Source organism: Phoenix dactylifera, unplaced genomic scaffold (assembly GCF_009389715.1).
Source record: "Phoenix dactylifera cultivar Barhee BC4 unplaced genomic scaffold, palm_55x_up_171113_PBpolish2nd_filt_p 001186F, whole genome shotgun sequence".
Classification (NCBI taxonomy): Eukaryota; Viridiplantae; Streptophyta; class Magnoliopsida; order Arecales; family Arecaceae; genus Phoenix; species Phoenix dactylifera.
In genome coordinates, this window is record NW_024068523.1 from 22,515 (window position 1) to 94,603 (window position 72,089).

At 35.0% G+C, this 72,089-nt stretch overlaps 1 protein-coding gene across 1 annotated transcript; it reads left to right on the forward strand.

Moving 5' to 3' along the window:
- The first annotated feature begins 14,844 nt into the window (after window positions 1-14,844).
- Window positions 14,845-60,322, forward strand: LOC113463358. Its single transcript, XM_039121689.1, has 15 exons — window positions 14,845-14,964; window positions 18,000-18,049; window positions 19,751-19,814; window positions 20,140-20,248; window positions 23,270-23,386; window positions 23,826-23,843; window positions 24,442-24,689; window positions 32,773-32,961; window positions 45,067-45,116; window positions 46,817-46,916; window positions 49,773-49,889; window positions 50,185-50,335; window positions 50,934-51,181; window positions 51,247-51,296; window positions 60,225-60,322. The coding sequence occupies exons 1-15, from the start codon at window positions 14,890-14,892 to the stop codon at window positions 60,247-60,249; spliced, it is 1,611 nt and encodes a 536-aa protein (XP_038977617.1). The 5' UTR covers window positions 14,845-14,889; the 3' UTR covers window positions 60,250-60,322.
- Window positions 60,323-72,089: the final 11,767 nt, after the last annotated feature.

The window sequence follows — 72,089 nt, forward strand, 5'->3', positions numbered from 1 at the left end:
AAATGCTTCTTCATCAATATCAGGATAACTATTAACCAAATACTATTTTAATCTCATCAACTACTTTCATTTTGAAAAGATGCTTGGCTTGGCAGCGAACCACTTAGGATCAGATTCCCTTTTTTTTTTTCTGCTATAAAGAATCCTAGATTCTCCATTACTGAAGTGAACAGAAAATATTTCAAGTGCCACTCAACCACCAAGCTAACATAGAACTTGTGGCTGTAGATTCTATATTATACCATATATATGGAATCCCCAAATACTGAAGACAAAATGGTTTGAAAATGGAGTCTGAACAAAGCCTTTTGCATTAATCATTGCTACTTTATCCTCATGGAGGGAGGAATCTATCCCTTGTCTCTTTAATCTTGTGAAAATTTCCCATCCCTCATAAGGTGAAAGTTTTCCTATGGTTAAGCTACAACAATAAGATCCTTACTTCAGTAAACATGGCAAGATCTTAAAAACAATTAAAGTCTAAGGTGAATACTATTAATCTTTAATTAATATAATATATTATCTCTTATTTTCTTTATGAAAAGATAACTCTTTTGGTAGTTTATAAAAATATAACTCAAAAACAAAGAATGTGTTACAATAACAGCTATGTTGTTATCAAGAAGATTTGTTATAACAAGCTGACAAGGATTGGAATGTGGGTATCAAGAAAATATCTGTCTGGAATCAAAGTTGCTTTTGAACTTTCAAGCTCATCTTAATAGTGCAACATTGTGTTATAACAACAGCTATGGCATAATACACTATAACAATAGCTAAATTGTTACTTATCAAAGTCAATCTGCCCCATCTAGACAAGAGTTCACCTTTCCCATCTACAATTATCTTTTCAATCTTGTTCAGAGAACACATCCAATCACTTTTTCTTTTGTTTTCGTCCTCTCATTTTTTTCTTTCGTTCTTTTTTAACCTTTTCAATTACTTAATGAAATTTATTAGCTTGGTAGCAAAGGGAGAATGAAATTTATTTGCCTAGTGTAATCTTTCTCAATGAAATAAGAGTAGTAGTTAGCAAGCATATGGACTCTAGTTACTACAGAACAATAAAGAGACCCTCAAATAGTTGATGGTATTATTAACTTGTGGAATACATCGAGCCTAATGTTGTACTTTAAAAAAAAATAGTACACATAAATGTCATTTAAATACTAATCTTTTGGAGAACCTAGCAATTCATTTAAATAAGTTGAGCAGGTTACGTTAAATGAGTGAAAGGCCTAAGCCTAATCTACTTGATTGGTCTAGAGGGAGTAAAAAATAGATTACATCCAATAATTGAGATTATTGAGGTAGGACTTTCACTGTTTAATATAAATCTAATAAAATGTGAATAGAGATCCATCTAGATCTTCCTGCATGCATGCATGCATACACTTATGTGTGTGTATGTGATATACACATGTGTACAAACTGTATACTCCATTACAATAGAGTATATATTATGGGGTGGCCGAAAATTGAATGCCCACCCTAGGCCCAACATACCCTCCAAACCTGAGTCCAGCCATCACCTGCAACCCATTAATTACACACCGTGGAGGCGTTTGGTATGGGATGATTATCCCAGGATCAAGAATGATATAGGTGGAGGTGATGAGATCACCGTATTTGGTTGCACCACGATGATCCTACATGGCAGTAATCCTAAATCACCTCCACTCCTCAAATCACCGTCCAACTTGGTGATGGGATACCCGTCTTTGAGGTCGGAAATCCAAGATCACCCCATGACAGTAATCCTAGGTTGAAAGTTAAAGACAAAAATACCACTCAATTTAGCAAAAAAATTAATATATCAATATACCATCAATATATTATGTATATGTTATATATATAATATTATGTTGATATTATATATTATATTAATGATATATTATATTATCATATATTACTAATCATATTATTATCCTATTATTATGAAGGATAACTTTAAATTATAGTAGAAATATATTATTATATTTTATATTTATATAATAAAAATATTTAATATATTACTCCTATTTACCTTATTTTTTTAATCAAAATAATTATTAGTATTAAAAAATTTATTATAAGTATTGTTGGGGAAAAAATGGATCGCTCCGAAACACGTGAATACATTGCCAGCACGTGACTGGAGGCGCCCGACCTAGAGGCACCCGACCTGGAGGCGCCCGACTTCAAGGCGCCCGACCTGAAGGCGCCCGACCTGGAGCCACCCGACCTGGAGGCGCCTGACCTGGAGCTGCCCGATCTGAAGGCGCCCGACCTCAGGGCTCCCGACTTGGCGCCTGGCCAAGCGCTCGACTTCGAGGCGTCCAACTTGGGCCCCCCGACCTCAGCATTCTTGGCCTCGGAAGCCCGACCTCGCCATCCACCCGCTGCGGTCACATCCTTCTGCAGCTCAACCGGGGACCATGCCCTGCTACCATTGTCAACAGTTAATGCGCATGGCCTCCGCAGATCTCCGGCTCACTCAACAATTAATGCGTATGCTATCCACGGATCTCAGGCCCTCCACGGCAACCAGTTGACCCACTCGACTGCATCCGATCACCCATGACGACTCATTGACTCCAGCCTGATCTCCCGCAGCAATGCATTAATTTACACGATCGTACTCAATCATGACAGTAACTCGTTTGCCCTGTCGCATCACAGGTAATCCTGTACTCCTCTATAAAAAAAAAACCTTTCCCTCTTAGAGGAGGGTCAAACTCTAAAAAACTGCTGAAGATAATTTCTGTCCCTCTACATAATAGCCTCCTCTGACTTAAGCATCAGAGGGCCGGCGCCGGAAATTCCGGCCACCGGCTTTTTGCAAGTCCCCCGGAGGACGCCGCCGGCCGACGGACCGTCACCCGCCATCTCTTGCCGGAGCTCCCTCCTTCTCAGCTAGTGGTCGCCCCCGGGTCCAATTTCCAGCAACAAGTATAAATAAAAATATTAATTATATAATGAAAAATAACATATTTTTATAAGGTTAATAATTTATAGAAGTAATAAATATATTTTTATAGAATATATTAATAATTAATATATTGATAAATATATTAATATTTTATTATAATATATTTTGTAATATTTTAGTATTGTTAGCAAAAGGAACTTACTAATATGAGAGAAATTATTGGTAAATTATCATATTCATGTCTATATTATAGTATAGATTTTGTGATATACTCAACGAAGCTTAGATTATAAGTTATAAGTAGGGCTTTTATTTAATACGGTTCTTTTATTTTAAAATATTATATTTTTTCATATAATCAATATTAATATTTTATTATTTTGAAAGGAAAAAACATACCACATATCGCAGAGCTAATATTAATGATAGAAGAGGTACTTATGCAAAGTTTCCTATTCATCATATGGAAGCCGACATTAATAATGCAAGTACTAATGCTAAGAATTTTTATTTGACCATCATTATCACATTCAATACTTAATATATAACATAAATTTTTTGCTATTAAACTATTGTATTTATTGTAATTCGTTACTCTACTATATTGTATTCCAAGAATAATTAAAAAAAGAAATAATTGCATTTGGCATATCACACAGATTATATGCTAGTATATATACTAAAATGAAGGTTGTGCTTGCATAGAACTCTTCATTTACCATATGGATAAATAAAATTTAATTTCACATAATTAAAGTTTGGTCAAAGGATCAAAGAGGACAAATGGTTAAGTGTACATTCTCCTATCAAAGCAAATAATTAATGGCATGAAGTATATCCTTCTCACCATTTCTCAAAAACAGTTAATATATACTATGTTCTTGCGTTCAAAGAAAATTATTGTTGTCCAGAATCATTAATGTAAAAACGTTTTATCCTTCTAACCATTTTTTGTGGCATTCTACATCAAAGCAAACATTCAACGACTTTCAAAAATGAACAAAAAAATAGTTTGTCATGGTTGCCAATTCTAAGAGTGGAATCTCTAGAGCTTAGGAAAATGTGTGGTTGAAGTAAAATCAGACCTCTCAAATATATGGGAAGTGAGCACTTAGACTACCTCGCAGAACAAGTTCTACTCGTCAAAGTCAAATACCATGTAGGATGATGACAATTTAATTCTCAGTCCATGTAAAGCATCTACAACAGTTTTATTTTTTGGCATGCTTTAGTTGAACTTCTATAATACATTATGTACTTCTATATTACAATAGATATTTTAATACATTGAAGTATAAAATTTTAATATAATCCATTAGTAAAATATTAATTTAATTCTTATTTAGTATAATATCCTGCATAATATTCTAATATTATAACATATATATGATAATTGTTAATAGAAAATATCATTTATTATGTATTACATTATAAATCAGATATCAATTATATTTGGACAATTAGGTAAATTTGGTAATATATAATATAAGTAAAACAAATATAAAAATTATCATTCTAATAGTATTAGATATAATATTATTGATTCATATTATGTTACTTAGTCATTTATTTATTATTATTACTATATATTATATATAAATTTTCCTTAAAAGTATTCAAAACACCTAAAATTCTATACACTTATAATTATTCACTGTAGGTCTCATCTATATATCCATTGGATGATTCATCATATAGAAACATGATAGTTATTGAAAAATAGTTAAAATACCTATTACAATTTTGAAACCAGAATATATATCTTAACAAGGCAAAACTAGCAGTAATATCCATGTACCAAATCAAATAATAGAACAATATAGTTGCTATAAACAAAAATGAAATCAAAGGAATAACTCAAGAGAGAGGAGAAAAAGTCACACATAAAATGGTAAACAAATAAGTTAAAGAGCAGCATAATGTGGGTGATGCTTTCTAAATTTAAAGATAAATCACTACACAAATCAAACAACATATCTTAATAAAAGTGATATCTTACTTTAGTCTTCAGTATAGAGGTGAGGAAAAAATAAAAACAAGAGTCCGAAGGTAAAACTCATATACACATAGTTTGAAGTAGGAAGTTTTTAAATTTAATTAAGTAAAACTAGGAGGATCAAATATTTGTTTAACTTAAGATTCACTCAAATAGTATAAGTTACAACAAGTATTAGAAAAAAACTTGATAAAAATCCTAAAGGGAAACAACCTAGAAGTATTGTTGTATCTCTTATTTACATGTGATTTTTTTCCTATTCTTATTAGAACTTCAAAAATATAAACCAATTTTATAGGAACAGATCTAACCATTTTTTTCTTTGAAAATATGGAAACTGCATCTAAAATAATTACATTTTCTAGCATTCTTTAATTAAATATATCAAGTGTAAGCATGCCTTACATCAAGTATATTATATAATATAAACTAGTTAATAAAAGGAGAAAAATTATATTTCATGCATTGCATGAGTTATAAGCCAGTATAAACATAAAATGGATGCTCAACTTGCATAAAATTCTCCATTTTCAGTGTGGAAATCAATATTAATGATGCTAGTATTAATATACTTGTCCGTGATTAAAATTAATTATTTTATATGCAACAAATATTAATGACGTCGATATTACTACTCTCGACCATTATTAGAATTCATTGCTTGATGTGCAACAAACACTAATAGTATTGGTATTATTATGCTCGGCTTATCAAAGTTTATTGCTTAATGTCTAATAAAAATTTGGCTATTAAAGCCTTCTATTTATTATAATTTATTATATTATTATATTACATTTCAAGAATAATTAGATATATATATATATATATATATATATATATATATATATATATAGAGAGAGAGAGAGAGAGAGAGAGAGAGAGTCAATGATTAGAATTTCTATATGGTGGTTCTCCTTCAGAGTTCTCCACTCACCATGTGAATGTTGATATTAATTATAGATGCTTTTGCTTGGCCATCAATAAATTTGACTACTTAATATGCAAGGGAAATTTGGCTATTGAAGCTATCTATTATAGAACTTTGAAATCCACTAGCCATGGTAGGTATCAAGAAAGAGAGAAAAAATATGTGTAGGTATCGCAATATTTTATATTACACTAGTAGATAACAATTACTTGAATTTAGAACTTGGATCTAGATGACTAATTCAAATATTTGATTGGTCAAATATAGGATGCAATTTTTTAATGGTCTAATTAAATATTTTTAGTTTCTTCTATTGATACCATTTAGACAAGCTTAAAAAATGTTGGATTCGTATGTATCATTTTGTTTCAATATTTTATTATTGAAGTGAGTTTCAAAGCAATAAACTCAACTAGAACTTGGCATGTGCCTTATGTTGGGATCCCTCGCACGCCGCAGAAAATTCCAGAAAAATTCTGCGGGCAGCGGAAGTCATGCTCGAGATCTCGTTCATCGTATGAACGTATTTCAAAAACCGACGTTCGTAGATAGATTAGGATTAAAAAAATTTTACATGATTAGAAAGATCAGATCTTCATCTTGTGCGGGTAGATGATCACCGCAATCTGATGATCGTGATATTTATTGAAGGTTCGCTTGAAGCCGCATATGCGTCCGGCCTCTACGGGTATCCACACGAGGCAGAGGACCAATCCAAACATCTGAATCTTTCCGGGGTGCTAGCTCCCTTGCAGAGATTTGTTTTGATGGCTGAGATCCTCTCTTGATATATCAATTTTTTGATTGATCTTAAGAGGAAGAAGAAGGACTAGAAAAGGGAGGAAGAAGATCCCATCTTGCTGCCCCTTTTCTTTTTTCTTTTGGATGGAAGAAGGAGGAATGGATGAAGCCAACGCCATCTTCCTTTTTTTTCTTTCTTTGCGGCTGAAAAACCACCAAGAGGGAGAGGTGTTCACGGCATAAAAGGGAGAGAAAAGATCCCACGTACTTATCAAAGGAGGGGTAGGTCAAGCGGGCCCGCATGGAGGCTTTTTTTTAAACTCTCTCACGGCTGCCTCTTGAAATTTTTAAGATAAGGGTTGGAGCTCCTAAAATTTAGGAGCTCCAACCTTATCTTTGATCCAAGGAGGGGCGTACGCCCCTCCTTTGATAAGTACGTGGGGTGGGGCCTATTTACAAGGGGGTCTAATCCTCTTCCAAAGAGGATTGAGTGCACCGATTTTCTTTTCCTTCAAATCCTAATCCAATTAGGATTCAATTAAACCAGGACTTAATTGAACTCTTCAATCCTAATCCAATTAGGAGCCATCTTAATTTATTAGATTAAAAATAATTAGGACTTAAGAACTCCTAATCCAATTAGAACTTATTCAATTTTAGTCCTAAACCCATTAGGACTTTAAAAATCCTATTCCAAGTAAGACTCTAATTTAATTTGGAATCCTAATCCAATTAGGACTATAGAAATCCTACTCCAAGTAGGATTCGTATTTAATATAATCAAGTCCAATTAATTAAATCAAATTAATTAAATTAATTTGCAATCCAATTGCAATTATTTCTTCTTCAACTCACTAACTCTTAGTGGATTAACCAATTATCAATCAAATTGATTATTTGTGATTTCTAATCGCAATTCAACCATTGGATCGGTCAATACCTCTAATGTATATGACCCCATAGGTTTTATTCTGTCTGGTAGTGAGATATATTACGATCTCTATCACAATATCATTGAAAACTCCTTTCAATGGGTTGGAACAATGCCAACTCTACTCACCAGGGATCATCGACCATCAAGATGGTCCCTGTGAGTCTCACCATCCACCAGTGACACCTAGCAGCATATAGTGGCTATCCAGCAGAATGAAATGATGAACCTTTAGGTGCAGTTATCGTATGATACAGTCCTTCTATCGTGGATCCCTACAGAATGGAGGTCATGGATAACTCGTCAAATCCCGTCGTATGTTATATGTCTCGATTTATTCGACTTAAGTTCAAGAGTGGAAAACTTTTTCTCCACTATTCATACTGTCCTGGCCAAGGTCTTACGAACTCAGTCTCATAAATCATATAGGATCACTCCTCATCTATCAAGATCAATAGATTCCATGTAGATACATACCCTACTTCTACACTGAACTTACTATAGCCAATCTACATTACAAAGATCCATATGACTAGAGACCATGTTTATATGCAGTCAAACTATAATAACCTCACTGTGAGTAGCCGAAGCATCACAGGTTAAAGGACCAGTCACGCTACTGCAACATCAAGCAAGTCACTGACGAGTGGATAGACATCCAAGTGACTTCTTGTCTTGGTCACGCTCAGTACCCTTGTTTTTTAACAAGCACCTGCACTATCACTTCAGTGTCCCTACATTGTGAACTCGAGTCTCGTCCATCTATAAGAAAAGCGATTTATGCATTGATTTCATTGGATCGATCACCGTCCTCGTGATGATCCATTGATCAGAAGCATTTAGAAATTAATCACCAATGATACATGGCTCAAATTCTCAACTTTTGAGAATATGTATCATCATCTTATTAATTTCTTGGATGATTCATAGACACATAAACAATATGAATGAAAAAGATACTCATTTATTATTCAATAATAATAAAATCAAGTACAAAATTATATTTCAGAATTAATAACGTGTCAGCTGGATTGGCTTCTAGGGCATACATCTAACACCTTATATGTGAAAGAAAGCATCTACGAAAATGATTCTCCCCTTATTTAATTGAAAGCTTTTTATTATTTTTGTATGTTGATCAATATACTTTCAAACTTTTCTAAATGGTAAAAATATACTCCTTATAACAAGTGTTCTCTTCTCTAGAACTGGGAAGAGAAAATACCGAAGAGAATCTATGCAAAGATGGGATAGAAATTCAAGTCATCAGTACCTAACCTCAATAATTTTATGAACCACACTAGTTGCCATCAGAATACATATATTTCTATCATTATTTTTTCTAAGGTTCATAATGAGAGCGTCATTGATTATTTTTAAAAAAAAATGATGTCATCAACATTTCATTCAAAGAAAATTCCTTACAAAGTTTAAGAATCTCCTTAGTTTGGAAGAGTGGTGAGATTTGATTGGATTACTATTTTTCCTTTTTCTAAAATTATTTTTCCATAAAAAGAACCAAACTAGGTGGAATTATTATCTTTTTTTGTTATAAATGGAGTTCATTCATCTTATAAGCAATATTCACAACAATGATAAAAGTTAACGTCTAAGATATCCAACTATATATATGTGGATGGTTGGATGCACTCTTTTTGTGTCATATAATTGTATAAATATGTACCCTTACTTTTAGGCCAAATTACTTCCCATATAAAGGCAGACTAATATTAGATGAATCTAATTATATAGATTATTAGAAGAAGGTGGATCAAAAAGAAAAGAATGATACTATGTTTTGGATAGCTATACAGAAAAATTGTATCCCAAAGCTAATTTTTTAATTGTAAGAAATTGGATTATGTATATTTTTTAATCCAATTATGTATATGTTTTATTAAAATAAAACATATAAGAATTATGTCTATGTTTTCTATCCCATCTTTGTATAGATTCTCTTCGGTATTTTCTCTTCCTAGTTCTAGAGAAGAGAACACTTGTTATAAGGAGTATATTTTTACCATTTAGAAAAGTTTGAAAGTATATTGATCAACATACAAAAATAATAAAAAGCTTTCAATTAAATAAGGGGAGAATCATTTCCGTAGACGCTTTCTTTCATATATAAGATTTTAGATGTATGCCCTAGAAGCCAATCCAGCTGACATATTATTAATTCTGGAATATAATTTTGTACTTGATTTTATTATTATTGAATAATAAATGGGCATCTTTTTTATTCATATTGTTTATGTGTCTATGAATCGTCTAAGAAATTAATAAGATGATGATACATATTCTCAAAAGTTGAGAATTTGAGCCATGTATCATTGGTGATTAATTTCTAAATGCTTCTGATCAATGAATCATCACGAGGACAGTGATCGATCCAATGAGATCAGTGCACAAATCGCTTTTCTTATGGATGGACGAGACTCGAGTTCACAATGTAGGGACATTGAAGTGATAGTGCAGGTGCTTGTTAAAAAATAAGGATACTGAGCATGACCAAGACAATAAGTCACTTGGATGTCTATCCACTCGTCAGTGACCTGCTTGATATTGCAGTGGCGTGACTGGTCTTTTAACCTGCGGTGCTTCGGCTACTCACAGTGATGTTATTATAGTTTGACTGCATATAAACATGGTCTCTAGTCATCTGGATCCTTGTAATGTAGATTGGCTGCAGTAAGTTCACTGTAGGAGTAGGGTATGCATCTACATGAAATCTATCGATCTTGATAGATGAGGAGTGATCCTATGTGATTTATGAGACTGAGTTCGTAAGACCTCGGTTGGGACAGTATGAATAGTGGAGAAAGAGTTTTCTACTCTCGAACTTAAGTCGAATAAATCGAGACATATGACAGACGACGGAATTTGACGAGTTATCTTTGACCTCCATTCTGTAGAGATTCACGATAGAAGAACTGTATTATACGATAACTGCACCTAAAGGTTCATCATTCCATTCTGCTGGGTAGCCACTATATGCTGCTTGGTGTCACTGGTGGATGGTGAGACTCACAGGGACCATCTTGATGGTCGATGATCCCTGGTGAGTAGAGTTGGAATTGTTCCAACCCATTGAAAGAAGTTTTCAATGACATTGTGATAGAGATCGTAATATATCTCACTACCAGACAGAATAAAACCTATGAGGTCACATACATTAGAGGTATTGACCGATCCGATGGTTGAATTGCGATTAGGAATCACAAATAATCAATTTGATTGATAATTGGTTAATCCACTAAGAGTTAGTGAGTTGAAGAAGGATTAATTGCAATTGGATTGTAAATTAATTTAATTAATTAGATTTAATTAATTAGACTTGATTATATTAAATACAAATCCTACTTGGAGTAGGATTCCTAGAGTCCTAATTGGATTAGGATTCCAAATTAAATTAGAGTTCTACTTGGAATAGGATTTCTAAAGTCCTAATTGGATTAGGACTAAAATTGAATAAGTCCTAATTGGATTAGAAGTTCTTAAGTCCTAATTAATTTTAATCTAATAAATTAAGATGGCTCCTAATTTAATTAGGATTGAAGAGTTCAATTAAGTCATGGTTCAATTGAATCCTAATTGGATTAGGATTTGAAGGAAAAGAAAACGGGTGCACTCAATCCTCTTAGCTTGTCTTTCTCTTCGTGGCTTTTGTACTTCTTACCATATTTTCTTATCTCCTCTTTCTAAGCAGCTATAGCTTCCTTAGCATGGATGTACTTATCTGCTCAAGATTGAAACTAGGCTAAGTCGTTGAGAGGCCTCTTCTCTAGCTTGAAACTGAAGTATGAACTCTTCAGCCGACTCATCACTATAGTTACTATGATGGAGTGATCCAGCTCACATACTTCCAATGACTCGCTATTGAACTAATTGATATATCTTCAAAGTGACTCATTTTCTCTCTATTTAATGGTGAACAAGCTAGTCAGAGTTTTCCTCCGCCTCTTATTGTTGATGAAGTGATTGGCAAATGAGTAGCTAAGCGGGTTGAAGGAGCTAATTGAGCATGGTGAGGCACTTAAATACTAGACCAGAGCTATCTTCTTAAGAGTGGCCGGAAGTTACATCATGGCGTCGGTTGCTCCTTACAGTACCATAAGAGCTTTAAAACTCTCAAGATGGTCCATGAGATCAGTGGTACCATCATAATGCTCGAATTGAAGCATCTTGAAATTCCTTGGTAGAGGCTCCTTTATGATCTCTTTAGTGAAAGAAGGCTCGCTCATCATCTCTAAGTTGTTTCTTGTTTCATCCTTCCACCCTTGTAGAGCCTTCATCTCATTGGGCATCCCCATGATGTTGCTATCGAGATTAGCCTCCCACCTAGAGACTTTTTTGGCTGATGTGGAGAAGAGTTGTTGGAACCAAAACTCATTTTGGAGGGAAAACTGGAGCGACCACACCTCCGACCCCTCTTCGGACTCTCGGAATGAAGGTGGCTACTACTTTGTGTCGAGTCGTCTTGATAGTTCGGCTGGCTAATAGGAGGATTACTAGCCTACTGTTGTAGTTTTTATATTGCCTCTTTCAATGTCTGCACTTGCCAGATGAGCTGGTTAAACTGCTTGACGTTGATAGCTCTTACGGTTGGCTGAAGGGGCTAAGATCTCTAGGAGTTGTGCAAGGAGCTATTAGACTCTGGTTGAGTGGTTCCTTGATGGTTATTTCTTCTGAGCTTTATGGTTTTCTTCCTTCATTTCCATAGGCGACGCCAATATATTGCTGTCGATCCTTGAGTTGATGATATAGAATGCCTTTGTCAATCTTCGTCAAATTGCAAGACAACAAAAGGGCAAAGGACTTGTTGGATTGACTTTGGCTGGGCCCTTCGATGCTTAAATTAGAAAAGATTTTCTATGTTAGGAGATGAGGAAAAAGAAGGAAGCAATATGAACGAGGAGCTTAGTGGAGTTTTGGGAATTAGAATAATATCGTAATGACACCCTTATCTTTTTCGCAGGGGCTCATGGCTTATTTATAGCTGCAGGATCCCAAATTTTCTATGAATCGTATCTTAATAGCTTGAAATTGTGTTGTAGCTATCTAGGATTGCGTTGTAGCCCTCAAAAGATTTGGTGTAACCACTTAGAGCTATTAAAATAAATTCAATCATGGGCATGATTGAGGGTGTATGTTTCTACATAAAGTAGGGATCCATCACCCTAGGTGAGAGGGCTCAAGTTGGTTTGGGATGGACACTGAGTTGAGTATCTGTTTGTCTAAGATTCAGGATTTTATGTTAGATAGCACATGACTTTAGAGTTTGGTTGTTTTTTGTTTGCTCGTTTCTACTCTTAGAGCATTTATTGCTTTAGAGCATTTATAGTACATCTGAGATGCTATCAGCTATGAGTTGGACCAATTTGGTTATGCCACATCATCAGGCTTAATTTTCACCACATCACCATCTATTTCACTTGTTGTGTATCATGCAACAAACTTGGTATTGCATAGTATGATAGGACATGTTTGAGAAATAATTGCAAATGACAAGTGTGGAGGCTACAGAATCATAGAAGTAAGCATATGGATGATAGTTTTATAACAGTGGAAGCCCTGCATTAGGTTGAAGTTCATCAGTCAAGCTCCTTTTCGAGCCTGCTTGAGTTAGTGTTAAGTAGTTTATTGAACAAATTATGAACTTTAAGATGAGTTGCACCCATCATTATAATGATAATAAACTAAATATAAATTATCATGAAAGTATGCAGACAATCAATTATGTGCTTGTTCAACTTTTCTCTTCTTTTTTTTTCTTTTTTTCATTGGTGAATGGAGAAAAAAATTGTACGCCGCAACGTTCTTATATGCTAGTGTGTGTGTGTGTATATATATATATATCATGGAGACTAAGCTTGTACAGCTTTCTCCATTCGATATATAGATGCTAGTATTAATATGCTCGACAATGATTAAATTAAAGCTCATTACTTAATATGTAATAAAAATTTGACCATTGAAGGCTTCTATTTATTATAAGTTATTGTGGCAATAAATGACCAATGTAATGTACCGTGATCTGATTCGTCAGCTCATCATTCATATGTCAACCTAGACATTCTTAGAAATTCACCGAGCAGAACTATTTTGCGGAAGAGGCAACCTGGTTCATTCACCTAGGTGCACATGTGGCTTCAGCAAGTTCATCATGTGTTAAGTAGCTTTGGCTCATTCTTGGGTTATTATGCTATATTAGTAGTTTGTTATGTACGATCTTGAGTTTGATGGGATACAATTCATTGAAGATGTAGGATTTCGGCTATAAAAAAAATCTAAAATGTCATCCATAGAAGGTGAATGCTCCACTACTCTCTAATATAGACATTATTATCTTTTTTATATTCTTCCTTGCTTTTCACCAAGACTACTGAAACCTTGTATTTGTTATCATATATTATATAGTTATATTATATTTCGTAAAATTGTACCATGCATTTCGTGTAGGGTCGATCTTAATAATACTAGTATTAATGTTGGTAGTTTTTATATGGAGACACTTATAGAGAGTTTAGAGGTAGGGATTAATAGTGTCAGTTTTAATAATAATTGTTTCAGCTCGGTCATGATTAAAATTATTTTCTCAATCTACAATAGAAATTTTGCTAAAAAAAATATTTTAAAGTATTTAAAACAACTAAAAATTGAAGGATAAAAAAAAAATTAATTAAAACTCCAATACAAACTCCTTCATAATATTTTGAGTTTTAGAGTTGAAAAGATAAACTCCGGCTCCCATCTTATGCTGTTGCATGTCGCTGCATGGAGTGCTATACTTATTGCATCACGATAATAATTTTAAACATAAAGCATCGATAATTGAAAATATGTGACAAATTCACGACCATCCATCCCGTGTTTTTTTCACTCAAATAGTCCACACACGTGATAGCACGGGACAGCACAAGGAACACATCGGTCAACCTACTAATAGACGCATGGCGTGCACTTTCGAAATTCCAAGTTAACTGTATCCGAGTAGTATGAATTGCCCGTTTTAGCAAAAAAAAAAAAAAAATCTAAATTAATTGTACCGTCCATTCTGAGAAAGTGCAGGGGGCATTTTGCAGGGTTTAAGTCACCGGACAGTGACGGGATTCATGACCAACATGCCGACGTCGACCCGTTCGCCAATGAGATTGAATCTCCTAAAATGCCCAAAATGCCCTCACATCGCCGACATTCCATCGAGGGCCCTTGTAAGGGCATTTTGGTCCTATGGCGACCGATTTAAATCCCGGTTATCTCGTCAGGTGACGTCACCGTGGGCTGCCCTTTAAATAACGGCTTCCCTCACTCGGCTCAGCAGTTTTCTTTCCCCCCCCTCTTCCCCACCTCTCTCTCTCTCTCTCTCTCTCTCTCTTCCGGCGATGGAGCTCTCGGCGGGCGGAACTTTTGTTCTCCGGCGGTTGGGATTTCTCCTGGTGATCTCTTCTTTCCTTCAGGTGGTGAAGAACGAACTAGGGTTTTCTGATCTCTCTCCTCGCTCTCTCCTGGGAATCTCTGCTACGTAGTTTGATTTCTTTTTCGTTCTTCGAGTGGAAATTCTTGGAATTCTTGAGCTAGGGTTTTATTTTTTTTGGTTTTATGTTGTTAGATCGAGCAGTTTTAGATGATACGAAGTTCTTGATTCAGGGTTCGTTAAATTGGGGGGATTTTCCATGGGATTAACAGTTTTTCCTTCCCCCCCACCCCACCCCCCTGCCTGAAATTTTGAGTTCTTTAATAATGGTTTTGGATTATAAGGTCTTCATATTTGAAGCATTGATGGGTTGGCAGTGGGTTGGCAGTAAGAAAAAAGAATGCAAGAAAGGTGATGGTTAAGGGACGGTAGAGGCAAGTTTGTTCTTCGAGTTCTTTTGCTCTAGCTGTCTATTTTGTTAATTACTTTGGTATATCATCTGTTACTTTTTTGGTTTTATGTTGCTCGATCGAGTAGTTTTAGATGATCGGAAGTTCTTGATTCAAGGTTCGTTAAATTGGGGGGATTTTCCATGGGATTAACAGTTTTTCCTTTCCCCCCCACCCCACCCCCCCTGCCTGAAATTTTGAGTTCTTTAATAATGGTTTTGGAGTATAAGGTCTTCATATTTGAAGCATTGATGGGTTGGCAGTAAGAAAAAAGAATGCAAGAAAGGTGATGGTTAAGGGACGGTAGAGGCAAGTTTGTTCTTCGAGTTCTTTTGCTCTAGCTGTCTATTTTGTTAATTACTTTGGTATATCATCTGTTATTTTTTTGGTTTTATGTTGTTCGATCGAGTAGTTTTAGATGATAGGAAGTTCTTGATTCAAGGTTCGTTAAATTGGGGGGATTTTCCATGGGATTAACAGTTTTTCCTTCCCCCCCCCCCCCCCCCCCCCTGCCTGCAATTTTGAGCTCTTTAATAATGGTTTTGGTGTATAAGGTCTTCATATTTGAAGCATCGATGGGTTGGCAGTAAGAAAAAAGAATGCAAGAAAGGTGATGGTTAAGGGACGGTAGAGGCAAGTTTGTTCTTCGAGTTATTTTGCTCTAGTTTTCTATTTGGTTAATTACTTTGGTATATCAGCTGTTATTTTTTTGGTTTTATGTTGTTCGATCGAGTAGTTTTAGATGATAGGAAGTTCTTGATTCAAGGTTCGTTAAATTGGGGGGGATTTTCCATGGGATTAACAGTTTTTCCTTTCCCCCCCACCCCACCCCCCTGCCTGAAATTTTGAGTTCTTTAATAATGGTTTTGGAGTATAAGGTCTTCATATTTGAAGAATTGATGGGTTGGCAGTAAGAAAAAAGAATGCAAGAAAGGTGATGGTTAAGGGACAGGTAGAGGCAAGTTTGTTTTTCGAGTTCTTTTGCTCTAGCTGTCTATTTTGTTAATTACTTCGGTATACCATCTGTTATTTTTTTGGTTTTATGTTGTTCGATCGAGTAGTTTTAGATGATAGGAAGTTCTTAATTCAAGGTTCGTTAAATTGGGGGGATTTTCCATGGGATTAAGAGTTCTTCCTTTCCTCCCTCCGGCGCCCGAAGAAAGAATGCAAGAAAGGTGATGGTTAAGGGACGGTAGAGGCAAGTTTGTTCTTGGAGTTCTTTTGCTCTAGCTGTCTATTTTGTTAATTACTTTGGTATATCATCTGTTTGTAATAACAATTTGACTTAACTGATGTAAAATCTGGGTACTCTGGATGTCTTTAAGGAGTTTTGAGTTGAGGATTCTGAGTTCTTGGACAGTAACTTTTGGTATATTAAGCACTGACAGCATTGACTGGTTGGTGAGAAAAGATAGAATGGAAGAAAGCAATGATTAAGAGAATGTTGGGGAAAGTTTGTTGTTGGAATTCTTTTTCAAATTTCTCTTTCATTCTTGATTTGAGTAGTGCTAGCTATTAATATTATGATTTTCACTTAACCACCGATACATTTGGATAACCATCATGTGTTTGAGCAGTTTCCTCTTTGGGATTTTCAGCTTTTTAACAATATTTGGCATTTGAAGACTTCATACTTTTGACTGTTGTGAGAAAAGGCATAAGGGAAGAAAGCGGTGATTATGAGCTGCTATAAATGGAAAAAATTGTTATCTCTATGCTCTTTGGTAACTAACCAAATCTTATCATTTTGATAGCCAATTAATTTTTAGTAAAATAAAAAATTAAAATATTAATTTTATTTTGTATTACTTTTTTTACTGGCCTCTTCTTAGTAGCTGAGCAGAGTATGAAATATACTGCTTGCTAGAAGTTAGGAGATCAATGATTTTTGGCTCAGTTTTTCAGTGTTGCTGAGATAGAGAAGTATGGGACAGAGCTGAGCAACTTCTGTGAGCGTCATTGATGTTAGTTAACTTCTCTAATTCTTAGTTACAAGATGTTCTGCTATGAGATGTTCAACTTCAGGGTAATAAAAGTTGGCTTTTTTAGTTATTTTTTTTGCCGCATAAAGTCCTATTCCCACCTTCATGTGGAATTGATTATGTTAGGCAATCATTTTTTGATGGTTCAGTCTTGGAACAAACCTCATCTGTTTACTGTAGGAATTTATATCAATGAACATAGTCCACAAGTCATGGCACCTTTATTAGATGGTTTGTTGTGACAAAAAAGTGTTGCCCATACAAACTGTTTAGTGCTGATATAAAGGTTGTTCAAGGTGGTAATATGTCGTTATTTATTCTCAAAGTTAAAGGCTGCGACTCTATTTGGAAATGAAAATTCTGTGATCGATGCCTACTTTTAATTTGTCATCTTACCTTTGCTGATTTAAAATGGAGGAAGAGTCGTCCTGGGGGGAGGGGTGAGTTGGGTTGGGGTTAATTGATGTCCAGGTGCAACATCCGAGACAAATCTTACATAATGTTATCTCTCTGTAGTTTTCAGAAAATGTTTTTGCTTGTACATAATTTAAATTTGCTTTGAGCATTCTGTCAACTCTTTTTGAAGTTGCAATCTCGTATTTGAATGTAACCGGAAAGTTTGTCCACGAAAAAAAAAGTCGTTGCAGATCACTCTTGTGCCTCCAACAGGTGCTCAGCAGTCCAATGCTACAACAGTGTAAGGGCATTCTCTTGACAGATCATGATTTATAATGTCCATTTGGGTAAACAAATTTTAAATGTAGGCCTTCAGCTATTGTTTCATTTGATAGGTCTGCTTCAGGTTACAAATTCTAATTTTTACATTATATCTGGCTACATATCTGGCATGAGCAAAATGTTCTTATGTTTCCATTGCTTGGTGTTAGTTGCGATATGCAATAGTTTCATTCTTTCTTTCTTTTTATTTTTTGTTGATGTTTAGACTTTACTTCTTAGCTAGAGAAAGAGTGGTGAATTATTTCTGAGCAGACAATGACTGATTCCATTGAACCAGGAACATCATTTCTCAAGAAACTAGTAAATCTATCCAATAGAATGCTGAAGGCTATACCAGCCTATAGAAGCACCCGAAAAACTAGTACGATTTTTTTGGCTAGTTCTGGTTCAGGAAGTCCTTTTTTTGTCTGCTTCTGCATCTGGTGCTTCCAACAAATAATTTTGAGTTCAGCATGTTTAGCATGACTAGTTAAATTTGAATGCCTGTTCCATAAAGGGATAAATTCAAGTGAAAGAAACATTTTATATAATGGAAATTTAAGTGAACTATTTTTTTTGTATTGCAAAGATATAACATTTATATATAATATACTTTTTCAACTTCAGTTTTTTGAGAAATCAGTAAACTTGGTAATTTTGAAGCTTTGCCTACTGAATTCAAATTTTTTCCTTCATCTTTTAGTACAACTCAGAAGCATAATTAATTTCCTCATATTTTTGAGATTAAGTGGATATTTAGTCAAAATGCATGTAGTTATTGAGCATTATATTTTGTTTAATATTATTTTTGAGAAATCTTTTGTACATAGTTGTTCATGTAGTCTTTATAAACTACAATAGCGGCCTTTTTGTAGTCCACAGCCTGTCAAGTGTCATGTATTTTTTTTTTTAATCTTTCCCTTTTTTTTTACTCAATAATAAACGGAAAAACTGTTGAAAATATCTTACAGCCTATGTACTAAACTAGATAAAGAAATGCCCTCTATCTAGTATGATATTAAAGACCAAAATCTAACATAAAAAAGCATCTGATTAGCTTCCATCATATAGAAAAAGGTATTTTTAAAGTCAAGCTGATAGATTAGTTATCTGGCAGTGTAAGAAAATGTCCTTACTGCCATGTTTTTGAGTGAGCCAGAGGCCACAAAGCAAGACTTCTAATGCTCATTTGAGCTATCCAATGATTCTTATTATTCTAGATCCAAATTGAACATATAGGGATTTTCATTGATTGAAGGAGGGCAGGTTCTGCTGAAGTGACAGTGATCTAAGATTTCTTACATTTGACTGGCCAAAGATCATAGATTTGCCTTAGAAGCTTGACTAGTCCCACTTTTGTTGGTAGTCTTGTAATATCTGTTAGAAAAGAATCCCTCAAAGGTAGTAAACATCTAAACTTTTGTAACGAGGTATGAGATAAGTAAGACACAATGATGAAAAAAGAAAAAGATTTGATGCAGACATGGGGTGTCTGGCCACAATAACTAATAGTAATCATCATTCATTTACATAGGCACTTTTTAGCTCCTTTGTCACATCCAAAACTACAAGTTCCATTGCCTTTCTTGAATTTGATCGTTTATGATAATCACTGTCCATTTTCTTTCAGAAATTCAATATTCTATTTTTGCATTTGAAACATTTTATCATTTTCCTTCAGAAAGATATATGCAGAAGGGTATTGTTCCATGTATGGTATTTGTGGACGCCGCGGTGATGGAAAGGTTTTGAACTGTCCTTATAATGTCCCTTCTATCAAAGTACTTGGTAACACATTGTGGTTATCATTTTATATTTGTATGCAAGATTATAGTTATATTTGTGCTGCTAAGTTATCATTTTGACATGAATATCTGGAAAGGAAAACAAATTAACGGTCTTCTTTTTCTTTCTATAAAAAAAAGGTGGGTGGGCTGGTGTTACTGCATGTGTGTTCAACCTTTTCTTCCTAAATTATTGGGTCTTAATGTATCTGTAACCTTGAGTAGTATAAAGTTAAACTGTGATTGGACTCTTGATCTGTAAAATGTTTTCTTTTTTCCTTCTCAGCCAGATGAGTTGTTGTCCTTGAAGATCCAGAGTTTGTGTCCAACAATCACTGGCAATGTCTGCTGCACTGCAGATCAGTTTGACACATTACCGAGGGCAAGTCCAGCAAGTAAGATTTGTGGCTAAAGTGACATTGTTAACATTCACTAGCATGACCACTCCTTAAAAGGAGAACATTCACATTGTGCTATTTTAATTTCTTATTTTTTTTTATAGAACCCCCATGCTTGTTACTCTGCTTGTATCATGTCCTTAGATTTGTGGTCCCAGTCTCCTACACTAATAGTAGTACATTTATTTAGTATATCTATTTCTTCACACCTGGTTCTTCAGTGTAATGTCATCTTGTTATGGATCGTTATTTACTTCATTTTGAAACACAGAATGCTAATTGCCTTGACTGTTCTCATCATGCATAATCGTGCATGCTATGGATGTTGCCAGGATTGCTAAGACCTCTGACTTTCTAGTTATTATTCTTGCATTATTAAAAGTTTACAAGATGCAGACTTATAAAATAGTAAATGCTGGCTAGTTTACATTGTTACATAAACTAATCTTGTGTTTCTCTCAAGCTTACGAATTTATCATCTTTCTTTTGAAATTTATTATTGGATATTATTGAGAAGTTGGGATGCCATTTAGCAAGTTGTAGAATCAATGAATGTTAGAGAACTAGAACTACTTAGGTCAAGGTATAGCATTCTTCAAATCATGTTCTGGTGGAATTGCATCTTATTTCAGGACATCAAACTGCTAAAATAGTAAAAACGTTAAGTCATAAAAGATCATAGGGTTTTTGCATATATTCCCTTCTAAATATGCAAAATTGCATGAATACCCTCGTAAAACTACTATTTGCATGTATATCCTTCTTTTTTTTTTTGCATATGTACCTGTATTATTTAACGTCGTTAAAAAATAGACGGTTTAAAATTAAAATGACTACAATAATCTTATGGGTAGATATGCAAAAAAAGTTATAAGGGTATATACGCAAATAGTAACTTTCATATTTAAAAGGGTATACATTCAAAAAATTCATTAAAAAATGTCAAAACTCAGCTGAAATTTTCTAAGTCTTTTATGATTCAGTTGGATTGATAAGTCAAAAAAAGATCGAGTCACATTGTTAATTTTTTTTTTTAAGATCTTGGCTCAGTCAAGTTGGAATATTAGGTGGTCATTTTGGTAATTCTATTCTTCATTTGATTTTGATATAATTATAATTATTGAATTTATGACATCTATATATTCGTCATTATTTTTAAAAGATTGAAGCTATCAAATTTAAATTAATTATAGATGCTTAGATTAGTAAAATATTTTTTAGTGATTTGTAAATGTTGAGTTGTTTGTTTTTGAGACGAGAATTTCGTAAAAGTAACATGATTTATTCTGTAAGAGTTGATATTAACATGATTTAATTTTATTTTGTTATCTTTTTTATTAACGATTATCTTTATTGGATTTTGATTATTTTTGATTAGATTTTTTTGAAGTGTATACCCTCCTAAATATGCGTAATTGCATGAATACCCTCGCAAAGTTGCTATTTGCATGTCTATCCATATGAAGTTTTCTTTTTGCATGTATACCCATAAGGGTATTTTAGTTATTTTAATTTTAAATCATTTAATTTTTAACGGCGTTAGATGGTATAGGTACATATATAAAAAAGAAAGTAAAAGAAGGGTATACATGCAAAATAAATATTTGATGAGGGTATACATGCAAATAGAAATTTTACGAGGGTATTCATACATTTTTATATATTTTGGAGGGTATATATGCAGAAAACCCAAGATCATATGTATCACAAGGAAACATAATAGGTAGACAACAGGGAATGGAAAAAAAAAATGAACAACCTTTTTGTATATACACTTTGATTTTTTTTGGTGGGTTAGCTCAGCCCACGGCTACATTAAATTATCTCCAACTAAATCCTCCAATTACATATTTTGGTACTGATTCTAAGAAGCAGAGTTCGTGAAATCGTCCTGAATCGGACGGTTCCGGTAGCTTCGAGCCGTACCGGCGACTCACCGGTACAGTTCCGGCAACGAAAACGAAAATCGTTGCCGGTACCGAAGAAGGAGAAGAAAAGAGAGTGCGAGCGGGGGAGGGAGGGAGATGGAGAGGGAGGGAGGCGGGCAGACGCTGGCAGAGGCCGGCGGAGGGTGGCGGGAACGAAATAGGGGAACCGACCGTTGCCTCCACCGGCCCTTCACCGGCCTCCTCCATCGTCCGCCTGCCTCCTCTCTCCCTCTGACACGGCATGACGCGGTCCCGTACCGCCTAGTGCCATCGGAGAACTAGTACGGTGCTCAGTATCTGTTTCGCTGACCTTGGTAAGAGCACAGTTACATCTACCGAAGTTCAAAGACCAACCGGCTGGAGTATTGCCTTCGTGTATTATAGTTTTATATTTGTTCTCTTAAAGTCTATTAGTTTAGCAATGACAACATATATCTGAAATGAGAAGTCAATTTCTCAATGTTGAATATTGTCTGCTAGCATACTTCCCGGTCCTCTTCAATTGATATATTCTTCTTCCCTTGTTTGATCAGTTGGTGTGATTTCTTTGAGTTGTCTATGCTTTGCAGTATGTATTTGTATTCAGAGTTCTTAAATACAAAAAAAGGCAGATATAAGCATTGTGTTAAAATATTTGAACTATGGATGATAACCAAATAAGTTTTGCAGGTAAGAATAAATCACAATTGGTGCACATTCTACCTCTCCTTCTGTCTTTATTGTTATAGAAAAAAGTGGATTTATTTGAAGTCATAGCTTCATTCAAAATAATCAGTTCTGATATTGACAGAAACATGCTTGAACTGAATTTTTATCAAAATTGGTGTCATGTTCCAGTTTGGTAGGATAAGAATTCGACTTCTCAGAGGATAAATATTGTTGGGTTGATTTTAGTCCATCACCTAGGATTATCCGCAACCTTTCGGTTTGAACTAATTTGGGGTTACTGCTTAATTGCAAGTTCCGTCCATTGCTTATATTACTTATATAGTTGTCTTTTGTTGTTTTTGAATACTTTGATCCTCTTTTTTCTTTTTGCTGTTATTTTTTGTGTAATACCCACTTATTTTTCATGTGATATCTTTTGCAGGCAATTCCTTTTCTTGTGGGATGCCCAGCATGCTTGAGGAACTTTTTAAATCTTTTCTGCGAGCTCTCTTGCTCTCCAAATCAAAGCCTCTTCATCAACGTGACTTCTGTGATGAAGGTCCTTTTTCTTTATACCCATAGTTTATTTGTAGACAAGGATTTAAGGTTATGGCTTCCTAGTAGATAAACTACTTAATAGTTAACATCTGATTGTTCTTTGTGATAATTTATTGTTCCAGTTCATGATGTTAAAGATTGGGTTCGCACTGTTTTTCCTCCCCTCATCCTCCCCTCACCCGCTTCTTTTTGAAGTGAATGGCATTTATATATGGAATAAATATTGGATTATGATTAAATTATAAATAACTGCCTACGATGTACAGTCATATATATACTTTTAAATTGCATTCTTATGTAGTTGCAGGTCAATGACAGTTTGACCGTTGATGGCATAGATTTTTATGTAACTAGTCAGTATGTTGAGGAGTTATTTAATTCATGCAAGGATGTGAAATTTGAGACTATGAACACTCGTGCAATGGATTTTGTTGGTGCAGGTGCTCAAAATTACAAAGGTGAGAAGTGCCAAGGTTTTATGTCTAACTCATGCATGGTTGCAAGTGGGACCTAAAGTTCATCTATCTTTGTAATTGCCTTGTCTATCATGCCGAATGAACTAAGCAGAGTAAGAGAAGAAAAAGTATGGATGCCCTTTGGCCTAGGGATATTTTTCATATGACAGCGACATAATTTAATGAGGGAAATAAATTTTTTAACTTTTGAACATGTTGGTTTAAATTGTCTATCAATTATTGCTAATGCTTACATAACGTAAAAATGATCATATTACTGTTCTCATTGTTGAGTTGAACCAGTAAGTTGTTGAAGATTTCCCTTGTACCTATTCTCTTCGGATGTTCTCTCTTGGTCCTGCATTATTTTATTGTATCAGCATGTGCTATTTACGGTGCTGTGTTATAACTTTGATCTCAAGTCATGCCATCATTGCATTGGTATCTTGATTTATGCCCTTACATTTAGCTGGATAAACAATTTCTAAACCTGGGAAGTTGTTATCTTCACTAGCTTCTTTGTTATGTTCAACTGGCGGAATTGTCAATCTTGCTTCTATTTATGGTTGGTTTAACCTTATGCTTCTGATTGCTTTTCCAGAGTGGCTTGCATTTATTGGTCATCAAGCAAATCCCAATGAACCTTGTTCACCATATGCAATAGCCTTTCGAACAAATCTTAATGATTCAGTCAGGATGAAGCCTATGAATGTTACAGTTTATTCATGTGGTGACCCTTCTCTTGGCTGTTCATGTGGTGATTGTCCTTCATCTTCTGTATGCTTTGATTCTGCTTCACCTGCTCCTCATAAGAAACAAGCCTGTGCTATTAGAATTGGTTCTTTGAAGGTATAACTTATCTTTCCTCTGTTGCTTTTTGATGTGATAAAATCTGATGACATTTGTTTCCTTAGGTCATTGGGATAATGTGGAACTATCATTCTGTGCAAAGGATAATAGGCAAAGTAGTAAGGTACACCGTCTCAGTACCGGGCCTCCTACTGTGCCACACTATTGCTGTATCAGTATGTTACGATACGTAGATGGTTCAACATATGGAGTGTCGGTACGCTCCCATACTATGTATTGGTACCGAACTGGTATTGTATGGTATGATGCTCCATATCATCCGGTTCGGTACGTTATGGCGAATCTTGCAAAGTAGTATATACATGCATATCGTGAACTGAAATAATGCATATCGTGAATTGAAATAATGCGTGGATTAATTAATCTTATTATCATTTTTCTTCTTGTAAAAATGGAAGACCTTTTGAAATATAGCGGGATCTTATTATTAGGGAAGGAAATTGGTCCCATTTGTATACCCCATCCCCCACCTTGGCGCCCCCCCCCCCCAAACCAATAAAAAAAGGGCGGGGGGGGGGGGGGGGGGCTCACCTTGGTTGCACTTGTTATCCAAGTTTTGTATATGATGACATCTGTTTCTTTAAGTCACTGGGATAATGTAGAACTATCATTTGTGCATAGTATAATAGGCAAAGTAGCAAGATATACCGTCTCAGTACCGAGCCTCCTACCATGCCACATTATTGTTGTCGGTATGTTACGGTATGGGGATGGTTCAGCGTACGGAGTGTCGGTATGCCTCCGTACTATGTATTGACACCGAACCGGTACTGTATGGTATGTCCTGTATCGTCCGGTTCGGCACGGTACGGCAAACCTTGCAAAGTAGTGTATACATGCATATCGTGAATTACAATAATGCATGGATTAATTAATCTTATTATCATCTTTCTTGTAAAAAGGGAAGACCTTTTGAAATATAGCGAGATCTTATTAGTAAGGAAGGAAATTGGTTCTATTTGTATTCCCCATCCCTCCCTTTGGCGCCCCCTCCCCGCCCCCCCCCCCCCCCAAAAAAAAGGGGGCCCTCACCTTGGTTGCACTTCTTATCCAAGTTTTGTATTGATCTCAATACCTTTCTACCTCTTTATCTTTGCCTCAATTGTGATCTTGATCCTTCAATTAATCTTGATTTCTGAATCTTGCTCTAGATATATTACAATCCTCATGCAATACATGGGAATGGACTAGAATCCCTAAGAACAGCCACACATGGAGCCTTTGTCCTAAGTGTCAATATTACATGGTGCAGACATGAGAATCATATTTAGATGTATAGTCAAGTGTCTGACTCAGTAAGAGGAAAGAAAAAAAGAAGATATGTGAATACTTAAGATTGATGTAGGATGGAAGCAGGAGAGGGAAGAAAAGGGAAGAACGGGAGGGAAGAAAAGGGAGGAAGAAGGAGAAGAAGAATCAGAGGTAGGGGCAACTCAATATTCTCAAATCTCAATAATACAGAACTTGGGTTCTTAATTACATATTAGTGGGTATTTATAGACCCAAAATCCTAGTAAGAGTCCATGTAGAAATAAAATATTGAAGTCCTCAGAAAACTCTAGTCTTAATAAAAATAGAGTTCCCAATAAAAATAAAATTCTCTTCTTTTCAAATAAAATAAAATTAGCCTAAATAAAATAGAATTTTTCTAATTCCTATATTTACGCCTAATAGTGGTGTGCCTAGATCTCTTATAGAATGATCCGTCAAAGATACTATATTAACAGAATTATTTTTATTTATACCTTTACCTATTGTTTGTTTAAACATGAATGTCTTTCAGCATATTTGTTTCTTGTCCAAACTTCCCAGTTGACCTAAGGGTATAAGAAAAATAACATTTTTCCAAAGTTGATTCAACACTTACATCCTCGACCAATTTCTAGTGTCAAATTGGAGAGTGAAAACTCATTGTTGGAAGAGTCCAACTGTTGACCAATCGCTGAAAGCTGCAACGAAGGAACTTCATTAGTATCCAAGTTTCTGACATATATCCAATTCATTGTGAAGCTGGATGTGTGTGCCTATGTAAGATGTCAAATCACAACCTCAACCATGACTAGATCTTATCATAATGTTGACCTTCTTGTCTAGGATCATACCTTGTTTCGTGAACATGAGGTAATATTTTTTGGCCCAATCTTTTTTTGTAGCTCTTAGTGCAACAAATTCCTTACTAAAGACTTAGATCCACTTCTTCATGAAACTTAAAGAAAAAGTTAATCTTCCAAATCACTTACTTTGGATGTCCAAAAATACATGTCTTGATTTTCTATTTCAACAATCTCAATAACTGTAGGTTGATTTATTTCAATTCTTATCTGATTATAGACCGAGTCAAATCCTAGTCTCATTTCTATTGCAGGTTGAATTATCACTTATGCTTTAAGTCATAACTTAAACATTCATTCCAATATACCAGTTATATCCCCAATTCATTTGTTAACTAAGATCCAAATCTAGTGCTACTTCAAAGCTAACTTTGTTTCTTGATCGAACCGGGATCCGTATCGGTCAAGGATCGCCGAACCGGTACCGAGTGCTGTACCGGTCAGCTCCCGATACAGTTTGGTACCAGTTCAGACTGAACCGTACCGGTATTGAACTGGTTAGTGTCGGTTCACGCTTGACCGATACAGATCGGTATCGGTTTGGACCAAACCGGTACCGAACTAGTTGGTGCCGGTTCACGCACCGGCACCCTAATTTTTGTTTTTGGAGTTCTCTCTTTTCGATCTTTTATGAATTTAAGTCTAATTTGATATTTTTTTGATGCTTTCTGATGTTTCTAGGATTCCAGTTTAAGCTAGATGATGCATCTTATTGCTTTAAAATGATATAAATCATAAAATGAACAACATAAAATATCTTCAAACCAAGATACAATCAAATTACATACTTTTAAAGTCCAACAGACATACATAATGATATTTAAAATCGAGTCGAGTGGCGATACCTCTCGTAGATATCCGAATCATCAGCATAATCAGAAAGCACATCAACCCATCCCTCTGTCCAAGCGATATTGGAGTCTTATATGTTCATCTCATAAGGAATGCGTGTCGAGTTATAAGCACTTTCGGATCTCTCGCTAAAGCTCTAGCTCTGAGAGCTGTTCTTAGTTGATAATACGGCTGTAGAGGGGACCATCCGACTATGCCGGTAGCAAAATCCGGCCTGTGGGATGCTCTGAGGTACGTAGGATAGTAGCCACCGAGTCTGAGTCGAACCGGACGGAACCGGCTAAAAATTACCGGTTTCGGCTGGAATTATTGAGGTTTCGACCCCTATGGGGTTGGAACTATTTTCCTATAACGAACAAACTCGGTATGGGACCGGGTTGGCTCGATTCGGCTTGAACCAAGCCGTACGGCCCGGTTTGATCCGGTTCGGCCTGGTTCGGCAATCCTTGGACTACCGATCGATCGGCGGGCCGGAACTGGCATACCAATTTTTTTAAATGTTTTCTAGTTTGATTAATTGGTAATTGATTTTTTCAACTTTTACAATGATTTTAAGTATAATTTGATATTTTATGATGTTGCTATGATCCTGGTATAACTTAATGATGCATTTTGTTGTTTTAAAGTAATACAAAATATAAAATGATTAGTAAAATATTGTATGTTACAAGAAGCAATATGAAATATTCTAAAATCAACTAGTGAGGTAAAAAATATAAAATAATATAATTAATTATATATATATAAAATACAATAAACATACCGATATCTAAAATCTCATCGAGTGATGATGCCTCTCGTAGATATTCGGATCGTTAGCATAGTTAAGAGGCACCTTAGCCCATCCCTCTAACTAAGCTGCATTGTAGTTTTGTATGTTCATCCTATAAGGAACGTACTCTAGGTTATAAGCACTTTCGGTTCTCTCGCTGAAGTTTTAGCTCTGAGGTGTCCTCTGGCCGATAATACGACTGTAGAGGAGCTCATCCAAATATGTTGGTAGGAAAATCTGACTCGTAAAATGCTCTAGGCTGCGTAGGGTAGCATCTAGACGATGTCTCAAATACACCATATTTATATCCATATTTGTATGGGTTATAAGCTGCATGTGGCTACGTAGCAGGATCCAATATACAACTCGGAATTTGATACATCTATTTTTTTTGAATTTTATTTTATTTTTTTATTTTTGAATCCAAAAATTATTTAATTTTTAAAAATTATATATAATCCTACAATTAAAAATTTTTATGTGATCGTGTAGATCATCCATAGATTTACAACATACATAAAATTAAGCCAAAATCAAAAATTTTAGTATGATCTCTTCTTATTTTGCAAATTTTAAGATATATTTTGGTATTTAAAAAAAGAAAAAATGAGATAGGGAAGAGGAAGCATACCTTATTTACGGTTGGATCCTTCTTCAATCATGCTGAATCAACGTGTCTTTCACCGTGGGGAAGGGGGTTATTCGAATAGGTAGCTTCTCGGGCCTTCCTACCTTTAAACCAGAAGGAAGAGAGAGGGGAGGGGGGTTGGTTCAGAACCGGTCCGACTTGGTGCCAACCATTTGGTTCGCACCAGTTCCGCATAGAACTGGCTAGTTTGGATCGAGTCCGTGCGGTTCGCGACAGGTTCCGGCCGGTTCGCGATCGATTCCAAAAAAAAAAGGTGAACTGACCCGGTCCCCTACCGGGGCGGCTCGACCCGTTTTGTTCCGGTTTGGCAAACCTTGTTCTTATTAAAGTTATAATTGAACTATTGGTATAAGTTTCAGTCTATACAATTCTAGATCTTATTTTTTATCATTCTTTGATTGACCAAATGTCTTTTCAAATTGCTTGAAAGTTTATACTAAAGATTCTTTTGCTATCATTTATTACATTATACGAATGTTCACTCAAATTGTGAATAATTGGATTTAGGAGCCAAGACAACCATATGATTTTAGGACATGAAAATACTAATAGTGTTATACATTTTTGATGCTGGAAACCTAACTCACGATATGATTTGGGCAAGGTCTGCCGAACTAGTATCGGAATCCGTACCGGTTGGCGGGCCGGTCATTACGGTACTAGTTCGGTACCATACCAATACGTGGTACCCAAAATTCTTTTTTTAAGTTTTTTAAATTTGATTAATTGGTAATCAACATCTATTTTTTTTAAGTTAATAAAGTTTGATTATTTTTCAACTTTTTCAATGATTTTAAGTATAATTTGATGTTTCTATGATCCGGTAGAACCTAAATGATGCATTTTGTTGTTTTAAAATTATACAAAATATAAAATAATTAATGAGATGTTGCATGCGACAAAAAGCATGACATTTTCCAAAATCAATTACTAAGCTAGAAAATATAAAATAATATAATCAATTATATATATTTAAATTACAATATACATACTGATATTTAAATTTTCGTCGAGTGGAGATGTCTCTCGTACATATCTGGATCATTAGCATAGTCAGGAGGTACATCAGCCTATCCCTCTAACCAAGCAGCATTGTAGTTTTTTTCTTTATGGTTCCATTCCTGCAGGTTTATTAGGTATATCAGTTTATCAATTATTTAAAAATAGCAAATTTTTGTTACGATTAAGATAATATTTTTTACCTTAGAAAATGCATTTAATTTATCTAATACATAGTGCTAATTTTTTATATTTATTTATAATAATTTTTAAATTAAAAAAATATGTTTAAATACCATAAATTCAGAAAAATATGTTTTTTACTTCAAAAAATACTTTTGAAATATGTATTATGTACTATTTAATTTTTATATATTTTTAATTATTTTTAATTAAAAAAATAACTTTTGAATCTAAATTTTTTAAAAATTAATTTGATCTCAGATCCATATAGAACCCTATTATGGATGCTACATATATTGTTCTAGGCCCATGGGTATGCATCAAAGGCTACTTATTTCTTAATTTTTCTTAAAATTTAGGCTTAGACTCCTATCTAAATGATCACATCAAAACTTAAATAAATGCACAACAAATTTAGCTAGAGAATAGTTTGCATGCCCCAAAATATGCTTCTGATTTTATATTTTTTTTGAATTTTATTTTATTATTTACTATTTTATTTTAAAATAAAAAAAATATATTTTTAATTTTTAAAATTATGTGTAATTTAAAAATTAAAAATTTTTATGTGATTTTATAGATCATCTATAGATCTACAACATATCATAAAATTAGGCCAAAACCAAAAATTTTGGCATGATCTCTCCGTATTTTGCAAATTTCAAGGTATTTTTTGACGTCCAAGAAAATAAAAAAATGAGATAGGAGAGAAGAAGCATATCTTATTTAGGGTTGGATCTTCTTTCAATGGTATTGAATCAGCGTGTTTTTCACTATGGGGAAGGGGGTCTTTGAATAGTTTGGAAAGGCTTGAGAAACTTCGCGAATAGGGTTCGTTTAAAACAAAAGAAAGAGGGGAGGAAGGCAGGTTCGGAAACAGTTCTGGTTCGCACCGGTTCTGCACGGAGTTGGCCGGCTCGGACTGAGTTTTTGCGGTTCACGATTGGTTCCAGCTTGTTCCGACTAGTTCCTATTAATTCGGGACCGGTCCGGGGTGTTCCTATCGGTTTGGGACCGGTTCCGGCTAGTTTGGAGCCAGCTTCGAAAAAAATAGGTGAATCAACTTGGTCCCCTACCGGTTCGGCCTGGTTCAACCAACCTTGGATTTGAGGTTCATATAGTTTACTATAAGATTCAATTTATCTTGATGTGTTAAGGTCAATATTTGTTTGCCCAGTTCGGCCTGGTTCGGCAAACCTTGGATTTGAGGATCATCCAATTTACAATAAGATTCAATTTATCCTGATGTGTTAAGGTCAATATTTGTTTTGATCTGAAAGTTACATGATGACCGACAACTTAGTTAATCTGTCTGCTTTGTTACCAGATCGGCTTTGGTGCTTCATGCTTACTCTGATGCTGATCTTCAGGTAATCTTGTTGATTGACATTCCACCATGAGCTTCTATATCATTTCTCTAGAGATTCTTATCTATTGGAAGAGCAAGAAGCTAGACATGGCATCTCCACTGTAGTGCTTAGGCAGTGTATTGTTCGCTAACTTATGCTGCTGCGTGGAGATGGTGATTTGTTTGTCATCTCTTGCAAATGAGTGTTGCCTTAGCAATTCTTCTCTCTTATGTCGTTAGCTCCATTATTGCAATCCATACTGTGGATAATCTAGTTTTACATAAGTGGACAAAACATATTTAGGTTGATTGCTGCATTTTGCCACTAATTTTATCCTTGTACCTTTTACTCATCTCCTATGTTTTTCAAGAAGACCCATACTGCCATGCATTCTAAAGATTTTGTTAGCAAATCCTTGCTCATTGATCTGATGTTAATTTGAGCAGTAGAGTCAAAGATAATTTTATACCCAATTATGTATGCCATAAGTTATTTCTATTTCTATTGTCGTCAGAAACAATGCATAGGGGCTTGTTACCATTGTAATTGTGTATATAGATGAGAGTGAATTTGCCCCTAAATGTGAGTCCTGCAACATTGTGCAAGCATCTGACTATCTTTCCTCAAATTTTGGACGTGATTCAGTTACCACTGAATCTTACAGTTGATTTCAACAATTTAATGGATCTCTAACTAACAAGGATATAACTAGGTCTTTTGTCAACAATGATGCTACATGGATGATATATTGGTGCAGTCCAACGAGGAAACTAGTCAAGGGTAAATCCACCTCCCATTTTGAGCCTGAAACAGTAGAATTGTTATGCTGTCTACTTGAATGCCTTTATCTAAATAATATATAAATTTGATAGTTTTGGAGTGACAAGTCTACATTTTATTCAGTAACACTAACAAACGGTTGGGACAATTAACTTTACACAGTTGACATCTGAAACAATAGGTATTCTTGGGATTTTGTTTGTAAAACCATTTGTAAGTTTACATCTCTCTACCTTATTTTTTTCATATATAATAAATGTTATGATTTTTTTTTTCCAGTAAAAATTCTGTAATTTGTGATTCATTTTAGGATTGTCTCATCTGTTGTCCTTTCTGATTTAACACATTTATCTTTTGTTGCTGGCAGGTCAAATGTTTGGATGTTTCATTAGCAATTTTGTATTTTCTCTTAGTTTCTGCTTTTTCAGTGTGGTGTTGGTTACACAGAAAACAAGAAAGAACAGGTCCTTCTAGAACAAAAACTTTGGTGAATGTTATGGGTGAAAATGAGCTCCTTTCTGTTAATAAGCAGGAAATTTCTACTCAGGTTACTCAGGTGCATATTAATTTATATTGTAATTTTTTGTATGTTTTGCTCTCTTGATTAAGGTTCGCTGTCTCGCTTCCAGACCCCATACCATCCTATTATAGTGTTGGTTCGTACCAGTTTGGTTCGAGACTATGTACCATTTTGGTACCAATACAGTACGGTACCGATCAGTACGATGAACCTTGCTCTTTTCTATCCAATGATCATAGTGCTGTCATTGTTATCATTTTTTTCTCTTTTTTGCGTTTTAGACGGTATGCTATTTTGTACCTGGAAGTGTTATCAGCTTATCTCCTTGCCCAGTAAAATATTCAGATTTCAAGTGATTGCGTTTTCCCTTTTTCGTCTTGTTGCATTTGTGCTTTAAAATCTTTCATTTATTTTTCTTAAGAATTTGTAAAATTGCTCGTTGACTAAAAATTTAATTCTTTATAATCGTAATGATAATATTGATAGCCTTATCTAGCTTGTTCTAATGTTTACTCTGCATTGCCTTCTTTAGTTTTTATCTTTTTTTTTTTGGTTCTGCAACAAATTTATCTTATTAAATGTTGGAGTCAATGCCTCCAGAGTAACCAGACTTGACTTGGTTCCTTTCACGTCAAAATTTTAGACCTATACTAAACCCCTTGGCTAATAGGGTTGGGTTTGGTCAGGTTCTTGGAAATTTTTTTGTGACCCATCTGGTCATTCATATTGGGGCAAGTCATGCATGACCCAAACCCAACATATGGTATTCAGGTTCAGCTTCGATGCAAGATAAAAGAAGAGCACACTATTCATTCTATTTAGAAGGAAAATTAATAGTGATGGGATAACCAGTGGATAGAACTAAGAAAGGATGTTGGTGTGAAATGCTTCCACTAGTGTTGTTAACAAGGATGCAGTTCAAGCATAACTGAGCCATCAACCTATAAATAATATAGCCTCAATATCTAAACTCCAAAGTCCAAACCAATACATGGCAACGGGATGTGATAGAAAGGTTAGGTATTTTAAAGTCCCAAGACATGGCAAGATGATACATGATAGAAACGTTAGGTGTTTTGAAGTCATGGTTCTTTAGCTTGAGTAGGATTGGACCATGCCCGGTCAGGCTAGTTCATCCAATTTTTGACCTATTTTAAATATGGCTAGGATTAGAGAAAAGGAGCAACCCATAGCCAAACTGATAATTGAAAAAGCCATTTTTCAAATCTGATCAAAATATTGGGTTCAAGGTCCGCCGTACCGGTACCGGTCGGCGTACCAGTGGCGTACCGGTCCCGTACCGGTGGCGTACCGGTCCCGCACCGGTGGCGTACCGGTCCGAACCGGTGGCGTATCGGTCCGAACCTGTCTCGTACCTGTTCTTCAACAATAAACTACCGGTACCGGATTCCACGCTGATTCGGTACCGGTCTCAGGCCGGACCGGTACGTACTGGCCCGGACCGGTACGACAGACCATGATTGGGTTCAATCATGCCTAAGTGTGGACTAGGTTGGATCATAGGTTGTCCCGACCTGTTTGTGAAACTGAAACATTGTATTGTTTTTTTGAGGATCTTGATGTTAGAATTGACTCGCCACCCATTCATGTCGAACTATTAGGTGGATGTAAAATCCAAAGATATGGAAAACCTATGCGAACTACTATGCTAGGATGCTTCAATGTGTGAACCGCTTAAGTCACATGGAATGATTTGCATATGTTAACAAATGAAGAGGTAAAATAAAAGGAAAAATAACTCTTCGATCTCTTTCATCTTATGGGCACCATTTCCATTTCTCACCAGATCTTATATTTTCCTTCAACCATCACCACGGTGGTTGATGCTGGAGAAGTTTAATCTCCATCTCTTCTATACTCGTGTCTCGTGGTAGCCTGATGAGGAGGCCACACCTAGAGATCTTGTTGTAGCCATCACTTTATTGTGGTAAACGCTAGAGCATACCATGCCATGGAAAGGAGAAGAACTTGGTGAAGATGAGGCACGACAAGAGGCATAATAGGCTCCATTGTAAGAAAAATTGAAGCAAGGTTGATGAGAGGGCGGCGGCGGCGAGGCATTAGAGGCAATGGAGGCAATATTGGAATGGAGAGGCATCATAGAGAACGGTGGGTGGCCTCTGTAATCCGTAATTTTACAAGACAACAAGGTGTTGAAGGGGGCTAGGTTATTTTAAGTTAGAAACATGGTTTGACCGCTGATTAGTGTTCAACATGACTCAAGCGTCAAAATGGTTTGGATCGGGTTATTAGGTTCTGGTTATAATTCAAACGATGGAGACATTGGCATGTTCTCTTGTTATAATTAACATTCATATGTCAAAAGGGTTACCTGAATCAAAGAGTTGGAATGGGAATTGGAGACTGGAAAATAAGGGACCATTCCTGTTTCATTTTATGCACACAAAATGTAGGACTAACGGGAAAAGAAAGGAATGGTAGCTCCCCATTTTGATATCTTAAGTTTGTTTTACTTACAATAGAAGTAATTGTACATTAATTTTTTATTATACCTTGGACTACGGAATAGCACCAAATTAAAATGACAACCAATATAATGGTTTTGGATGCCTTCTATTATAAATTTCCATTTTGTTAGTTTCATATTAGTTTATTTGACATTTTATTGTTTTATTTGAGTTAATTATCCTTTTAGTCCTTCAAGTTTAGTTCGTGTTGCCCAAGGTGACAACCCAAGAGGGAGGGTGAATTGGGTTTTTCTGAATTTTTGGTGTTTTAAATGTTTTCTTAGTTAAGTGCGGTGGAAGCTTTCTTAAGTTGTGTGAACTTATCCTAGAGCAAGAATCAAATATAAAGCAAGAATAAATACAAGAACAAGCACAACATAAACAAGACAATGTATAGTGGTTCGGTACACCTCAAGCACCTACGTCCACTCCCCAAGCATTTTCTTGGGAATTCATTATAATCCCTCGGATTACAGCTGGATTATTTTCCGGGATCACAATCCAAAACCTTTACAATTTGGTTTTTCGGGATCACCAACAACCTACACCATTGGTTTTACGGGCGCACCAACAAACCTATACCGTTGGTTTTACGGGCTCACCAACAAACCTATATCGTTGGTTTTACGGGCTCACCAACAAAACTATAATGTTGGTTTTGCGGGCTCACCAACAAACCTTACAACAAGAATAAAGAACAAGGATTTAAAGCTCCTAAATGAGTAAATAAAACAATTATAAGCTACAAAAAAGAGTTTAGAATATAGTTATCGCTTTAATAAGGCTCTTCTCTTCTTTGTCAAGATTGCTTCACTCTTCAAGGATTGGTGGAGCTCTTAATGTCTCTTGGAATCTGCTCAACCACTTTCTTTTGGCTCTTGAATGAAGTAATTGAATGAAGCAAGGGTTTTCTCTTGAATGGACTTGATGATTTTCCAAAGCTTGCTTCCTCTGATGAATACTCCCTCTTAAATACTTCTCCAACCTCCAAATAGTCCTTCCTGACCGTTGGATTGAAGAAACTAGCCGTTTATAGCCGTTGGGAGTCCAAAAAGCACTTCTGCACAACTAGCCGTTATGCTTCTGCCCGTGCTTGGGTCGATCCAAACTTTCCTGGGGTCGACTCAAACCACTGTTCATCAGACTTGGGGTCGACTCAACTTTCACTGGGGTCGACCCAACTTTAACTAGGGTCGACTAATGCTACATTGGGGTCGGCCCTCTCAGGAAACACAGAACCTTATATTTCAGCCGTTTTTCACTAGGGTCGACTCAACTCTTTTTGGGGTCGACTCAAGGTTGGGTCGACTCAAGTTCCATTGGGGTCGACCCTCTCAGGGATTCCAGAGACTTGTTTTCTTGAGGCTTGAAGATGGGGTCGACTCAACTTTCACTTGGGTCGATCCAAGTACTGTTCATCCGTGCCATAAGTGCTAGAATGTGCCAGAATATTTCTAAAACGTGTCAGGGTCGATCCCATCTCTTCTAGGGTCGACTCCTACTCTGTGCCAAGTGTTCCAAAGGCGTGCCACTTCGTTCCAAGGTGTGCCAATGTATCGGGGTCAACTCCAAACTAATTGGGGTCGACTCTAACCATGTTTTTCTGCACTTTGAAGGTTAATTATGCACATTGAAACAACAATATGATATTCCAAGCAAATTACGATGTATGGCACAATAGAGTTTCATACCCTTAATAGTAGAAATTACCGAATTGCCCTTTTAGGTATTTTTAACGTGAAACTTTGCCAAAATGGATTCTTGAGCTTTCTACCATTCTCTATTACAAATTATATCTCGTTATCAATTCTTGAGAGTGGTTTTGACCATTTATTCTTAATGTATCGTGAATGTATCGAGGATGTGTCATTTATCAATGATGTATCGAATATTTCTTCCTTACTCACTTATGTACTGGATTAATTGAGTTAATAGCATTAGCACTTCCATATGGCCTCAATGGCTTTGTAAGCATCAAAATAACACTAGGATCCTCAATCTCTCCCTTTTTGATGATTACAAAACATTGAGTATAAGCAAATTGATATTCATGTGAGAAGTAAGGTTTAATGTATAGGAAATGCTTTTGGTGTAAAAGTTTCAAATAGTCCAATTTAGAGAATGTATCAATGAACCAAAAGCTCCCCCTATCTTATCCAAGTAGAATGCCCAATGAATTTTAGCTTTGCTCCCCCTTAAAGCAAGAGTTTCAAGCTATGTATCGAGGCAAGAAAAATCTCTATGATTATGTGCCAGATTCAGATTTTCTCTTTGTCAAATGTCTCCCCCTTAAGTGTATAATACATGTCTCCCCCGTAAGTATACAATATATACCTTTTATATTTTTTTTCTTATACAGTCTTTGTTTATAGAATTATCTTTCTTATAGAATTTGCTTCTAGTTTCTCTCTTATACTTTCTCCCCCTTTTTGTCATCATCAAAAAGAATGAATAGCAATGGATAGTATTGTAATGACACAAAGATCATGAGTAAAGAAAAAATGTATTTCATCATCTTTGCCAAAAGTATAATATTCTAGAGAAGAAATGCAGACAATAATAAAGAGTAGATACTGGCCAAAACAAATACAAAATCTAGAAGACACTAATCATAATGAACATGCTTCATTATGAGCATATACTCAGATATTTTTTTCCCTTTTTGACAACATAAAAAAGATTGCAAAATAATGAAATATTAAGCACAAGATAATATTTCATTCATTGCATGCCAAATTATTGCAAGAATATGAATTATGTGACTCAAGACAATATTGTTAAGGCAAGATAATGAGTATAGGTCAGAGCCAATTAATATAGTTTTAAAATTATGATTGGATCGCATCAAAATCAAGGATGAAAAGTTTGGCTTTAAAAATGAGACATTTAAGATGTGAGCCAGAAAAATCTCTAAATATAGATTCCAAAGATAGTTGTTAAATTAAGTGTAAATAGAATTTTTTTTTAAGTTATTTCAAGGAGTATCGAGAATGATATTCAATGAAAGCACGAATGAAAATCCAACCTCTTTTTTTTTTTAGAAGATCTTTAATAGCATATGAAAGTTTTTCATAATTTTTTTTTATTATATTAAGTATATAGCAATATGAGAGCAATCTAATTAATTTTCAGAGGATAGTATAAAAACAGATAAAGATCAAAACTTATATACTCGAAAAACATAAGATCATGTTAAATAATTAATTCTTAATAACTTAAAAAAATAATTGGGGCACAAATATCAAAACATGAATTTCATGCAATTTATGATACATCTTAGAGCATATATAAAATCCAAAGTTTTGAAAGTTCTTTTAGAGCTCTTTTAAAGACTTTCTTTTACTCCTTTAAAGATATAGCATCAAAATCAATTAAAATAAATTGGTTCAGGATTGAAATACCAAAGTGCAACCCAATAAGAACTCATAAGTAGATTCCAAGATAAATTTTTGATACTAAGACAATTGGAGTCATTTTCAATTAATTTTCAGAAACAAATGATTTACCGTTGAATATAGTTGGAAATACAACTTTCAAAAGATATTCAATGAAGCACAAAGTTTAATACAACTTTACATTTAGTATTCTTTCTCTCATCTTTAGTTGTGAATTTACACGATTAAGTTCTATATGATCTCTTTCTCTGAAATTTTCTTTCTCCCCCTTAATTAATCATTCCATTTGAGAGTTTAGAGTTTGAAGATAATTTTCAATAAAAAAATTGAGTATTTAAAGCTCCCCCTCAAAAGATGTATTTTTCTTCAAACTCTCTTTTCTTTTATGAATTTCAGATTTTAATGTGAAGCGTGAATAAAACTGAAATTCTATAATATCAAGAATGTAGAGTGATCCAAAATTTTTCAAGATATATAGCAATCACTCTTTTTAATCTTTCAGGAGCAAATTATGTTTCCTCTTAATTTTTTTGAATATGTATGGAATATTAATCAGAAAATAATTCTTTTGAAGCTCAAATTTCTTTCAAAAGTAATTACATTTTCTTTCCTATTAGAATTATTGGAGTGAGTTGAAATATTTTAAGCTTTAGGATCATTAACTCTCTTCTTAAGAATAGCTTTTCTTTTTAATGATAGAAGCATTTAATTATGCAGGAGTGTATATTCAAAATATTAATTTCTTAATCATAGTTTTTCAGCAATGTATATATGAAGCACGATAAATCTTTTTAATATCAAAATAACATCATATATTTAGAAACATTTGTTCGCAATCAAGATCATTGAAAAACACATCATTTAGACCAATTTCAGCACACTTATATGACAAAAAATGATATGTTTCAGATGCGTATCGGAGTAAACAATCAAGGTATCAAAATTAATTCTATTTTTCTTAGGCTGTAGTTTTTATCTAAGAATCATAGTAAATTATTCTCCAGCATGATGCAATCTTTGAAGCATATAATGAAAATTACAAAAATGCAAAGATATAAGCATTTTATATGGAGTTTAAACTTTTATACTAGGTCATATTCTGAATTTCATAAGAATTTTCAAGAAGGCTTTCAAAATTTATAATTTGAGATATGTATCTTCTACATTGTAGCTCATTTTAAAAGATAGAAAACCCAATTCACCCCTCCTCTTGGGTAGGCACCTTGGGCAACAAGTGGTATCAGAGCCTCGTGCTCTAATATTGATTGTTAATCTAACGATCAAAGAGACAAAGATCATGACAACTCAAATAGATAGTTTTCTAGGAGAGGGACAATTAATTGATAAACCTCCACTATTTAATTGTGAGAGCCCAGTTCATTAACCGGCCCGCATACAGCTAGACCAGTGGGCCAGACCTATTGGCCGTTGCGGCCTCTAACTCTTCGGGGGCTATAAAAGCTTCGAACGTCCTTCCTCAGCGATAGGGTTTTCTGAACCCACGTTGATGCCGCCGGAGAGGAGCGTCATAGTTCATCCCCGAAGCCAGGTAAGCCCCTGACCACCTCGTTTTCTTTCCTGCATTTCCTCCTCCCGATCCACATGGGAGGATAGATCAATTACAAAAAAAAAAGAAAGAAAAGAAAAGAAAAGAAGAAGAAGAAAAAGAAGAAGAAGAAGAGGAAGGGAAGGGGAAGGGCTTTACCTGTGGTCTTCGACGGCAGATCCATCGCGGGAAGCGGTCGCAGGCTCGGCCACAGCCGTCCTGCGGGCGCTGCTGGCCGGTCGCGGGCTTCGTCGGCTTCGGCCGATCACCTCCCAAGCGATCCGGCATGGAGGTCTTCCCCCTTTGCTTCGCGGGAAAAGAGGGGAGATCTAATGAATCGTGAAAGGAAAAGAAGAGAAGAAGAAAAAGGGAAGAAGGAGAAGACCAACCGCCGCGGCTTTTCTTCTTCTCCCGTGCGCGTCTCCTCCGCGGGAAGGAGAGGGCCGATCGCCATGGACGCCGCCGGCCATGGTTCACCTCCTGCAGACCTCGCCCTCCTTCCTTCGTGGGAGAAGAATGGAGAAGAGAGGAAGGAGTCGGGAGAAGAGAAGAGGAGGAGAAGAAAAAGAAAGAAGAAAGCAAGGGAGAAGCTTCGGGAAGAAACAGGAAGAGAAGAAAAGAAAAGGAAAGAAAAAGAAAAAGAAGGAAAAAGGAAAGAAAAAGAAAAGAAAAGAAAAGAAAATAGAAAAAAAGAGAAAGGAAAGAAAAAAGAAAAGAAAAGAAAAGAAAAGAAAAGAAATAATAATAATAAATAAATAAAAATAAAATAAAATAAAATAAAATAAATAGTAAAGTTGAGAATAGCAAATAATTGATTTTATATGATATTAATAGGTACAGTGGAGTTGCCCAACTGTACTTAAGGATTCGTGAGCGAATCAATGTAAGTAACCTTGGCACTGATCTTAAAGTTTTTTAAATTACTGTTTATATACAATTATGAAAATGTATTGATTATGATATATTTTTCTCAAAAATTACGATCAAGTATATGATTGCATGTGATTCATGAATTTGATTAAAGAGCATTCTTCATGAATATTTGATGGTGTATGAGTTATGAAATTATGATTATGTTAGACTACATAAAAAATGATATTTGAGACATGTTTATGCATTTTAAATTATATGATGCCATTTATCATTTTCCAACCTATTTATGATGATTATGATTTATGAAAGAAAAAGAATATAATTTATGAACTCTCAGATAGCTATGACCACCTCTAGAAATAGAGGTCAGTCGACACTCTGGAGCTAGCATCCAAAGAATAACAGGCCCTCTGCCAACGGGTTAAAGTTGGTAACGAATAACAGAATTAGTCGACTAAGATTAACAGGCCCTGTCACGGGATTATAGTGACCATAGCAGCACATCCGTCTGAGAGTATGTTTTATAAAGTATGGATAAATGGCAATATTTCTATATGACTTGCATTATCATGGTTATGAACTTTCATGGATGGATCATGCATTGCTTTATGACCTGATTTGTGTATATCATCTATAAAATGTTTTATTTTACCACAACTGTTGGCTTTTTAATCACTGCATTGGCATAATTTTACTTGATCAAATAAGATAGTACCTGGTTACTTACTGAGCTGTGTAGCTCATACCTTTTTATCTACTTTTTTCTACAGATGAATAAGACTACTAGGAGCAGGGAGCTTGGTGTTATTCAGGGTTGGGGTAACTAAAAATGTTATTTAATAATTAATTTTAGAAGCTTTGTACTGTTCCAACTTCATTAATAATGTTATGACACTAGTAAATGAAACTATTTATTTTTATTATGAAATTTTAAATGGCTTCGTGTTATTGTGTGCATAAGATTGCAATAGCACGGCCGTGTCATGATCCGGATTTGGGGCGTGACATTAATGGCATAAACTACACACATTGGAAAGCACGCATGCGCATTTTTATTCAAGCACATGATTATGATTTATGGAGTATCATAGTCAATGGTCCACACACAAACACTAATCATAATAAGAAAATGGCTCAGCAAAATGCAAAAGCAATGAATATTTTATATTGTGCATTAGATGATAGTGAACTTAATTGCATATCCTTTTGCACAACTGCTAAGGAAATATGGAATATGCTTGAAGTCAAATATGAATGCACTAACAAATCTGATACAACATGTGTAGAAGAAGAGCAGTATCATATTGCAAATCCATGCTTTGTGGCACATGAAAATGAGATACATGAGGTACATGCTGAAACTGAAAGCGATATTGCATTTGATGAAACTTCATGATGCCTCTACTTTGGTATATCATCTGTTTGTAATAACAATTTGACTTAACTGATGTAAAATCTGGGTACTCTTGATGTCTTTAAAGAGTTTTGAGTTGAGGATTCTGAGTTCTTGGACAGTAACTTTTTGGTATATTAAGCATTGACAGCATTGACTGGTTGGTGAGAAAAGATAGAATGGAAGAAAGCAATGATTAAGCGAATGTTGGGGAAAGTTTGTTGTTGGAATTCTTTTTCAAATTTCTCTTTCATTCTTGATTTGAGTAGTGCTAGCTATTAATATTATGATTTTCACTTAAACACCGATACATTTGGATAACCTTCATGTGTTTGAGCAGTTTCCTCTTTGGGGAGATCGGGAAGGAAGAAGGCCCATTGTGGGCCGTGAGCACTTTGATGGGCCGCTGGGCCCAGTCCACTGCAGGCCCAACTTGGGCTTAGTCCGCTGCAGGCCCAACTTGGGCCCAGTCCGGTTGGGCCCAGTTGGGCAGTACCCTTGTGGGCCCAACTTGGGCCCAGTTCAGATCCGAGCCCGGAACCCGAACCCGAAACCCGAACCCATTTGGCCAATAAATGAAATTTTGCAGTTAAGCCCTTGGCAGTATATTATTTCACAAAAGGGTCTTCTGTAATTTGTATTTGATCCCTATAGAAAAGATTTATTATATAATGGTCCCCAACTATATTTATTTAGTCCACTCAAGCTTTATAGAATAGTACCCTGAAATTAAGTATTAGTCCCTGCAATATATTTTATTGCATAAATGAACCAATTAGAAGCCAACCATGGGGGCTCTATTTAGCTGGGTCTATGTGGGCCCATTGGACCGTGCCCAATATGGGCCCTATCGGGCCATGCCCATTATGGGCCAACTCTAGGCCCTGTTGGGGCCGTGTCCAATAGTATTATTTTTGGATTTTGCAAAGTTCTGATATTAACAAGGAATTAATTAAATTTAAACAGGTGAACCTGATCCGCCTATCTGAAGTAGGGATTAAGCGAGAAGAAGTAACTTAATACTTCAAGTGTAATTTCCAAATTATTTGATAAATAGATTAAATTTTGATGAATGTTTTGTATTCTGTAAAATGGGTCAGCATGTTTAATTTTTTTTAAAAATTATGTTGTATGCTCTGAAATCCGTAAACTATGATTGGGAAATTTATGAAATCTGTCTTTATATATATGTATTCTCAGCATGGCTATGATCTGTTCTGTTCTGTTCTGGCCCCGCCAATGGAGATTATACGTTGGACCTGTCGACTTGTAATCTGTGAGGAACCGGTTTCGACACCGCGCCACCGGTGATTAGAATAGTGGTTTCTGGACACCTTTTCCACCGGTGACTAACAATAGTGGTTTCTGGCACTCTGTGCAACCCATGCCACTGGGTTACGTGGCCGTAGCCTATCATGTTGAGATTCTGGTATCTGAGTTTTTGGAAAAATGATAATAAGTTTTGAAAACAGTAAAACGATGTTATTTATGATTTATTCCAGTCATTATCCTGTGTTTTGATCTGATATGCTCTGACCCCACTTTGGGGTATTTTGTTGCTTACTGGGCTAGTGTAGCTCATTATTTTATTTTCTCTATTTTTCAGATCCAGAGGCTTGATCGCACGGGATTGGGGAGTGCGTTAGATTTTTCGATGATTTCTTCGATTTTGGGCATTTTAGTTAAATTAGTTTGGACATTTGAACTATGTTGGCATATGCTATTTTGAAATTTTGTAAGACCGCTTTTGAACAATTTAAATAATTATGTCATCTTTGAATAGCTGTATCTGCTTTGATATGATCTGCTGCCTTGCGCGCCCGTGCGGCCCGCCGTGCGGGCGTGCGGCGTCTGCCGCACCTCGGGCTCGGGGCGTGACAATAAAAGTTGGCTTTTTTAGTTATTTTTTTTGCCGCATAAAGTCCTATTCCCACCTTCATGTGGAATTGATTATGTTAGGCAATCATTTTTTGATGGTTCAGTCTTGGAACAAACCTCATCTGTTTACTGTAGGAATTTGTATCAATGAACATAGTCCACAAGTCATGGCACCTTTATTAGATGGTTTGTTGTGACAAAAAAGTGTTGCCCATACAAACTGGTTAGTGCTGATATAAAGGTTGTTCAAGGTGGTAATATGTCGTTATTTATTCTCAAAATTAAAGGCTGCGACTCTATTTGGAAATGAAAATTCTGTGATCGATGCCTACTTTTAATTTGTCATCTTACCTTTGCTGATTTAAAATGGAGGAAGAGTCGTCCTGGGGGGAGGGGTGAGTTGGGTTGGGGTTAATTGATGTCCAGGTGCAACATCCGAGACAAATCTTACATAATGTTATCTCTCTGTAGTTTTCAGAAAATGTTTTTGCTTGTACATAATTTAAATTTGCTTTGAGCATTCTGTCAACTCTTTTTGAAGTTGCAATCTCGTATTTGAATGTGCAGATCACTCTTGTGCCTCCAACAGGTGCTCAGCAGTCCAATGCTACAACAGTGTAAGGGCATTCTCTTGACAGATCATGATTTATAATGTCCATTTGGGTAAACAAATTTTAAATGTAGGCCTTCAGCTATTGTTTCATTTGATAGGTCTGCTTCAGGTTACAAATTCTAATTTTTACATTATATCTGGCTACATATCTGGCATGAGCAAAATGTTCTTATGTTTCCATTGCTTGGTGTTAGTTGCGATATGCAATAGTTTCATTCTTTCTTTCTTTTTATTTTTTGTTGATGTTTAGACTTTACTTCTTAGTTAGAGAAAGAGTGGTGAATTATTTCTGAGCAGACAATGACTGATTCCATTGAACCAGGAACATCATTTCTCAAGAAACTAGTAAATCTATCCAATAGAATGCTGAAGGCTATACCAGCCTATAGAAGCACCCGAAAAACTAGTACGATTTTTTTGGCTAGTTCTGGTTCAGGAAGTCCTTTTTTTGTCTGCTTCTGCATCTGGTGCTTCCGACAAATAATTTTGAGTTCAGCATGTTTAGCATGACTAGTTAAATTTGAATGCCTGTTCCATAAAGGGATAAATTCAAGTGAAAGAAACATTTTATATAATGGAAATTTAAGTGAACTATTTTTTTTTGTATTGCAAAGATATAACATTTATATATAATATACTTTTTCAACTTCAGTTTTTTGAGGAATCATTAAACTTGGTAATTTTGAAGCTTTGCCTACTGAATTCAAATATTTTCCTTCATCTTTTAGTACAACTCAGAAGCAAAATTAATTTCCTCATATTTTTGAGATTAAGTGGATATTTAGTCAAAATGCATGTAGTTATTGAGCATTATATTTTGTTTAATATTATTTTTGAGAAATCTTTTGTACATAGTTGTTCATGTAGTCTTTATAAACTACAATAGCGGCCTTTTTGTAGTCGACAGCCTGTCAAGTGTCATGTATTTTTTTTTTAATCTTTCCCTTTTTTTTTACTCAATAATAAACGGAAAAACTGTTGAAAATATCTTACAGCCTATGTACTAAACTAGATAAAGAAATGCCCTCTATCTAGTATGATATTAAAGACCAAAATCTAACATAAAAAAGCATCTGATTAGCTTCCATCATATAGAAAAAGGTATTTTTAAAGTCAAGCTGATAGATTAGTTATCTGGCAGTGTAAGAAAATGTCCTTACTGCCATGTTTTTGAGTGAGCCAGAGGCCACAAAGCAAGACTTCTAATGGTCATTTGAGCTATCCAATGATTCTTATTGTTCTAGATCCAAATTGAACATATAGGGATTTTCATTGATTGAAGGAGGGCAGGTTCTGCTGAAGTGACAGTGATCTAAGATTTCTTACATTTGACTGGCCAAAGATCATAGATTTGCCTTAGAAGCTTGACTAGTCCCACTTTTGTTGGTAGTCTTGTAATATCTGTTAGAAAAGAATCCCTCAAGGTAGTAAACATCTAAACTTTTGTAACGAGATATGAGATAAGTAAGACGCAATGATGAAAAAAGAAAAAGATTTGATGCAGACATGGGTTGTCTGGCCACAATAACTAATAGTAATCATCATTCATTTACATAGGCACTTTTTAGCTCCTTTGTCACATCCAAAACTACAAGTTCCATTGCCTTTCTTGAATCTGATCGTTTATGATAATCATTGTCCATTTTCTTTCAGAAATTCAATATTCTATTTTTGCATTTGAAACATTTTATCATTTTCCTTCAGAAAGATATATGCAGAAGGGTATTGTTCCATGTATGGTATTTGTGGACGCCGCGGTGATGGAAAGGTTTTGAACTGTCCTTATAATGTCCCTTCTATGAAGGTACTTGGTAACACATTGTGGTTATCATTTTATATTTGTATGCAAGATTATAGTTATATTTGTGCTGCTAAGTTATCATTTTGACATGAATATCTGGAAAGGAAAACAAATTAACGGTCTTCTTTTTCTTTCTATAAAAAAAAGGTGGGTGGGCTGGTGTTACTGCATGTGTGTTCAACCTTTTCTTCCTAAATTATTGGGTCTTAATGTATCTGTAACCTTGAGTAGTATAAAGTTAAACTGTGATTGGACTCTTGATCTGTAAAATGTTTTCTTTTTTCCTTCTCAGCCAGATGAGTTGTTGTCCTTGAAGATCCAGAGTTTGTGTCCAACAATCACTGGCAATGTCTGCTGCACTGCAGATCAGTTTAGCAAGTTGTAGAATCAATGAATGTTAGAGAACTAGAACTACTTAGGTCAAGGTATAGCATTCTTCAAATCATGTTCTGGTGGAATTGCATGTTATTTCAGGACATCAAACTGCTAAAATAGTAAAAACGTTAAATCATACAAGATCATAGGGTTTTTGCATATATTCTCTTCTAAATATGCAAAATTGCATGAATACCCTCGTAAAACTACTATTTGCATGTATATCCTTCTTTTTTTTTTTGCATATGTACCTGTATTATTTAACGTCGTTAAAAAATAGACGGTTTAAAATTAAAATGACTACAATAACCTTATGGGTAGATTTGCAAAAAAAGTTATAAGGGTATATACGCAAATAGTAACTTTCATATTTAAAAGGGTATACATTCAAAAAATTCATTAAAAAATGTCAAAACTCAGCTGAAATTTTCTAAGTCTTTTATGATTCAGTTGGATTGATAAGTCAAAAAAAGATCGAGTCACATTGTTAATTTTTTTTTTTAAGATCTTGGCTTAGTCAAGTTGGAATATTAGGTGGTCATTTTGGTAATTCTATTCTTCATTTGATTTTGATATAATTATAATTATTGAATTTATGACATCTATATATTCGTCATTATTTTTAAAAGATTGAAGCTATCAAATTTAAATTAATTATAGATGCTTAGATTAGTAAAATATTTTTTAGTGAGTTGTAAATGTTGAGTTGTTTGTTTTTGAGACGAGAATTTCGTAAAAGTAACATGATTTATTCTGTAAGAGTTGATATTAACATGATTTAATTTTATTTTGTTATCTTTTTTATTAACGATTATCTTTATTGGATTTTGATTATTTTTGATTAGATTTTTTTGAAGTGTATACCCTGCTAAATATGCGTAATTGCATGAATACCCTCGCAAAGTTGCTATTTGCATGTCTATCCATATGAAGTTTTCTTTTTGCATGTATACCCATAAGGGTATTTTAGTCATTTTAATTTTAAATCATTTAATTTTTAACGGCGTTAGATAGTATAGGTACATATATAAAAAAGAAAGTAAAAGAAGGGTATACATGCAAAATAAATATTTGATGAGGGTATACATGCAAATAGAAATTTTACGAGGGTATTCATACATTTTTATATATTTTGGAGGGTATATATGCAGAAAACCCAAGATCATATGTATCACAAGGAAACATAATAGGTAGACAACAGGGAATGGAAAAAAAAAATGAACAACCTTTTTGTATATACACTTTGATTTTTTTTGGTGGGTTAGCTCAGCCCACGGCTACATTAAATTATCTCCAACTAAATCCTCCAATTACATATTTTGGTACTGATTCTAAGAAGCAGGGTTGGTGAAATCGTCCTGAATCGGACGGTTCCGGTAGCTTCGAGCCGTACCGGCGACTCACCGGTACAGTTCCGGCAACGAAAACGAAAATCGTTGCCGGTACCGAAGAAGGAGAAGAAAAGAGAGTGCGAGCGGGGGAGGGAGGGAGATGGAGAGGGAGGGAGGCGGGCAGACGCTGGCAGAGGCCGGCGGAGGGTGGCGGGAACGAAATAGGGGAACCGACCGTTGCCTCCGCCGGCCCTTCATCGGCCTCCTCCATCGTCCGCCTGCCTCCTCTCTCCCTCTGACACGGCATGACGCGGTCCCGTACCGCCTAGTGCCATCGGAGAACTAGTACGGTGCTCAGTATCTGTTCCGCTGACCTTGGTAAGAACACAATTACATCTACCGAAGTTCAAAGACCAACCTGCTGGAGTATTGCCTTCGTGTATTATAGTTTTATTTTTTTTCTCTTAAAGTCTATTAGTTTAGCAGTGACAATATATATTTGAAATGAGAAGTCAATCTCTCAATGTTGAATATTGTCTGCTAGCATACTTCCCGGTCCTCTTCAATTGATATATTCTTCTTCCCTTGTTTGATCAGTTGGTGTGATTTCTTTGAGTTGTCTATGCTTTGCAGTATGTATTTGTATTCAGAGTTCTTAAATACAAAAAAGGCAGATATAAGCATTGTGTTAAAATATTTGAACTATGGATGATAACCAAATAAGTTTTGCAGGTAAGAATAAATCACAATTGGTGCACATTCTACCTCTCCTTCTGTCTTTATTGTTATAGAAAAAAGTGGATTTATTTGAAGTCATAGCTTCATTCAAAATAATCAGTTCTGATATTGACAGAAACATGCTTGAACTGAATTTTTATCAAAATTGGTGTCATGTTCCAGTTTGGTAGGATAAGAATTCGACTTCTCAGAGGATAAATATTGTTGGGTTGATTTTAGTCCATCACCTAGGATTATCCGCAACCTTTCGGTTTGAACTAATTTGGGGTTAATGCTTAATTGCAAGTTCCGTCCATTGCTTATATTACTTATATAGTTGTCTTTTGTTGTTTTTGAATACTTTGATCCTCTTTTTTCTTTTTGCTGTTATTTTTTGTGTAATACCCACTTATTTTTCATGTGATATCTTTTGCAGGCAATTCCTTTTCTTGTGGGATGCCCAGCATGCTTGAGGAACTTTTTAAATCTTTTCTGCGAGCTCTCTTGCTCTCCAAATCAAAGCCTTTTCATCAACGTGACTTCTGTGATGAAGGTCCTTTTTCTTTATACCCATAGTTTATTTGTAGACAAGGATTTAAGGTTATGGCTTCCTAGTAGATAAACTACTTAATAGTTAACATCTGATTGTTCTTTGTGATAATTTATTGTTCCAGTTCATGATGTTAAAGATTGGGTTCGCACTGTTTTTCCTCCCCTCACCCGCTTCTTTTTGAAGTGAATGGCATTTATATATGGAATAAATATTGGATTATGATTAAATTATAAATAACTGCCTACGATGTACAGTCATATTTATACTTTTAAATTGCATTCTTATGTGGTTGCAGGTCAATGACAGTTTGACCGTTGATGGCATAGATTTTTATGTAACTAGTCAGTATGTAGAGGAGTTATTTAATTCATGCAAGGATGTGAAATTTGGGACTATGAACACTCGTGCAATGGATTTTGTTGGTGCAGGTGCTCAAAATTACAAAGGTGAGAAGTGCCAAGGTTTTATGTCTAACTCATGCATGGTTGCAAGTAGGACCTAAAGTTCATCTATCTTTGTAATTGCCTTGTCTATCATGCCGAATGAACTAAGCAGAGTAAGAGAAGAAAAAGTATGGATGCCCTTTGGCCTAGGGATATTTTTCATATGACAGCAACATAATTTAATGAGGGAAATAAATTTTTTAACTTTTGAACATGTTGGTTTAAATTGTCTATCAATTATTGCTAATGCTTACATAACGTAAAAATGATCATATTACTGTTCTCATTGTTGAGTTGAACCAGTAAGTTGTTGAAGATTTCCCTTGTACCTATTCTCTTCGGATGTTCTCTCTTGGTCCTGCATTATTTTATTGTATCAGCATGTGCTATTTACGGTGCTGTGTTATAACTTTGATCTCAAGTCATGCCATCATTGCATTGGTATCTTGATTTATGCCCTTACATTTAGCTGGATAAACAATTTCTAAACCTGGGAAGTTGTTATCTTCACTAGCTTCTTTGTTATGTTCAACTGGCGGAATTGTAAATCTTGCTTCTATTTATGGTTGGTTTAACCTTATGCTTCTGATTGCTTTTCCAGAGTGGCTTGCATTTATTGGTCATCAGGCAAATCCCAATGAACCTGGTTCACCATATGCAATAGCCTTTCGAACAAATCTTAATGATTCAGTCAGGATGAAGCCTATGAATGTTACAGTTTATTCATGTGGTGACCCTTCTCTTGGCTGTTCATGTGGTGATTGTCCTTCATCTTCTGTATGCTTTGATTCTGCTTCACCTGCTCCTCATGAGAAACAAGCCTGTGCTATTAGAATTGGTTCTTTGAAGGTATAACTTATCTTTCCTCTGTTGCTTTTTGATGTGATAAAATCTGATGACATTTGTTTCCTTAGGTCATTGGGATAATGTGGAACTATCAAAGGATAATAGGCAAAGTAGTAAGGTACACCGTCTCAGTACCGGGCCTCCTACTGTGCCACACTATTGCTGTATCAGTATGTTAAGATACGTAGATGGTTCAACATATGGAGTGTTGGTACGCTCCCATACTATGTATTGGTACCGAACTGGTATTGTATGGTATGATGCTCCATATCGTCCGGTTCGGTGCGTTATGGCAAATCTTGCAAAGTGGTATATACATGCATATCGTGAACTGAAATAATGCATATCGTGAATTGAAATAATGCATGGATTAATTAATCTTATTATCATCTTTCTTCTTGTAAAAATGGAAGACCTTTTGAAATATAGCGGGATCTTATTATTAGGGAAGGAAATTGGTCCCATTTGTATACCCCATTCCCCACCTTGGCGCCCCCGCCCCCAACCAATAAAAAAAGGGGGGGGGGGGAGGGGGGGGGCTCACCTTGGTTGCACTTGTTATCCAAGTTTTGTATATGATGACATCTGTTTCTTTAAGTCACTGGGATAATGTAGAACTATCATTTTGTGCATAGGATAATAGGCAAAGTAGCAAGATATATCGTCTCAGTACCGAGCCTCCTACCATGCCACATTATTGTTGTCGGTATGTTACGGTATGGGGATGGTTCAGCGTACGGAGTGTCGGTATGCCTCCGTACTATGTATTGACATCGAACCGGTACTGTATGGTATGTCCCGTATCGTCCGGTTCGGCACGGTACGGCAAACCTTGCAAAGTAGTGTATACATGCATATCGTGAATTACAATAATGCATGGATTAATTAATCTTATTATCATCTTTCTTGTAAAAAGGGAAGACCTTTTGAAATATAGCGAGATCTTATTAGTAAGGAAGGAAATTGGTTCTATTTGTATTCCCCATCCCTCCCTTTGGCGCCCCCTCCCCGCCCCCCCCCCAAAAAAAGGGGGCCCTCACCTTGGTTGCACTTCTTATCCAAGTTTTGTATTGATCTCAATACCTTTCTACCTCTTTATCTTTGCCTCAATTGTGATCTTGATCCTTCAATTAATCTTGATTTCTGAATCTTGCTCTAGATATATTACAATCCTCATGCAATACATGGGAATGGACTAGAATCCCTAAGAACAGCCACACATGGAGCCTTTGTCCTAAGTGTCAATATTACATGGTGCAGACATGAGAATCATATTTAGATGTATAGTCAAGTGTCTGACTCAGTAAGAGGAAAGAAAAAAAGAAGATATGTGGATGCTTAAGATTGATGTAGGATGGAAGGAGGAGAGGGAAGAAAAGGGAAGAACGGGAGGGAAGAAAAGGGAGGAAGAAGGAGAAGAAGAATCAGAGGTAGGGCCAACTCAATATTCTCAAATCTCAATAATAAAGAACTTGGGTTCTTAATTACATATTAGTGGGTATTTATAAATCCAAAATCCTAATAAGAGTCCATGTAGAAATAAAATATTGAAGTCCTCAGAAAACTCTAGTCTTAATAAAAATAGAGTTCCCAATAAAAATAAAATTCTCTTCTTTTCAAATAAAATAATATTAGCCTAAATAAAATAGAATTTTTCTAATTCCTATATTTACGCCTAATAGTGGTGTGCCTAGATCTCTTATAGAATGATCCGTCAAAGATACTATATTAACAGAATTATTTTTATTTATACCTTTACATATTATTTGTTTAAACATCAATGTCTTTCAGCATATTTGTTTCTTGTCCAAACTTCCCAGTTGACCTAAGGGTATAAGAAAATTAACATTTTTCCAAAGTTGATTCAACACTTACATCCTCGACCAATTTCTAGTGTCAAATTGGAGAGTGAAAACTCATTGTTGGAAGAGTCCAACTGTTGACCAATCGCTGAAAGCTGCAACGAAGGAACTTCATTAGTATCCAAGTTTCTGACATATATCCAATTCATTGTGAAGCTGGATGTGTGTGCCTATGTAAGATGTCAAATCACAACCTCAACCATGACTAGATCTTATCATAATGTTGACCTTCTTGTCTAGGATCATACCTTGTTTCGTGAACATGAGGTAATATTTTTTGGCCCAATCTTTTTTTGTAGCTCTTAGTGCAACAAATTCCTTACTAAAGACTTAGATCCACTTCTTCATGAAACTTAAAGAAAAAGTTAATCTTCCAAATCACTTACTTTGGATGTCCAAAAATACATGTCTTGATTTTCTATTTCAACAATCTCAATAACTGTACGTTGTTTATTTCAATTCTTATCTTATTATAGACCGAGTCAAATCCTAGTCTCATTTCTATTGCAGGTTGATTTATCACTTATGCTTTAAGTCATAACTTAAACATTCATTCCAATATACCAGTTATATCCCCAATTCATTTGTTAACTAAGATCCAAATCTAGTGCTACTTCAAAGCTAACTTTGTTTCTTGATCGAACCGGGATCCGTATCGGTCAAGGATCGCCGAACCGGTACCGAGTGCTGTACCGGTCAGCTCCCGATACAGTTTGGTACCAGTTCAGACTGAACCGAACCGGTATTGAACTGGTTAGTGTCGGTTCTCGCTTGACCGATACAGATCGGTATCGGTTCGGACCAAACCGGTACCGAACTAGTTGGTGCCGGATCACGCACCGGCACCCTAATTTTTGTTTTTGGAGTTCTCTCTTTTCGATCTTTTATGAATTTAAGTCTAATTTGATATTTTTTTGATGCTTTCTGATGTTTCTAGGATTCCAGTTTAAGCTAGATGATGCATCTTATTGCTTTAAAATGATATAAATCATAAAATGAACAACATAAAATATCTTCAAACCAAGATACAATCAAATTACATACTTTTAAAGTCCAACAGACATACATAATGATATTTAAAATCGAGTCGAGTGGCGATACCTCTCGTAGATATCCGAATCATCAGCATAATCAGAAAGCACATCAACCCATCCCTCTGTCCAAGCGATATTGGAGTCTTATATGTTCATCTCATAAGGAATGCGTGTCGAGTTATAAGCACTTTCGGATCTCTCGCAGAAGTTCTAGCTTTGAGGTGTTCTTAGTTGATAATACGGCTGTAGAGGGGACCATCCGACTATGCCGGTAGCAAGATCCGACCCGTGAGATGCTCTGAGGTACGTAGGATAGTAGCCACCGAGTCTGAGTCGAACCGGACGGAACCGGCTAAAAATTACCGGTTTCGGCTGGAATTATTGAGGTTCCGACCCCTATGGGGTTGGAACTATTTTCCTATAGCGAACAAACTCAGTATGGGACCGGGTTGGCTCGATTCGGCTTGAACCAAGCCGTACGGCCCGGTTTGATCCGGTTCGGCCTGGTTCGGCAATCCTTGGACTACCGATCGATCGGCGGGCCGGAACTGGCATACCAATTTTTTTAAATATTTTCTAGTTTGATTAATTGGTAATTGATTTTTTCAACTTTTACAATGATTTTAAGTATAATTTGATATTTTATGATGTTGCTATGATCCTAGTATAACTTAATGATGCATTTTGTTGTTTTAAAGTAATACAAAATATAAAATGATTAGTAAAATATTGGATGTTACAAGAAGCAATATGAAATATTCTAAAATCAACTAGTGAGGTAAAAAATATAAAATAATATAATTAATTATATATATATATAATACAATAAACATACCGATATCTAAAATCTCATCGAGTGATGATGCCTCTCGTAGATATTCGGATCGTTAGCATAGTTAAGAGGCACCTTAGCCCATCCCTCTAACTAAGCTGCATTGTAGTTTTGAATGTTCATCCTATAAGGAACGTACTCTAGGTTATAGGCACTTTCGGTTCTCTCGCTGAAGTTTTAGCTCTGAGGTGTCCTCTGGCCGATAATACGACTGTAGAGGAGCTCATCCAAATATGTTGGTAGCAAAATCTGACTCGTAAGATGCTCTAGGCTGCGTAGGGTAGCATCTAGACGATGTCTCAAATACACCATATTTATATCCATATTTGTATGGGTTATAAGCTGCATGTGGCTACGGATAGCAGGATCCAACATACAACTTGGAATTTGATACATCTATTTTTTTTTGAATTTTATTTTATTTTTTTATTTTTCAATCTAAAAATTATTTAATTTTTAAAAATTATATATAATCCTACAATTAAAAATTTTTATGTGATCGTGTAGATCATCCATAGATTTACAACATACATAAAATTAAGCCAAAATCAAAAATTTTAGTATGATCTCTTGTTATTTTGCAAATTTTAAGATATATTTTGGTATTTTAAAAAAAGAGAAAATGAGATAGGGAAGAGGAAGCATACCTTATTTACGGTCGGATTCTTCTTCAATCATGCTGAATCAACGTGTCTTTCACCGTGGGGAAGGGGGTTATTCGAATAGGTAGCTTCTCGGGCCTTCCTACCTTTAAACCAGAAGGAAGAGAGAGGGGAGGGGGGTTGGTTCAGAACCGATCCGACTTGGTGCCAACCATTTGGTTCGCACCAGTTCCGCATAGAACTGGCTAGTTTGGATCGAGTCCGTGCGGTTCGCGACAGGTTCCGGCCGGTTCGCGATCGATTCCCAAAAAAAAAGGTGAACCGACCTGGTCCCCCTACCGGTGCGGCTCGACCCGATTTGGCCCGGTTTGGCAAACCTTGTTCTTATTAAAGTTATAATTGAACTATTGGTATAAGTTTCAGTCTATACAATTCTAGATCTTATTTTTTATCATTCTTTGATTGACCAAATGTCTTTTCAAATTGCTTGAAAGTTTATACTAAAGATTCTTTTGCTATCATTTATTACATTATACGAATGTTCACTCAAATTGTGAATAATTGGATTTAGGAGCCAAGACAACCATATGATTTTAGGACATGAAAATACTAATAGTGTTATACATTTTTGATGCTGGAAACCTAACTCACGATATGATTTGGGCAAGGTCTGCCGAACTAGTATCGGGATCCGTACCGGTTGGCGAGCCGGTCATTACGGTACTAGTTCGGTACCATACCAATACGTGGTACCCAAAATTCTTTTTTTAAGTTTTTTAAATTTGATTAATTGGTAATCAACATCTATTTTTTTAAGTTAATAAAGTTTGATTATTTTTCAACTTTTTCAATGATTTTAAGTATAATTTGATGTTTCTATGATCCGGTATAACCTAAATGATGCATTTTGTTGTTTTAAAATTATACAAATATAAAATAATTAATGAGATGTTGCATGCGACAAAAAGCATGACATTTTCCAAAATCAATTACTAAGGTAGAAAATATAAAATAATATAATCAATTATATATATTTAAATTACAATATACATACTGATATTTAAATTTTCGTCGAGCGGAGATGTCTCTCGTACATATCTGGATCATTAGCATAGTCAGGAGGTACATCAGCCCATCCCTCTAACCAAGCAGCATTGTAGTTTTTTTCTTTATGGTTCCATTCCTGCAGGTTTATTAGGTATATCAGTTTATCAATTATTTAAACATAGCAAATTTTTGTTACGATTAAGATATTATTTTTTACCTTAGAAAATGCATTTAATTTATCTAATACATAGTGCTAATTTTTTATATTTATTTATTTATTTATAATAATTTTTAAATTAAAAAATATGTTTAAATACCATAAATTCAGAAAAATATGTTTTTTACTTCAAAAAATACTTTTGAAATATGTATTATGTACTATTTAATTTTTATATATTTTTAATTATTTTTAATTAAAAAAATAACTTTTGAATCTAAATTTTTTAAAAATTAATTTGATCTCAGATCCATATAGAACCCTATTATGGATGCTACATATATTGTTTCTAGGCCCATGGGTATGCATCAAAGGCTACTTATTTCTTAATTTTTCTTAAAATTTAGGCTTAGACTCCTATCTAAATGATCACCTCAAAACTTAAATAAATGCACAACAAATTTGGCTAGAGAATAGTTTGCATGCCCCAAAATATGCTTCTGATTTATATTTTTTTTGAATTTTATTTTATTATTTACTATTTTATTTTAAAATAAAAAAAATATATTTTTAATTTTTAAAATTATGTGTAATTTAAAAATTAAAAATTTTTATGTGATTTTATAGATCATCTATAGATCTACAACATATCATAAAATTAGGCCAAAACCAAAAATTTTGGCATGATCTCTCCGTATTTTGCAAATTTCAAGGTATTTTTTGACGTCCAAGAAAATAAAAAAAATGAGATAGGGGAGAAGAAGCATATCTTATTTAGGGTTGAATCTTCTTTCAATAGTGTTGAATCAGCGTGTTTTTCACTATGGGGAAGGGGGTCTTTGAATAGTTTGGAAAGGCTTGAGAAACTTCGCGAATAGGGTTCGTTTAAAACAAAAGAAAGAGGGGAGGAAGGCAGGTTCGGAAACAGTTCTGGTTCGCACCGGTTCAGCACGGAGTTGGCCGGCTCGGACTGAGTTTTTGCGGTTCACGATTGGTTCCAGCTTGTTCCGACTAGTTCCTATCAATTCGGGACCGGTCCGGGGTGTTCCTATCGGTTTGGGACCGGTTCCGGCTAGTTTGGAGCCAGCTTCAAAAAAAATAGGTGAATCAACTTGGTCCCCTACCGGTTCGGCCCGGTTCAACCAACCTTGGATTTGAGGTTCATATAGTTTACTATAAGATTCAATTTGTCTTGATGTGTTAAGGTCAATATTTGTTTGCCACTTTGACCAGTTCGGCCTGGTTCGGCAAACCTTGGATTTGAGGATCATCCAATTTACAATAAGATTCAATTTATCCTGATGTGTTAAGGTCAATATTTGTTTTGATCTGAAAGTTACATGATGACCGACAACTTAGTTAATCTGTCTGCTTTGTTACCAGATCGGCTCTGGTTCTTCATGCTTACTCTGATATCTAAAATAATATTTCATAAAAATATAAAATAATATAATTAATTATATATATATAATACAGTAAACATACCGATTTCTAAAATCTCATCGAGTGATGATGCCTCTCGTAGATATTCGGATCGTTAGCATAGTTAAGAGGCACCTTAGCCCATCCCTCTAACTAAGCTGCATTGTAGTTTTGTATGTTCATCCTATAAGGAGCGTACTCTAGGTTATAAGCACTTTCGGTTCTCTCGCTGAAGTTTTAGCTCTGAGGTGTCCTCTGGCCGATAATACGACTGTAGAGGAGCTCATCCAAATATGTTGGTAGCAAAATCTGACTCGTAAGATGCTCTAGGCTGCGTAGGGTAGCATCTAGACGATGTCTCAAATACACCATATTTATATCCATATTTGTATGGGTTATAAGCTGCATGTGGCTACGGATAGCAGGATCCAATATACAACTCGGAATTTGATACATCTATTTTTTTTTGAATTTTATTTTATTTTTTTATTTTTCAATCCAAAAATTATTTAATTTTTAAAAATTATATATAATCCTACAATTAAAAATTTTTATGTGATCGTGTAGATCATCCATAGATTTACAACATACATAAAATTAAGCCAAAATCAAAAATTTTAGTATGATCTCTTCTTATTTTGCAAATTTTAAGATATATTTTGGTATTTTAAAAAAAGAGAAAATGAGATAGGGAAGAGGAAGCATACCTTATTTACGGTCGGATTCTTCTTCAATCATGCTGAATCAACGTGTCTTTCACCGTGGGGAAGGGGGTTATTCGAATAGGTAGCTTCTCGGGCCTTCCTACCTTTAAACCAGAAGGAAGAGAGAGGGGAGGGGGTTATTCGAATAGGTAGCTTCTCGGTCGGATCCTTGTTACATGATGACTGACAACTTAGTTAATCTGTCTGCTTTGTTACCAGATCGGCTCTGGTGCTTCATGCTTACTCTGATGCTGATCTTCAGGTAATCTTGTTGATTGACATTCCACCATGAGCTTCTATATCATTTCTCTAGAGATTCTTATCTATTGGAAGAGCAAGAAGCTAGACATGGCATCTCCACTGTAGTGCTTAGGCAGTGTATTGTTCCCTAACTTATGCTGCTGTGTGGAGATGGTGATTTGTTTGTCATCTCTTGCAAATGAGTGTTGCCTTAGCAATTCTTCTCTCTTATGTCGTTAGCTCCATTATTGCAATCCATACTGTGGATAATCTAGTTTTACATAAGTGGACAAAACATATTTAGGTTGATTGCTGCATTTTGCCGCTAATTTTATCCTTGTACCTTTTACTCATCTCCTATGTTTTTCAAGAAGACCCATACTGCCATGCATTCTAAAGATTTTGTTAGCAAATCCTTGCTCATTGATCTGATGTTAATTTGAGCAGTAGAGTCAAAGATAATTTATACCCAATTATGTATGCCATAAGTTATTTCTATTTCTATTGTCGTCAGAAACAATGCATAGGGGCTTGTTACCATTGTAATTGTGTATATAGATGAGAGTAATTTGCCCCTAAATGTGAGTCCTGCAACATTGTGCAAGCATCTGACTATCTTTCCTCAAATTTTGGACGTGATTCAGTTACCACTGAATCTTACAGTTGATTTCAACAATTTAATGGATCTCTAACTAACAAGGATATAACTAGGTCTTTTGTCAACAATGATGCTACATGGATGATATATTGGTGCAGTCCAACGAGGAAACTAGTCAAGGGTAAATCCACCTCCCATTTTGAGCCTGAAACAGTAGAATTGTTATGCTGTCCACTTGAATGCCTTTATCTAAATAATATATAAATTTGATAGTTTTGGAGTGACAAGTCTACATTTTATTCAGTAACACTAACAAACGGTTGGGACAATTAACTTTACACAGTTGACATCTGAAACAATAGGTATTCTTGGGATTTTGTTTGTAAAACCATTTGTAAGTTTACATCTTTCTACCTCATTTTTTTCATATATAATAAATGTTATGATTTTTTTTTTCCAGTAAAAATTCTGTAATTTGTGATTCATTTTAGGATTGTCTCATCTGTTGTCCTTTCTGATTTAACACATTTATCTTTTGTTGCTGGCAGGTCAAATGTTTGGATGTTTCATTAGCAATTTTGTATTTTCTCTTAGTTTCTGCTTTTTCAGTATGGTGTTGGTTACACAGAAAACAAGAAAGAACAGGTCCTTCAGAACAAAAACTTTGGTGAATGTTATGGGTGAAAATGAGCTCCTTTCTGTTAATAAGCAGGAAATTTCTACTCAGGTTACTCAGGTGCATATTAATTTATATTGTAATTTTTTGTATGTTTTGCTCTTGATTAAGGTTCGCTGTCTCGCTTCCAGACCCCATACCATCCTATTATAGTGTTGGTTCGTACCAGTTTGGTTCGAGACTATGTACCATTTTGGTACCAATACAGTACGGTACCGATCAGTACGATGACCTTGCTCTTTTTATCCAACGATCATAGTGCTGTTATTGTTATCATTTTTTTCTCTTTTTTGCGTTTTAGACGGTATGCTATTTTGTACCTGGAAGTGTTATCAGCTTATCTCTTGCCCAGTAAAATATTCAGATTTCAGTGATTGCGTTTTCCCTTTTTCGTCTTGTTGCATTTGTGCTTTAAAATCTTTCATTTATTTTTCTTAAGAATTTGTAAAATTGCTCGTTGACTAAAAATTTAATTCTTTATAATCGTAATGATAATATTGATAACCTTATCTAGCTTGTTCTAATGTTTACTCTGCATTGCCTTCTTTAGTTTTTATCTTTTTTTTTTTGGTTCTGCAACAAATTTATCTTATTAAATGTTGGAGTCATGCCTCCAGAGTAACCAGACTTGACTTGGTTCCTTTCACGTCAAAATTTTAGACCTATACTAAACCCCTTGGCTAATAGGGTTGGGTTTGGTCAGGTTCTTGGAAATTTTTTTGTGACCCATCTGGTCATTCATATTGGGGCAAGTCATGCATGACCCAAACCCAACATATGGTATTCAGGTTCAGCTTCGATGCAAGATAAAAGAAGAGCACACTATTCATTCTATTTAGAAGGAAAATTAATAGTGATGGGATAACCAGTGGATAGAACTAAGAAAGGATGTTGGTGTGAAATGCTTCCACTAGTGTTGTTAACAAGGATGCAGTTCAAGCATAACTGAGCCATCAACCTATAAATAATATAGCCTCAATATCTAAACTCCAAAGCCCAAACCAAGACATGGCAACGGGATGTGATAGAAAGGTTAGGTATTTTAAAGTCCCAAGACATGGCAACATGATACATGATAGAAACGTTAGGTGTTTTGAAGTCATGGTTCTTTAGCTTGAGTAGGATTGGACCATGCCCGGTCAGGCTAGTTCATCCAATTTTTGACCTATTTTATACATGGCTAGGATTAGAGAAAAGGAGCAACCCATAGCCAAACTGATAATGGAAAAAGCCATTTTTCAAATCTGATCAAAATATTGGGTTCAAGGTCCGCCGTACCGGTACCGGTCGGCGTACCGGTGGCGTACCGGTCCCGTACCGGTGGCGTACCGGTCCGAACCGGTGGCGTACCGGTCCGAACCGTTCTCGTACCGGTTCTTCAATAATAAACTATCGGTACCGGATTCCACGCTGATCCGGTACCGGTCCCAGGCCGGACCGGTACGGCAGACCATGATTGGGTTCAATCATGCCTAAGTGTGGACTAGGTTGGATCATAGGTTGTCCCGACCTGTTTGTGAAACTGAAACATTGTATTGTTTTTTTGAGGATCTTGATGTTAGAATTGACTCGCCACCCATTCATGTCGAACTATTAGGTGGATGTAAAATCCAAAGATATGGAAAACCTATGCGAACTACTATGCTAGGATGCTTCAATGTGTGAACCGCTTAAGTCACATGGAATGATTTGCATATGTTAACAAATGAAGAGGTAAAATAAAAGGAAAAATAACTCTTCGATCTCTTTCATCTTATGGGCACCATTTCCATTTCTCACCAGATCTTATATTTTCCTTCAACCATCACCACGGTGGTTGATGCTGGAGAAGTTTAATCTCCATCTCTTCTATACTCGTGTCTCGTGGTAGCCTGATGAGGAGGCCACACCTAGAGATCTTGTTGTAGCCATCATTTTATTGTGGTAAACGCTAGAGCATACCATGCCATGGAAAGGAGAAGAACTTGGTGAAGATGAGGCACGACAAGAGGCATAACGGCTCCATTGTAAGAAAAATTGAAGCAAGGTTGATGAGAGGGCGGCGGCGGCGAGGCATTAGAGGCAATGGAGGCAATATTGGAATGGAGAGGCATCATAGAGAACGGTGGGTGGCCTCTGTAATCCGTAATTTTACAAGACAACAAGGTGTTGAAGGGGGCTAGGTTATTTTAAGTTAGAAACATGGTTTGACCGCTAATTAGTGTTCAACTATGACTCAAGCGTCAAAATGGTTTGGATCGGGTTATTGGGTTCTGGTTATAATTCAAACGATGGAGACATTGGCATGTTCTCTTGTTATAATTAACATTCATATGTCAAAAGGGTTACCTGAATCAAAGAGTTGGAATGGGAATTGGAGACTGGAAAATAAGGGACCATTCCTGTTTCATTTTATGCACACAAAATGTAGGACTGACGGGAAAGAAAGGAATGGTAGTTCCCCATTTTGATATCTTAAGTTTGTTTTACTTACAATAGAAGTAATTGTACATTAATTTTTTATTATACCTTGGACTACGGAATAGCACCAAATTAAAGTGACAACCAATATAATGGTTTTGGATGCCTTCTATTATAAATTTCCATTTTGTTAGTTTCATATTAGTTTATTTGACATTCTATTGTTTTATTTGAGTTAATTATCCTTTTGGTCCTCCAAGTTTAGTTCGTGTTGCCCAAGGTGACAACCCAAGTGGGGGGGTGAATTGGGTTTTTCTGAATTTTTGGTGTTTTAAATGTTTTCTTAGTTAAGTGCGGTGGAAGCTTTCTTAAGTTACTTGTGTGAACTTACCCTAGCAAGAATCAAATATAAAGCAAGAATAAATACAAGAACAAGCACAACACAAACAAGACAATGTATAGTGGTTCGGTACACCTCAAGCACCTACGTCCACTCCCCAAGCCTTTTCTTGGGAATTCACTATAATCCCTCGGATTACAGTTGGATTGTTTTCCGGGATCACAATCCAAAACCTTTACAATTTGGTTTTTCGGGATCACCAACAACCTACACCATTGGTTTTACGGGCGCACCAACAAACCTATACCGTTGGTTTTACGGGCTCACCAACAAACCTAACCGTTGGTTTTACGGGCTCACCAACAAACCTATAATGTTGGTTTTACGGGCTCACCAACAAACCTTACGACAAGAATAAAGAACAAGAATCTAAAGCTCCTAAATGAGCAAATAAAACAATTATAAGCTACAAAGAAGAGTTTAGAATATAGTTATCGCTTTAATAAGGCTCTTCTCTTCTTTGTCAAGATTGCTTCACTGTTCAAGGATTGGTGGAGCTCTTAATGTCTCTTGGAATTGCTCAACCACTTTCTTTTGGCTCTTGAATGAAGCAATTGAATGAAGCAAGGTTTTCTCTTGAATGGACTTGATGATTTTCCAAAGCTTGCTTCCTCTGATGAATACTCCCTCTTAAATACTTCTCCAACCTCCAAATAGTCCTTCCGGACCGTTGGATTGAAGAAACTAGCGTTTATAGCCGTTGGGAGTCCAAAAAGCACTTCTGCACAACTAGCCGTTATGCTTCTGCCCGTGCTTGGGTCGACCCAAACTTTTCTGGGGTCGACTCAAACCACTGTTCATCAGACTTGGGGTCGAGTCAACTTTCACTGGGGTCGACCCAACTTTCACTGGGGTCGACTCATGCTACATTGGGGTCGGCCCTCTCAGGAAACACAGAACCTTATATTTCAGCCGTTTTTCACTAGGGTCGACTCAACTCTTTTTGGGGTCGACTCAAGTTCCATTGGGGTCGACCCTCTCAGGGATTCCAGAGACTTGTTTTCTTGAGGCTTGAAGATGGGGTCGACTCAACTTTCACTTGGGTCGATCCAAGTACTGTTCATCCGTGCCATAAGTGCTAGAATGTGCCAGAATATTTCTAAAACGTGCCAGGGTCGACCCCATCTCTTCTAGGGTCGACTCCTACTCTGTGCCAAGTGTTCCAAAGGCGTGCCACTTCGTTCCAAGGTGTGCCAATGTATCGGGGTCGACTCCAAACTAATTGGGGTCGACTCTAACCATGTTTTTCTGCACTTTGAAGGTTAATTATGCACATTGAAACAACAATATGATATTCCAAGCAAATTACGATGTATGGCACAATAGAGTTTCATACCCTTAACAGTGGAAATTACCGAATTGCCCTTTTAGGTATTTTTAACGTGAAACTTTGCCAAAATGGATTCTTGAGCTTTCTACCATTCTCTATTACAAATTATATCTCGTTATCAATTCTTGAGAGTGGTTTTGACCATTTATTCTTAATGTATCGTGAATGTATCGAGGGTGTGTCATTTATCAATGATATATCGAATATTTCTTCCTTACTCACTTATGTACTGGATTAATTGAGTTAATAGCATTAGCACTTCCATATGGCCTCAATGGCTTTGTAAGCATCAAAATAACACTAGGATCCTCAATCTCCTCTTTTTGATGATTACAAAATATTGAGTATAAGCAAATTGATATTCATGTGAGAAGTAAGGTTTAATGTATAGGAAATGCTTTTGGTGTAAAAGTTTCAAATAGTCCAATTTAGAGAATGTATCAATGAACCAAAAGCTCCCCCTATCTTATCCAAGTAGAATGCCCAATGAATTTTAGCTTGCTCCCCCTTAAAGCAAGAGTTTCAAGCTATGTATCGAGGCAAGGAAAATCTCTATGATTATGTGCCAGATTCAGATTTTCTCTTTGTCAAATGTCTCCCCTTAAGTGTATAATACATGTCTCCCCCGTAAGTATACAATATATACCTTTTATATTTTTTTCCTTATACAGTCTTTGTTTATAGAATTATCTTTCTTATAGAATTTGCTTCTAGTTTCGCTCTTATACTTTCTCCCCCTTTTTGTCATCATCAAAAAGAATGAATAGCAATGGATAGTATTGTAATGACACAAAGATCATGAGTAAAGAAAAAATGTATTTCATCATCTTTGCCAAAAGTATAATATTCTAGAGAAGAAATGCAGACAATAATAAAGAGTAGATACTGGTCAAAACAAATACAAAATTGCAAAATAATGAAATATTAAGCACAAGATAATATTTCATTCATTGCATGCCAAATTATTGCAAGAATATGAATTATGTGACTCAAGACAATACTGTTAAGGCAAGATAATGAGCATAGGTCAGAGCCAATTAATATAGTTTTAAAATTATGATTGGATCGCATCAAAATCAAGGATGAAAAGTTTGGCTTTAAAAATGAGACATTTAAGATGTGAGCCAGAAAAATCCTAAATATAGATTCCAAAGATAGTTTTTAAATTAAGTGTAAATAGAATTTTTTTTAAGTTATTTCAAGGAGTATCGAGAATGATATTCAATGAAAGCACGAATGAAAATCCAACCTCTTTTTTTTTAAAGATCTTTAATAGCATATGAAAGTTTTTTCATAATTTTTTTTATTATATTAAGTATATAGCAATATGAGAGCAATCTAATTAATTTTCAGAGTATAGTATAAAAACAGATAAAGATCAAAACTTATATACTCGAAAAATATAAGATCGTGTTAAATCATTAATTCTTAATAACTTAAAAAAATAATTAGGGCACAAATATCAAAACATGAATTTCATGCAATTTATGATACATCTTAGAGCATATATAAATCCAAAGCTTTGAAAGTTCTTTTAGAGCTCTTTTAAAGACTTTCTTTTACTCCTTTAAAGATATAGCATCAAAATCAATTAAAATAAATTGGTTCAGGATTGAAATACCAAAGTGCAACCCAATAAGAACTCATAAGTAGATTCCAAGATAAATTTTCGATACTAAGACAAATGGAGTCATTTTCAATTAATTTTCAGAAACAAATGATTTACCGTTGAATATAGATGGAAATACAACTTTCAAAAGATATTCAATGAAGCACAAAGTTTAATACAACTTTACATTTAGTATTCTTTCTCTCATCTTTAGTTGTGAATTTACACGATTAAGTTCTATATGATCTCTTCCTCTGAAATTTTCTTTCTCCCCTTAATTAATCATTCCATTTGAGAGTTTAGAGTTTGAAGATAATTTTCAATAAAAAAATTGAGTATTTAAAGCTCCCCCTCAAAAGATGTATTTTTCTTCAAACTCTCTTTTCTTTTATGAATTTCAGATTTTAATGTGAAGCGTGAATAAAACTGAAATTCTATAATATCAAGAATGTAGAGTGATCCAAAATTTTTCAAGATATATAGCAATCACTCTTTTTAATCTTTCAGGAGCAAATTATGTTTCCTCTTAATTTTTTTGAATATGTATGGAAATATTAATCAGAAAATAATTCTTTTGAAGCTCAAATTTCTTTCAAAAGTAATTACATTTTCTTTCCTATAAGAATTATTGGAGTGAGTTGAAATATTTTAAGCTTTAGGATCATTAACTCTCTTCTTAAGAATAGCTTTTCTTTTTAATGATAGAAGCATTTAATTATGCAGGAGTGTATATTCAAAATATTAATTTCTTAGTCATAGTTTTTCAGCAATATATATATGAAGCACGATAAATCTTTTTAATATCAAAATAACATCATATATTTAGAAACATTTGTTCGCAATCAAGATCATTGAAGAACACATCATTTAGACCAATTTCAGCACACTTATAAGATAAAAAATGATATGTTTCAGATGCGTATCGGAGTAAACAATCAAGGTATCAAAATTAATTCTATTTTTCTTAGGCTGTAGTTTTTATCTAAGAATCATAGTAAATTATTCTCCAGCATGATGCAATCTTTGAAGCATATAATGAAAATTACAAAAATGCAAAGATATAAGCATTTTATATGGAGTTTAAACTTTTATACTAGGTCATATTCTGAATTTCATAAGAATTTTCAAGAAGGCTTTCAAAATTTATAATTTGAGATATGTATCTTCTACATTGTAGCTCATTTTAAGTCATTAAGATTGAAAATATATATTTCAAGCACATCAGAGCACATTCAGAATCTTTATTTTTAATATTGAGTTTTGGTACAAATTGGAGAACATTTAACATGTATCAGAACATTATGTGCCAATGTTAGGCAAGATGAAAGATAAATCAGAATTAATTCATTCTGCCTAATTTGCAATTCAGATTGTTCTTTTTTTTATTATTATTTTTAGCAGATATTTACTAAAATAAAATGATGTTGTTGGTAGAAACATGTTTCAATTAAATTATCTAGGCATATAGCATTACAAATTATATTTGAATAAGATCCTCAATTTATCTGAATACTGAAAACTCACAATTCAAAACATCATGCCACATGCAAAACATAATATGCATACCATTAAAGTATTAAGAACAAGTATGTCAAGGATCAAAATCAATTCTTTTCAAATAAAAATTTCTTATTTAAATACAATTTAGCACTGATTTTATCCTTAAGGTGTGTTTTCAAGTGATTAAAACTTCATTTGGTTTTTCACAACCTTCTTATATTTTCATTTATTTGTCATTCATTCCCCAATTTTTTTTTTAATTTCTTTCTTTAACCACTCAATGAACATTTTGATTATCTTCATTTGTTTTTCGGTTTTACTTTTCTATGCTCTATATTCTATTTGCTTCCTATCCGGTGAAGTTGAAAAGGCACGAGGTACTACCACTAGCCTCCCTCTTGTGCCGTCCTTAATATACCTACACCGAATAGTTGGTCAAATAGTGTCGGGTACTACCACTAGCCTCCCCATTGGCACCATCCCTATGATGAGCAATATAGAAAGGTAAATTGTTCTCTTCAACAACAAGATATTCACTCCAAACTCTTCCTATTTAAATATAATTATTTACGGATTTTATCCCTTCCAAAAGAATACTCGCACAACTCTCACAAATATGCTGAATATATTATGCTTGCTCTGCTTTTACTTAAGATTGGAGTATTTACTTAGCCATCGACGTTCATATGTTAACTAAAGCTTCCTTTTTAGCAAGGCTGATTGATGTCCAACTTTGCCATGACACAACAGATAGCGGACGGAAGCGAGGAAGAGAAACCACACCCTATACTTTGAATTTCTAAAAGAATGCAAATGGATTACTTCTCTCCAACAATGTTCATTTTCTTTTTCTTTATCTCTCTCTTATTTTGTTATTTTCAAGTAATTACATGAAAGAGCAGAATAAAGAATTAATCTAATATGTTGTATATAAATATATATCATGCAAACAGCATTTTCATTATGCCCAATGATTCATAGCTTATCATAAGTTATTTTGAATTAGAGATTTGAGGCATAAACTTGTGTATTTCATGGTTATGCATTATACAGGCAAAAATAACTTCAATTTAATCATACCATGAAATAATTGTCATTAGCATGAGAATGAAGCATGATATAAGATGATCAGCAATTAAAGGTTTAATCATGCTACTATATAATTTCAGACTATTGATTTTGCTCAACTAACTCATAAGAGAAGGGTTTAGATTACCAGTGCATTTAGCATTCTTCAAGCCAAATACCTTTTAGATTCTTTACACCCTTGGCTGAAGAAAATCTCTCCTTTTTTTTTGTTTGCAAGGGAATGTTTAATGTATCTTTCATCGAGGTGTCCTTCAAGTTGAAATTTCTTGCTCATAAATTCTGTATCATTAGCAAAATCTTTTTCTTTTCTTGAAGGCAATTCATTAGGTTCTCTAGGATACAAAACATTCATACAACATATTTCTTAACTAGATGACTCAACATGAGACATGACAATAATTGAATTTGAGTCACTTTACTCAAGAGATTGTCTAAATATAAGCAAGCACAAGTCACTTGAACTAAAGAAATAACTTCATTAAGTAAAATGGTTCAAGGACAAGCATGTGAGGCAATAGAAAGATTCATTAAAGTTAAATCAATTTTTTGTTTTCAGAATCAATTTAACTTAGATTCTATTTGCTTAAGATAATTATCAATAAAATATACAAGTTAAATTTTAATCAGATTATCTTAAATAGTTGTTTCTATCAAAATTTTGATTATGATTTAGCTTTCAACACAGATACTCTTGTTTCAGGAAGACAAGCAATCTTCTTTTAGAGCAAATAAGAAATATTTTTGACTTATGAGAGATAGTTCAAGAAAAGTAATATTCATACTTTAACAGATTTTTATGCTCAGATTAAACATGATGAGTTAAAATTAATCGGTGGAATTTGAGATCATTTTAGGAGAGGGTGTTAATCATTCAATCAAATACAATGATAATGCTCAATGAAACACTTTAAAGATCAGATTTATTGACTTTAGTTTTAGAATAGTCTTGAAAATTACTTGTAAAAGGAAAAATAATTCGTTATTGTAAGACTTTTAAGTGAGTTTTTCGTTATGATCATAACACATTAATCATTTATGATTGAACCAATTTGAGATGATGATGATTTAACATATGACGCACCCATGCGACTTATAGTATATTTCGAATCATCATATAAGGAATGAATGATATAATGATAGATTATATTCATACCTTACAAAAGATGAAATAAGATTTCATAAGTATTATGCTCAATAAAGTTTTAACATGAAGGCATGAAATCAGCATCAAACGTTTATACTAGAGAGGGAATTTAGATTTTGTAAACTTGAAGAAGAAGGTTATATATATCCATTCATTGTTTTTTTTATCATGATGCAAGTACTAGAAAGTTTCATGCTAAAATCGTTGAGATAAGATTTAACATATGAGGCATTTAAAAACTTTGATGCAGAGAGTATCGTAATTTCATAAAAAAGATAATTTCGGTACACGATGTAGAATGTTAAACCTTATACTAGATTTAATGAATAAATTGAGACTTATCTTTAATTATGTGTCAACGCACCCATTTGTATGAAAGTTTCATTTGTTCCATGGGTAGCTTGGCACACCTACATCTACACCCTCATATTTTTATTTTGGGTACCCAAGCTTGCTTGGGTCCTTGAGGGTTAGTGCATATGGTTCCTTTTGGAATCCAAATCTGTTTAATAGTAATAACTTTAACATTTGATTTATTCGTATTAGAACCATAGGTAAAGTTTTTATGCCCAATCTTTTTATGTTTGAAATAAGTTATCTTATTTGATGGTTTGCTTGGCGAATTGATAACCTTTTTCTTTAGGGGTTTATTGTTGAGCAAAGGAATCCAGCCAAGTCTTGATTTATCAAAAACAGCATGTTGGCTTTCAAACATCATTTTTAATCTTTTTGAACTTACAGTTAATTTGTTAATAAAAGATTTCAGTTGGTTAACTTCTTCACTTAAGTTTTGATTTTCTTTAATTAAATTCTGATTTTTCTGAATCAATTCTTCTGAATTTAACCTTAAGCGTTCATTCTCAGAATTTAATTTGTCTTTATTTCAGCGGAAGAATTTCTTTCTTCTGACATTTTCAGATTTAGCTTTTTAAGATTTTTATTTTTCATAGCTAATTTTCTACATTCACCATACAAATCATGAAAAGCATTTAATAGTTTATCATAAGAGAATTCTTCTTGAAATTCATTAGGTGTAAAATCAGATTCAGATTTTACCTTATCTTCTTGTGCCATAAAGCATAAGTTAGTTACCTCTTGTAGTTCTTTGGAGCTAGTATCATCATTGTTGCTCCTAACTTTCATTTTCTTGCTTGACTCTTCCTTGGTCAAGGTTTTCTTGCTTTTTATCTCTTTCTTCCTTTCTTCTTGCTTCCTCTTCTTCTTTGTCTTTAAAAAGCTTTTGAATTTTTCGGTGTTTGGGTATGGATCCTTATTTTCATCACCGAATTCTTCATTTATTGTTCTTTCTTCCTGATTGGGAGATTCAACATCTTTTTCTGCAGGCTCATTGTTAGTATGTAATTGAAGCACATGTGAGCTAATCTGAATTTTGTCATAAATATTTTCTAAAGTATCCCAGATCTCCTTAGCAGATAAGCATGTAGAGATTTCATTAAATTCAGTTTCATGGATAGGACAATATAGTATGTTCATAGCATTAGCATTCAATTGTGCTAAGTCTTTTTTCATTAATAGTGTGAGAGAGTGAGTGAGGGCCATTTGTTATGATATTCCATAACTCATAGTTTTGTGATTGAACAAAGATTTTCATTCTAGCTTTCCATTGGATATAGTTATTTTCATCAAACAGTGGAGGTCTGTTTATGGAAAGTCCCTCGGTAAATAACATATTATGCGGGGTTGCCATGATCTTTGGCTCTAGTCGGTTAAGACTATATATGACAAGAGAGCACCTGCTCTGATACCACTTGTTGCCCAAGGTGACAACCCAAGAGGGGGGGTGAATTGGGTTTTTCTGAATTTTTGGTGTTTTAAATGTTTTCTTAGTTAAGTGCGGTGGAAGCTTTCTTAAGTTACTTGTGTGAACTTATCCTAGAGCAAGAATCAAATATAAAGCAAGAATAAATACAAGAACAAGCACAACACAAACAAGATAATGTATAGTGGTTCGGTACACCTCAAGCACCTACGTCCACTCCCCAAGCCTTTTCTTGGGAATTCACTATAATCCCTCGGATTACAGTTGGATTGTTTTCCGGGATCACAATCCAAAATCTTTACAATTTGGTTTTTCGGGATCACCAATAACCTATGTTGGTTTTGCTTAAAAACCAACAACCTACACCATTGGTTTTACGGCGCACCAACAAACCTATACCGTTGGTTTTACGGGCTCACCAACAAACCTATACCGTTGGTTTTACGGGCTCACCAACAAACCTATAATGTTGGTTTTATGGGCTT

Excerpts from the sequence above, each read along its gene's own strand:
- LOC113463358 (XM_039121689.1), top strand. The coding sequence starts at position 14,890 with ATGGAGCTCTCGGCGGGCGGAACTTTTGTTCTCCGGCGGTTGGGATTT. Across the intron at positions 32,962-45,066 it reads TTTCTACTCAGGTTACTCAG|ATCACTCTTGTGCCTCCAAC; the intron begins GTGCATATTAAT and ends TTGAATGTGCAG. Across the intron at positions 45,117-46,816 it reads CAGTCCAATGCTACAACAGT|AAAGATATATGCAGAAGGGT; the intron begins GTAAGGGCATTC and ends ATTTTCCTTCAG.